The 72089-nt window shown below is 36.9% G+C and overlaps 3 protein-coding genes across 4 annotated transcripts in view; all 3 read right to left on the bottom strand.

The window, feature by feature from the left end:
- Positions 1-1209, bottom strand: part of lrrc4bb (leucine rich repeat containing 4Bb) — a 12338-nt gene extending 11129 nt beyond the window's left edge. For both annotated transcript variants that reach the window (XM_056451024.1, XM_056451023.1), the window contains exons 1-2: positions 944-1209; positions 751-836 (exon numbers count right to left, since the gene is read on the bottom strand). The gene's annotated coding sequence lies outside the window, so the exon portion shown is untranslated. The remainder of the gene's footprint in view (positions 1-750; positions 837-943) is intronic.
- A 12081-nt stretch (positions 1210-13290) lies between these two features.
- zgc:91999 (uncharacterized protein LOC445104 homolog) lies at positions 13291-41791 on the bottom strand. Its single transcript, XM_056450531.1, has 10 exons — positions 41611-41791; positions 35272-35340; positions 32512-32668; positions 30059-30294; positions 27751-27906; positions 26753-26928; positions 22295-22415; positions 20774-20847; positions 14704-14783; positions 13291-13829 (listed from the first exon to the last, which is right to left on the bottom strand). Exons 2-10 carry the CDS (start codon positions 35326-35328, stop codon positions 13717-13719), a joined length of 1170 nt encoding a protein of 389 aa, XP_056306506.1. The 5' UTR covers positions 35329-35340; positions 41611-41791; the 3' UTR covers positions 13291-13716.
- A 2565-nt stretch (positions 41792-44356) lies between these two features.
- LOC130218395 (SH3 and multiple ankyrin repeat domains protein 1) overlaps positions 44357-72089 on the bottom strand; it is a 117926-nt gene continuing 90193 nt past the window's right edge. The window contains exons 16-27 of the mRNA XM_056450579.1: positions 71692-71774; positions 71478-71602; positions 64730-64865; positions 64546-64626; positions 58977-59003; positions 56151-56210; positions 55855-55970; positions 53362-53485; positions 52388-52635; positions 49371-52057; positions 47213-48310; positions 44357-45435 (exon numbers count right to left, since the gene is read on the bottom strand). Of these exons, the coding sequence (XP_056306554.1) occupies positions 45354-45435; positions 47213-48310; positions 49371-52057; positions 52388-52635; positions 53362-53485; positions 55855-55970; positions 56151-56210; positions 58977-59003; positions 64546-64626; positions 64730-64865; positions 71478-71602; positions 71692-71774 (4867 nt within the window). The 3' untranslated portion in view covers positions 44357-45353. The remainder of the gene's footprint in view (positions 45436-47212; positions 48311-49370; positions 52058-52387; positions 52636-53361; positions 53486-55854; positions 55971-56150; positions 56211-58976; positions 59004-64545; positions 64627-64729; positions 64866-71477; positions 71603-71691; positions 71775-72089) is intronic.

Here is a 72089-nt window from a genome sequence, read left to right as displayed (position 1 = left end):
CAAAATGAAGGCTGCTTTATTTAATATATCACCGTGTCGTAATACGGCTGAAACATCTTTGTCCATCACACGCAGGCGCATCTCTCTCTCTCTCTCTCTCTCTCTCTCTGTGTGTGTGTGTGTGTGTCACAGGTGCGGTGGTGCAGCTTCACTGTAACCATGACAACGCTAAATTGATTTGCAGATGCTGGGTGTCGGAATCCGGTTGGGTGGCGGCGCTCTGTTTGCACTACGGCTTCGTTAAAACCAGCCACAGGCCAAGAATTAAAAAAGAGCCGAGTCGAGCGCTCGAATTAAACATGTCTTTCATAAGCCATTACAGCGATTGTTGATTCACCTTCATCAGATGCATCGATCTGCATCAGCACAGACAGAGACCGCAGAGCCTCTGATGCTGTTATATGAGAGAAAATCGGTGCATCTGAATGCGTTAGTGACTGCGGCGTCTTAACGGAGACCGTCGTACGCGCGTGAAATACACAAGTGAGGCCCCGACACACGCGCGCGCGCGCACGCTCGAAGACGCGCAACAAAATGGCACACGGGTGTCTGTGTAATTCACGGATAACGAGGAAGAAAAAAATGCAAATCAAGCCAAGACATCATTTACGTTGACAACTGCGAAACCATCACGAAATCCAACCGCTGGATTCGCTTCTATGAATAAATAATGAATTAATTAAATAAATAAACCTAATAATAAATGAAATAAATAAATAAATAAATCGAATGCTGAATGAAATGTCTTACCGTTCTCTTCTCACGCAGCCATCATCACATCATCCAGATCCTCGTCTAAACGATCATCATCATCATCATCATATCCATGTGGAAACCTATCAAATCAAATCAAATCAATTAAACAGCAGCAATCACAACCAAACCTACATCCGACAATTCCACAGCGTTTCAAATCGGGCATCTGCTCAAATCTGCACCGTACCTTTTCTTTTCTCCTCGACGATCTGCTCCTGGTGGTTTTTGCCTCGGTGTCTCCGGAGCGCGTCAGTGCGCGCGGACGCGGTGAATAACGGCGAATATACAGTTAACAGATCATACCACCGCCGGCGAAAACGATGCAATCGCTCGCTTTAAAGTGTAAAAAATCGAATGTAATTTGATTATCCGGGGTATGAGCCTTACAAACCTATTGGCGCATTTTGGTGAGTGTATGCAGGCAGCTCGTGCGCGTCGTGGCCGTACAGAGGGATGGATGCTGCACCCAGCGCAACATCTTACGTAAAGTCCGTAGTTACGCTCCTGAATACTGCGCGCGCGGCTGGAGAACGGAGCACTCAGACATGCACAAAACACACCTGCTCTAGCCTGCTAACATACATCCATGCACTCATCTGCTGGGAATATCACTATCAGATCATTTAGGCTTGCGGATACTCCACTGAAGCTTAACAATGTATTAAACAGCAGAGGTGTAGTGTTTGTATTACAGGCTCAGGGCTGCTGGTGCTGGACAGTTCATCCTGAGAAAGAGGGGAAAAGCTAATGGAAATGTCCTTTTTATCATATTTACTTCAAAAATGTGTAGCCTGTGATATTGATGTACAATTTGATCTAGGCCAGGGGTGTCCAAACCTTTTCTTATAACAGGTCAAAACCCAAACTTGATTGAGGGTGATGGGCTGAAGGTAAATATACCAAACTGTATTATGTTAAAGTTGCTATGGGTACTTTACATAATAAATAAAAAACAATAACTAGAAAACATTGCTTTATATTTACTAATGCAGTATATATATATATATATATATATATTTACATTTTATAATGAACTTATTATATTAAAAACAAAAACAATCCCGTTTATTGCCTTGATTTGCTCGCCAATGTTTTCTGCATTGTCTTCTGTCCGTCGAGTGACATTCATTCTTTTCTAGCTTAGCCCCTTTATTAAGCCCCTTTATCTGGATTCTTCACAGCAGAATGAACCGCCAACTTATCCAGCATATGTTTTACGCAGCGCATGCCCTTCCAGCTGCAACCCATCACTGAGAAACATCCATACACACTCATTCACACACACACTACAGACAATTTAGCTTGTTCGATTCACCTATAGTGCATGTGTTTGGACTTGTGGAGGAAACCGGAGCACCCGAAGGAAACCCACCCCAACACGAGGAGAACATGCAAACTCCACACAGAAATGCCAGCTGACCCAGCCAAGGCTTGAACCAGTGACTTTCTTGCTGTGAGGCAATCGTGCTACTCACTGTGCCACCGTGACGCCATCCGTTAAGTGATAGTATTTCCATTTTTAAAAATCAAATTCATTTACAGAGAGATTCCATTGAAACATTTCATTTCAGTTTGCTTCAGCGTTCATACACATTTTTACGACTAAAACTCCATGACTTTTCCAAGACTTTCAAGTCAATTTTTATTACCTAATGTGTCATGCAATGTCTACGAATGCGTGGTAGAAGAAAAACAATGCATGTTCAAATGTATTACAGCATATCGTAAAACATGAAACAATCTATTTAGTTTCAGTTTATATTTATATCTGTGTAAAATTGATTTAGATAAAGTTTACACCACACTAATAATGTGAGAGTATGTGATTGGCCAAGGACAGAAAAGAAGTAAATAACCTATATTCAAGTACAGATATCTGTTTTCATGACTTTTCCAAAACTTTTGTGGGTTTTTCTGTTTTTCCAAAACTTTTCCAGGCCTGGAAAATGCCATGTCAAAATCCCATGACTCTTCCAGGTTTTCCATGACCGTATGACCCCTGTTACTTTTTTTTTTATATATATAGCTGAACAATAAAACAAACAAACAAACAAACAAAAAGAAGGTATGTTAAATTAGAAATGTCTCTGTTAAAGGCACTTGCCCCAACACTCACCATCAGATGGGATGGTGGGCCAAATCAAAGGTTACCATGGGCCCACTTTGGCCCGTGGGCCCTAGTTTGGGCTTCTCTGATCTACAGTAGGCTATTCAACTTCTTTGTGTCACAAGCACTATATAAATAGCCGTAAATTAGCTGTATTCAGTATTTCGTGATTCACACTTAGTGAAGTTTAATTCTAAACTAATTTCGAGAGGATCACGTGCTTATGATTGTTTGCACCCGGTCTCGCATTATTCAATTTATGATTCAGCAATCAGACAATTCCTTAGCCACTATAAATACCCTTAGTTCCATATAACAGCCATCTTCATCTACACCTCCTCCTTTCCTAGATTGGGTGGCACGGTGGCCCAGTGGTTAGCACTGTTGCCTCACAGCAAAAACGTCACTGGTTCTAGTACTTACCAACCCAGGTGATGTTTCTGTGTGGAGTTTACACTTTCTCCCCGTGTTCATGTGGGTTTCCCCCGGGTTCTCCGGTTTTCTCCCACCATCCAAAAACATGTAACTTAAGTTAATTGACTGATCCAAATCAGCACCATAGACATGCTCCTAGTAAGTAGCTATCTCTTAAGAGCAATAACTATCTGTTCATTAGCTACTACAGCAGGGGAGTTCTCGAGATCTACCTGATCTCAAACTCCCCTCTCGCCTTGCAAACAGGAGGGAGCCCCAGGCTCGAGGATCTGATGAGCTCAGGACTCTCTCCCGGGACAGCAGGCCCCTATTATTGATATTTCCTGCTTTTGCAAAGTACTTATTTAAAATGAGCTGAAACGACACAATTCTTGAGTTTTTTTTAAGACAACTTATTTGTTTTATGTTCAACCTACTTAAATTTGTGAAAACAATTACAGTAGGTTAACTTAATCGACTTGTGTTGGGACAACATAAGGGAATTATGTGGAACCCTGCATTTTTTTTTTTACATTTTACAGTGCATGTTAAAAGATTTTATCTTCGTAGTCAAAATATCATGCATCTTGCATATCCTTTTTATTGTTTTGTTTTATTACACTGTAAAAAAAATCCTGGATACCTTACTTTTTAAAGCTGAATCAAATTAACTGCATGAGTCCATAGAACTTATATTATGTTAAACTCACTTAAAACAGCTTGCATAACTAATAAAATTAAGTTAGAACATGATAAACTTAGTGTAATAAGTTACAATGAGTTAAACACATATGCTGTCATGACTAATTGATCATATTTTTTACAGTGTATAACTTTTGTCCTTTTCATGTGGGTTTCCTCCGGGTGCTCCGGTTTCCCCCACAGTCCAAACACATGTGCTAGAGGTGAATTGGGTAAGCTAAATTGTCTGTAGAGCATGTGTGTATGTCCTGATCCTCCAGATTGGGGGTTGAGTGTTGGGCTGACAACCCTCCTTGTAAAAATTAGTTGTTACGAAACACCAATATGATGTGGCTAAATATCAACATCGATATAAACTGCCCTGGGAGTAAGTATAACTTTTGTCCTTAATACTTTGACACAACAGAAGAAAAGTGACCAATATTAGCAGTAACTTCATCATAACATCTGCTTCTTATAAAGTGGATCCCAAGTGGATACCAACGATTAAACACCCATTTTTGTCTTAAACTGTAAAAAAGATCTGTAAATCAGCAGTTTTCCTTATTTTGTGATTCAGGTTTTATTTTTTCCTGTTTATTTATGATCTTGATGTTTCTTCCAACAATGTTAAACCTTGAAAAGTTGTAAAAAGTGACTTTTATTAACATTTTTAATAGTTTGCAGTGCTATATTGTATGAGGTGGTGTTGTATATTATGCAACAAAAACCTTGTAATAAACTGCCAGCACATTTACTGTTATTTTACACACTTATTTCTCTAGATATTATATTATTTTAGACTACTAAAATGTCAATAAACGTCACTTTGTTAAACTGTAGAGTTGAATTCTCAACATCAAAAGTCGAAAGAGCAGAGATCAACATCCCATAACGCAATTCACAACCATAAATAAACAGAAACCACTTGTGAATCACAAAGTACAGAAACTATTAATGAACAGATATCTTTTACAGTGAAGGACGATTTAATAACACTTTTTTAATCCACTTCAAATGTTTATTACCATACAAACCACTATCAAAATCATCTTTACCTTTATTTGAGATAATCATCAAAGGGATTATCTGTAAAATTACTGGGATTATCCTATATAAAGCTGATGCTTCTTTAAATAAATTTGACTTTGGGTGAAAGCACTTCATCATGTCTGTATTTCATTCTCAGCCCCCCTGGAACCTGTGTTTGGTCAATTCTGTTGTCATTGATTTGTTTACTGTTTCTTTAAGAGGATGATTAAAAATCTAGCAATGTTATTATACTATATATATATATATATATATATATATATATATATATATATATATATATATATATATATATATATATATAATTTCTTATATTCATTCATTTCCCTTCGGCTTAGTCTCTTATTTATCAGAGGTCGCCACATCGGAATGAACCGCCAACTATTCTGGCATATGTTTTTACGCAGCTGATGCCGTTCCAGCCACAACGCAGTACTGGGAAACACCTTATTCACACAAACACTCATACACTACGGCCAATTTAGCTTATTCAATTCCCCTATAGCGCATGTGTTTGGGCTGTGGGGGAAACCGGAGCACCCGGAGGAAACCCACGTCAACATGGGAAGAACATGCAAACTCCACACAGAAATGCCAACTGACCCAGTCGAAACTCATACCAGTACCAGAAAACTATGAGATATATAATGTGATTTTGTGAAATGTTGTTTTGCATTTGCATTTATTTTATTCTTTACAAAATAACGCCGCCAACTACTGGCCTGGCATGCAAAAAGCAGTGATTGTAGTTTTTTTGATGGATGACTGTGAACAGGAATTGTTCTGATAGTGTTGACTGTACGCTAAACCTTTCAGATCGACCATTAATTTTTCTTGATTGTATTTATAGATTGTTATACATGATAATACTCACAATATATGCAAATACAGAAATGCACCGCAAAGAGCACATACAACAGCGGAAATGTGTCTGGGGATCCCCAAAATTTTATAGATCGTTTATTAGATTTTATGGAGATGCATTGCCACTGAATCATCCCAATCAATCTAACATTATAAATTCTTACCAAATAGAAATGTTGGGCTCTATTTTAATGATCTAAGCGCAAAGTCTAAAGTGCATGCAGCAAAAGCATAAAGAGTGAGTCCGAATCCACTTTTGCTATTTTAAGGACGGAAAATACGCTCTGTGCCGTGGCGCATGGTCTAACAGGGTTGTGCTTATTCTCTTAATGAGTTCTGGTTGTGTTTTGAGCATAAAGTGCATTAAACCAATCAGAGTCTCATCTCCTATTTCCTCAGTTGCGTCGTGCCGTGGCGCATTTGTTATTTACATGGCAACTTTGTAAGTGGAAAAATTGAATGCTTCACTAGCGAGAAAACAGTTAAACAGACCATCTGCAGCAAGAGGATGAAGAACAGGCCTCCTCCATTTAGCCGCTTTACTTTCTCTTTACTTTACTTTTAGTCTTTACTCCTTTACTTTGGTGGATAAGGAAACGATGTTGTACGCACTCCACTGAAGACATCCACTAGCCTATCCATATTTAATTTTGTTTGTTAAGCTTAAAGATTTGTTTCAAAACTATTTCTAAATTCAGTTTTGATTTCCAACAAATGAATAAATGAACAATAATAATGAAGTGTGCTCAAAAAAAAAGAGTATTATCCAAACATATGGTGATGCAGACGTCTCCAAAACTCGACAGGTGAACAAATCTAAACTTGTTTATATTAAAACAAATATAAATATGCATATAGTGGATAATAATGCTAATAATAATAACATTATACTAACGCAGATTGTCATGAATAAACTTTAAAAAGCCCCCCCAAGATGAAGAAGGCATGGCGGCAGTGGTTTTTATATTTATGTTTTAACTAAAACATTTTAATCATTTAATTCTTTTCATATGTTAAGATATTTGTGTATTGCTGAATTTCCTGTGTGTATAAAGCAATGTGTACAGGGTATACGCAGGAATCCTAAAGGAAATTTCAATACCTTTTAAAGACCTTCTCAGAATATTTTAAGACCTCGTCGCCACCAAGTTCTAATCCGTATCAAACCTTAAACTTAATAAACAGTTGCTAATAAACAGTTGTAGTTAAATAAATGAATGAAGCACAACCATGCAACAGAACTCAGATAAGCTCAGACGAAAAAAACCTTGAAAGAATAAATTACGTGTTGTTTTCAGCGACAGGTTTCAGCCACTGTTTAAACTCGTCTTTCTCCAACCAGGAGTACGCAAACTTGCATTATCCCATTTTGCCGTCTGTTTTGCTCTATGGCAGGGCAATTCAATTAGTTTGTCATGGGGGCCAGTTCATGAAAAGCATCCCAAATGAGGGCTGGAGAGATATGACTTGCAATATGAGTTATGACACAACAGCATATAAGAGCTCATATGTTGTATTTTTGCTCCTTAAGACATCCATGTTGTATTTTTCGACATTAAAATGTTAATATGTTGTATTTTTCTACATTGAAATGTTAATATGTTGTATTTTGAAACTACATAACATCCCTGCATTTTTTTTACAAACATATTGTTATGTTTCACGTATGTTTTGTTTGTTCTGTTTTGCGTGCTCTTCTCTCTTTTCCGCTGTGTGTCATGTGCTGGTTCTAGGTGTGCAACTATTGGTCCAAGGAGCTGTCAATCACCATCGACACGGCAATCAGAACCGGGTCCGCTCGGTATAAAAGCCGTGCGCTTGCGCTGTTCTTCAGGAGCGCTTGGCTTACAGCCAGTCTTTTAGCTGTATTCTAGTTTTCTCTTTATTAAGAGACTGCTTTATTAGATATGCTTGTGCAGCTCAGTTATTATCTAGTGAGAAATTGAACGATCTTTGTGAGAATTGGATTATATGAGATTGTGTTTTGCTAATGGCTAACAGTGTGTACTTTACGAGAACTCTAGTAATGTGAGCAGATTAGAATATTTATTTGTTAGTTAGTTTAAGGAGGCGTTGCCACATGTGTACTTTTGTTTTGAGGTTATGAAGTTTAGTTAAGCTACGTGCTGAAGATTATGGTTTTGTTTCTGCATTTTTCTTTGGTTAGTCAGTTTAGTCGGTTGGGGTTTAGTTAGATCGTTTTGTTATATTTATTTCTTTATTTAGGCAACACTCCTGTTTTCTTTAATTTGATTATTTAACATTACATTTATAATGCATTCTCTATTCTTTGTCTGACATTCACTGAATATTAAATACTTAATTTGTTTCACTTAACAAGTGGTCGTTGTATTCTCTGTCATCCAGCATCAGTAGACTCACTGATTGTTACGTTTCATCCTCTTTAATATCTTAACAACTTAAACACATAACAATATTCATATATTTTATTTCAAAGTACAACAAAAGCAGTGCAGTGCTTATAGGCTTTTTCTACATTCAGGCAAAAATGTAAACAATTATAGATTTTGGTTGAATGATAATTGTCTGAAGAATAATTATGTTATGGTTATCACGTCTAATGCAAATTTAAGCTTTATATTAGCTAAGTATTTAAATGAATGGTAGTTTTCATCTGTGTTCATACATACATAATCATTTTAATAATTTATAATAATTCGTCTAACATATCTTTTGTTTACACTGCACTGAAAGCCACCCACAACTCTCACCGATATGGCGTGAGATGTTTTCTACTCGGTGCGTCTCAGAATATATGCCATATTAGCATATATTCTAATATTCTAATATTGGAAATAACGAACTGGCATGCGGAAAAGACGTGATATGTGAATGGCCCGCTGCTATAGTTAATCCAGTGTGTGTGCGTATTAGTTTTGGTGTAAGCTCGGAACTTTAATTTAGCGCACAGCTGGCATAACTTTGTGTAGCTGCAACAGTTTCGTTCCGTGCAACAGAAACATGGTGTTGAGAAGGCTTTACGATTTAATATCCAAATGTTTTTGGCTGCTTGCACTCGCTTAATGTTACATGACTCACGCTCTGTGCAGCCTTCAACTGCAGCTCATGCTGTATTAAACAGACGCACGTCACTTCATAACTATGGCTGCCGTTTTTCGACTGAACTCAATTTATCAGTGATGTTTTGGTCATACTATTTGGAGGGCCGAAACAAATTGCGTCGCAAGCCGCCAATTGAATAGCCCTGCTCTGTGGATTCACTACATGTGGAGAGCGTGAGATCACCTTCCCACGTTTGTCGCAAATGACTTGACATCACCCGGACAGAGGAGCTTGGCCGGACGCATCCGGCCCGAACCAAGCGAGGAAAATAAATATATTTATGCTTTTTTGGAGTCTATGGACAATGCTTGAACAAAATTTAAGACCTCAAAAAAACAGGATTAGGACTTTTTAATACACTTTATAGGCCTAAAATTTCTCATAATTGATTTATAAACTTTTAATAGTTTTTAAAACCCCACGGACACCTTGTGTGTAATCATTTGGACATGCATAGGTGCATAACTAACGAGCTCTGTGCTAAACTTTAGAGCAGCTTTTAGTTGGTCAATGGCGCAGTCTATTTCAGTTCCTCAAATTAGCAATGCGCCTTAACACACCTCCTTTATAGACTGGAACACTCATGAGTTCACAAAGTGGCGCAAATGGATTTGCTATTTAATCAATGTGGCGCAAAACGTGAAAATTACGGTTGCGCTGGTCTGAAAAATGCAACAAATCACGCCAAATATGTCTTGCTCCATATTGCGCCGGGTGTATGATAGGGCCCATTAGGTTATCTGGTGAAATTGTATTCATATAGTAATATATATCGCAAAATAAAAATAAAAAATACCAACATCGTGCCGCCCTAATATATATAAACGAGGCATTTTTAAAACCCTCATATTAGCAGTCTCCAATACAGTCTGATGTCTGCTGGTAATGCTGCTTCTCGGAGAGCAGGAATAAATGAATAACCGAGGCGTCTTAAACAGATCTAGCTGGTCTTGGCCTGCGTGTAGAGCGTGTTTGTGCTAGTTAGCTGATATTAGCGGCTGTGTTTGATCTTGGCTGTGCTTCAGTGTTGAACTCTGTCTGCGTCCCACACACTTGTGTCCTCCAGTATGTATTATGACTTAATGATAAGCCATCTCTACCTCTACCTCTCTCTCTCTCCATCCCCCTCCCATTAAGAATCCAGTCACACAGTGGTGCAGTGGAGATTCTGCCTCTCCGTTTCGTACAACACGCGCAGACACAAATACAAACAAACCAGCAATAAACAACAGGCCGTTTTGCGTTGTCTTTATCACCGACTCTCGCTCGTCTACGCTCAAAACTTCAGCTGTGTCATCACTTTCCCTCAGCTCTTTTATTCGTGCGGCGCGCTTCGCTTCTGCCCTCACAATGTCACTGCGTTCTGCTGATCAGTTTTTTTCCTCCCTGTTCATTTGTGCGTCATTATATCGAGTCGTGTTGTGTGTGTTTTTAACTCTTACTGAGGGTTTTATGTGTGTATGTGCGCATGTGTGTGCGCGCACAGGAGCGTGTTTGTGTGTTGTGAATGACTTCTCTGTATTTGCCTCAGTGAAACGCGATGTGCTTCTGTTACTAATCCTGACGCCGCGGCCTGCTACATATACAGTCGAAGTCAAAATGATTCGCCCTCCTGTTATTTATTTATTTTTTAATTTTTTTATATTTCTGAAATGATGTTCAACAGACCAAGGAAATTTTCACAGTATTTCCTATAATATTTTTTCTTATTTGTTTTTTTTCGGCTAGAATAAAAGCAGTTTTTAATTTTTGAAAAATCATTTTAAGGTCAAAATTATTAGCCCCCTTAAGCAATATTTGTTTCTGATTGTCTCCAGAACAAACCAATGACTTACTTAATTACCCTAATTACCAGAAGTAACCTAGATAAGCCTTTAAATGTCACTTTAAGCTGAATACTAGTATCCTGAAAAATATCTAGTCAAATATTATGTGCTGTCATCATGGCATAAACTCATAGAAATGAGTTATTAAAACTATTAGGTTTAGAAATGTGTTGAAAAAAATCTATAATAATAATGATAATAATAATAATAACAATAATAATAATAATAATAATACATCAAACTTAATATTCTGTAGTGGATTAAGTGATTTTTTAAGGCCGTTTGGTGATTTTATCCATCTTCATCCTCAGTCTAAACCAGTGGTGTCAAACTCAGTTCCTAGAGGGCCGCAGCACTGCATAGTTTAGTTCCAACCCTGCTTCAACACACTTACCTGTACGTCTCAAACAAGCCTGAAAGACTTAATTAGCTTGATCAGGTGTGTTTAAATAGGGTTGGAACTAAACTGTGCAGAGCTGCGGCCCTCTAGGAACTGAGGTTGACACCACTGGTTGCACTAAACAGTCTCTCAGTCATTATGTGTATCTTCTTGGATGTTCTTCTTCTTGTATTCTTCTTTTAATGCTAAACACTGTACATGTTTGCTATATTACTAAAGTGCCCGTGTCTTGAAGTCGGTCTGTTTGATGTGATTTGCATGATTTGATTGGACGGGAATCACAGGTCTGATTATTCTACTTAGCCAAATAGTGACTGAAGGTTTAAAGTAAAAATGATTGATGCTGCAGCTTGATGACTTGAAGAATAGTAAATGATCTGGGATGCCAAGCAGTATATTGTTAGTCTACTAACACTATTATTGAATAATTATTATTAACTAATAGGGATGCTCCGATTGATCGGCCAGAGATCTGTATCGGCCGATAATCACATTTTATAACTCGATTAGTTTGGCCGATCACATGAACCAAACTTCTAATGCCTTAAATATGCACCCCAAACTTTTTCTTCATTGATGCACATTGATCTATTCTTCCATCATTTGCAATGTTTCCAAATTGCATGGTTAGTCATATTTCTTACCAAATCTTTTATCTATTATTTTCTGTGAAGCTGCTTCTGACCATGACGTGTCCACACTAAATGGTTATAAGGGGCATGTTTAAGGGATTATATGCCACATCCTGCATTTATTCTCTTAGGTAAGGCCAGATCTCCACTAAAGTATCATACTCATGAGGGAAAATGTGCTTTATGCAATGTTAAAGTTATATGAAGCTTGAAGCATCAGAATCGGTACTCGGTATCGGCCGATCACCATGACAAGGAATCGGTACTCATTATCGGCTGCAAAAATCCTGATCAGAGCATCCATATTAACTAATCTTTCTACACAATTATTTGTGTCTACATACTTGTTTGCCAAAAACAACAAAAATAAACATAAATAATTAGTGTTTATGTATAAACATTTTCAAGCACACTACTGTATACTGTATATAATTTGAGATAGATGTTTTTATTGTTATTTTAAACAAAGTAATTTAATTTTGTGGTGTATTTGGAGCCAAATTTATAATTTTTTTTATTCATTTTTTTGCAGGGGAAATACTCATTCAGTAGAGATGGATTACACTTAACAAGTGTAACATTTATAATCTTTATTTTATTTTAAATTAACGTAAATATTTTTTATTTGCTCACAAAAAGAATGCTGAAAAACAAAAATGCATCACAAAAAGGAAATCTGATCTGTTAATTTCTGAAGGATCATATGACTGAAAACTGGAATAAATGTCCTAAAAATATAGCTTTACACCACTAAATTGAATGACATTTTAATATATGTTTAAAACAATAATAAAAAAAGTTAAATTATTTAAATCATTTTATTTAATAAGATTAATTCTTACTGCATGTATCCCAGGTTTACTCCCCAAATCTGAAACATCACTCTCTAGATTAACAATATTTAATAAGCACGAAATTATATTCCAGCATACAGTAAAACTAAAAACACAGAAGCGCAGACTTGAGTATTGACTGTGGGAAAACTGCACAATATCAAAGCTGTGATTTCAGTCCCACCACCAGAGGTCCCTGTCTTTCCAAGATTAATGTCAGATTGCTACAGTATCTGTTACCTGTTCATTGTTGTTTACCTGTTAAAATCTCTCTTTTCTGATTCAGTCCTGGATGTTGAGCTCATCTCTGGTGTCAGAGCTGATCGATGCACAGACATGTTATTTATAGCTATAATCAGTCAAGTTCAAACCCCTGCAGGTGAAATATAATATAGATTTGGCTCTGATGATAATGGAGGCTCTTTCTCCAGTGCCCTGTAATCTTTCTAACAAGCTCCTACTGGTTTTTGTACAACCCTTCATTAAGCAATATATAAATTACAAAGAGGACGTTTCTGAACTCAGCTTGAATCATTCGCCGGTCTTTTGGAGGATTTCCAAAAGCATAAGTGGAAAAAGCGTGTTAATTAAAATTAATGGCATCATATATTATTAAATAAAGAGGTAAACGTTTCACCCAAGCAGAATTTCAATTCCTTTTATTATTTTGGTCTATCGAAACATTTTGGCACTGATATGGTGAAGCCAAAAAGATTTAGACATGTGAAACTGTCTGAATGTCACTGCAATTAGAAAATAAATGAGAAAACGTAACACAAACACACTTTCAATCAAACAAGTAAACTCTTACATGATAATATGATGAAAATGTCAGAAGAAAGTTCATTCTGAGAAGAGCACTGCTTAAAAAATGCTTAATAAGTTCATTAGATTAAGTTGTACAAGATAATACTCTTTCAGACTTGCCAGACTTTCTGTTCAATTAATGAATTGTAGTTTCTCTTTCTGCATGCACTTACTCTGAGATGCAATGACATTCAGACACTTCTTGTGTGCTTTTCATAACTGTAAAATAACCACTGTTGTGCCTCAGCTGTGATTGATGATGTCACTTGACAGGCAGGACGTAATTGGCTGGATAAAACCCTTCGGCTCCGCCCTCCTTAACGCCCCAGCACCAGCCCTGGTCATCCTCATCCTCCACCTTGAGGAACTCTTCACCTGCAGGACAGAAAAAATATTGCATTATTTGAGACTGTAAAAATGCTGTGATATTGCATAAACATTTTGGGATATTACGAAACAATTTTGCAATGTTGCATAAACCTTTTGTGATATTCTAAAAATGTTGAGATATTGGATAAACATTTTATGATTTTGCTTAAACATTTTGCGATTTTGCATAAATATTTAGTGATTTTGCATAAACATTTAGTGATTTTGCATAAATATTTAGTGATTTTGCATAAATATTTAGTGATTTTGCATAAATATTTAGTGATTTTGCATAAATATTTAGTGATTTTGCATAAATATTTAGTGATTTTGCATAAACATTTTGTGATTTTGCATAAATATTTAGTGATTTTGCATAAATATTTAGTGATTTTGCATAAATATTTAGTGATTTTGCATAAACATTTTGTGATTTTGCATAAACATTTTGCAATTTTTGTAAAAACATTTTGCGATTTTGCATAAATATTTTGTGATTTTGCATAAACATTTTGCGGTTTTGCTTAAACATTTTGCGATTTTGCATAAACATTTTGTGATTTTGCATAAACATTTTGTGATTTTGCATAAACACTTTACGATTTTGCATGAACATTTTGCGATATTGCATAAATACATATTTTTAAAATTTTTTATACAATTTATACATTTTTTGTAGTTTTACTTCATATATTCCTTTATTATTATTTTTATATTATTATATTATTTTTGCGATATTGCATACAAATTTTGAATATTGCATAAACAAAAATATATACCCGTTTTGCACACCAGTATTCACATTTAATTTAACTTAATTTGATTTGCATGTTTAAAATGTAAACATAGTCAGCGTAACAGCAGAAAACTGAAGCATCACCTGATTTGAAGGAGAGCTCATCAGGCTCCTCTCCGGTGTAGGTGTAGAGCGCTCGAACCCGTACACCTCCAATCATCACACTGCAGGACAACACAAATATGATGAGCTTTAATAAAAACAATCACAGACAACAATACAGACACATGTACGGTTTAGTTATTATTGTTTCTAAATCACTTATATATATATATATATATATATATATATATATATATATATATATATATATATATATATATATATATATATATATATATATATATATTAGGTACACATGTCCAACTGCTGCCACATTCGGATGGTAGGGTGAGAATGTGGCATCAACAACATGAAAGCATGGATCCATCCTGCCTTGTATCAATGGTTCAGGCTGGTGATGGTGGTGTAATGGTGCGGGGGATATTTTCCTGGCACACTTTGGACCCATTAGCACCAATTGAGCATCGTGTCAACGCCACATCCTACCTGAGTATTGTTGCTGACCATGTCCATCCCTTTATGACCACAGTGTACTCATCTTCTGATGCCTACTTCCAGCAGGATAACACACCATGTCAAAGCGTGAATCATCTCAGACTGGTTTCTTGAACATGACAATGAGTTCACTGGCCTCCACAGCCTCCAGAGCTCAATCCAATAGAGCAACTTTAGGATGTAGTGGAGCATGAGATTCGCATCAGGGATGTGCAGCCGACAAATCTGCAGCAACTGTGTGACGCTATCATGTCAATATAGACCAAAATCTCTGAGGAATATTTCTAGTACCTTGTTGAATCTAGGCCACGAAGGATTAAGGCAGTTCTGAAGGCAAAAGTGGGTTCAACAAAGTACTAGTAAGGTGTACCTAATAAAGTGGCCGCTGATTGTACACCTTGATTTACAGGAGACACTCTTTAAATGTCATATTTAGAGCAAGAATCCTTTGATGAATATATCATATTATATTAGAAATATATTTTCTTGAATCAACGCATAAAACAAACTTACTTTGTAAGTGTATGTACAGTATTTATACCGATTCAGTGATGTTCTCTGATTTAGTTTTTATTGAAAAATAACAAATTTATATCTTTAATTCTGAATATTACATTTCTGAAACTTTAAATTAAAGAAAATAAAAATGTTCATCGTCTTGAATAAAGTCAGTCAATTTACTGTAGATGCTGCCCTGTTCAAGTATTCTATTAAAATAATTTAGTATTAAATAATTCCAATACTGCATTCTAAACAATATCCTGGACCAGGCCGAATCCTGAGCAGCTACTGTGGTGGTCATGGAAGAGTGGAGAACATGAGACTGATTCCTGTGACGCTCCAGGGACAGACGAGTCTTCGCTGAGGCCAGCTTCCAGCCTCCGCCGCTGAGACTGCAGCTCTGCACAAGACGTTTGGCCAGCGGAGAAATTAAAATGGTCGTGCCCAACTGAGCCTGGTTTCTCTCAAGGTTTTTTTTCTTCACTTCCGCCATTAGTGAAGTTTTTTTTCCCTCTCCGCTGTCGCCACTGGCTTGCATGGTTCAGGATCTGTAGAGCTGCGCATCGTTGGATTTGCTCTTCAGTATTTGGACTCTCAATAGTGATTATTAAACCACACTGAACTGAGCTCAACTGAACTGAACTTAAACACTACAAACTGAACTACACTGTTCCTATTTACTGTGACCTTTCATGTGAAGCTGCTTTGACACAATCTACATTGTATAAGCGCTATACAAATAAAGCTGAATTGAATTGAATTGAATTGAACTAAAAACCTTCTATTGGTACACATTTAATTAGCTTAAATATATTATGTTATAATAACACATGACATGATACATTTTAATATATGTTATAATCAGTGGAGTAAAGTAACAAATTACAAATATTCAAACTGTAATTGAGTAGTTTTTATAAGGAATTGTAATTTACTAAGTAGTTTTAAAACTACTTGAGTACATTTTCATGCTGTATCGGTATATTTACTCCCCTACTTTCCTTCAACCTGCAGTCACTACTTTTTTTTCTTTTCTCTGGGGATTGGCTAAAGTAGATTACTCAGTCCTGTGATTCTTGTCCAATCAAATCGCACATAGAAAGTAAATCGCATCATACTGAACAACCGCAAGACATTGGCGCTTCATAAATGCTACAAATGGTTTGGAAGCATTAAAAGTGTCCAAGAAGATGTCTAAAATCTTTACACACAATAATCAAGAGACTTATAGACTGCATGTCACTGATGAGAACATGGATGTTTACTGGATGAGGACTGAAACCACCAAATGCCCTTAATTACTAATGCACTACAGAATGTTACGTTTACACATCCGTGCACAAATTGCATGTAAACGCTTGAGCTGTTTACATCGTAATACTCAATACTCACTACTCGAGTACTTTAAAAAGGGCTACTAATTTGAGTAATATTTACAACAGATACTTTTACTGTACTTGCGCTGCATTTTTAGGCAAATAATGCTACTTTTTCTTCAGTATGATTTTTCAGTACTCTTTCCACCACTGCTTATAATACATTTGACTAAAAAAGTCATGCGTGTTTTAATAAAACTGTCAGTATGTGCAGTGCTGAAATATTCTCAGAAGTAAAGATACTTAAATATTCTATTATAAGCACCGTTTTATGCATGCACTAAATACTGCATACTATTTTTAAAATCAGTATGCATTATGCAATAAGCATTTTAAACAGCAGAACGCTACATCACAGTCACATGACCTCATGTTTAATTCAGCCATCCAGCTATCATGCCAGAAACAAACGCGTCTTTTTTTATTATTGTACATTTTTAATGCATTTTGAGTAAAACATCTCTTCAGTGCTGTGAGGCTGATGAAACGAGCAGTCGGTCTGAAATCAGCTTCAGTTCATTCATCACAGCGGAAATGAAGGTCAAGCTGAGCGTTCGCTATAGTTCAGCACACCTTCTGGAAAATGACACACTTCACCTTTGTGAATGCGGTTGACAATCAGTCCTCATTCAGCCTGATTCTGGAGGAGAAACCCAAAGAGACTCCACACTCTAATTGCTGCCACTGCTCCATACTTACACATTTCATTTCTTCATCTGATTCATTTCAATGGTTTTCTAATTAACTTGATTTAATTAATATTACCTTTCACACTGTGATTGAGCACTCTGTGTGAGAGAAAGAGTCTCAGTTAAGGGATGAAACCACGAGTGAACAGGAAACCTAAATGTAACTAATAAATATCCCCTGAGCTGATTAATGACAGTACTTCAAGACAAATTAATATGGAGATCTGGAATATGTTACAATACGCTGTAAATTAGAGCATAGCTCATTATGGCTAGCTTAAATATTTAAACATGCACTAATGTACAGTATATTGTAATGCACGTGTTACAGTACGGTTTCTAAATCTGGGGAAACACTGCCACCAGAGAGGAAAACGTTCACATATGATTTAAATAGATAGATTAATAAGCACTTTTCACAATATATGAGTAAAACTGTTAAGTTTGCTCTATGAAATCAGAATATAGATAGCAATAAAACTATATATTTGACTCATGTAATTAGAATAAAGTTTATTAATTATTAATAATAATAGTTTATAATATATTTTCCAGTACTGGGTTGCAGCTGGAAGGACATCCGCTGCATAAAACATATGCCAGAATAGTTGCCGGTTCATTCCGCTGTGGCAAACCCTGATAAATAAGGGACTAAGAGGAGGAAACCCACGCCAACAGAGGGAGAACATGCAAACTACCCACAGAAATGCCAACTGACTCAGCCGAGGCTCCAACCAGCGACCTTCTTGCTGTGAGGCAATCGTGCTACCCACTGCGCCACCGTGACACCCCACAATTCAGACATTTTAGACATAATTCACATCTTTTTTAGCGTTTGTCAGGTTGGACTTGATTACCTCATAAGCTTCAGCACCATCAGCGCACCAGTGCGCACCATCAGCACTGGTGCCCCCCAGGGATGTGTTCTTTCTCCACTGCTCTTCTCCCTGTACACCAACGACTGCACTGCAAAAGACCCCTCCATCAAACTCATTAAGTTTGCAGACGACACTACTGTTATCGGCCTCATCCAGAACGGTGACGAGTCTGCATACAGACAGGAGGTGGAGCGGCTGGCGTTATGGTGCAGATACAACAACCTGGAGCTGAACACGCTCAAAACAGTGGAGATGATAGTGGACTTCAGGAGAAACCCCCCTGCACTCCCCCCACTCACCATCATGAACAGCACTGTGGCTGCAGTAGAGTCATTCAGGTTCCTGGGCACCACCATCTCTCAGGATCTGAAGTGGGACACTCATATAGACTATATTGTGAAGAAAGCCCAGCAGAGACTGTACTTCCTTCGTCAGCTGAGGAAGTTCAACCTGCCACAGGAGCTGCTCGTACAGTTCTACTCAGCTGTCATCCAATCCATCCTCTGCACTTCAATCACCGTCTGGTTCGGCTCAGCTGCCAAAACTGACCTCCGTAGACTACAGCGAATAGTCCGGACTGCTGAACGAATCACTGGCACTACCCTTCCTACACTTCAAGAACTGTACTCTTCCAGAGTGAGTAAAAGGGCTCGCAAAATCACTCTGGACGCCTCACACCCAGCACACTACCTGTTCGAACTGTTACCGTCTGGTCGGCGCTTCAGAGCACCGAGCACAAAAACAGCCAGACACAGGAAAAGTTTCTTTCCTCAGGCTGTCTACCTTATGAACAGTTAAATATTCCCCTACTGTGCAATAAATATGTGCAATACTTTCTCATACGCACTTGTACACAGCACCTTATATCAATATACAATGCAATACTTTCTACATTCGCACTTGTACACAGCACCTTATAACCTGTATATTTATAACAATCTGTACACACAACTCAACATCCAGGTTTCTTCACTAACCGCATCTGTTTAATGTTCATCATTTTTTATTATTATTATTTTATTTTTTCAGATTATTTTGTGTTGTCACTTGTCACTTTATGTACACTGGAAGCTTCTGTAGCCAAAACAAATTCCTTGTGTGTGTGAAGCACACTTGGCAATAAAACCGATTCTGATTCTGATTCTGATTCTGATTCTTTAAGTTTTATGTTATGGTTGTTTTTGGCAGTTTGGACTTCACTATGACATTTTAAAAGCAAATCAAATCATTGTTATTGTCACATCATCAGCAGCACGTGTTCTGTGATGAGTGAAAAGCGTAGGTGCTGGCTCCAGACAGTGCAAAATACAGATAGTGGAAAATACAAACAGTCCAAATACAACGACAGTGCAAAATACAGACAGTGCAAAATGCAAAATACAACAACATACAACAACATACTCCTAAAAAATCATGACAATGTAAAATTGGCAGTGTTGACAGCGATATCTACAATGAACAGGTGTTCACATAGCTGTAGGCAGTATTGTTTTAAGTATGGACTGGTTAAAGTGCAGTACATGCTACATGTTGATGGTGTGCAGTGAGGGGTGTGGAAGAGTTCGTGTGGGGTGTGTTAAGTGTTCATCAGCCTGATAGTCTGAGGGAAGAAACTTTCCTTCAGTCGGCTGGTGCGTGACCGGATGCTGCGGAACCGTCTGCCTGAGGGTAGCAGAGAGTCAGCCTGAAGGTAAATCTCGTAATTTTATGATTTTGACATTTATGATTGTTTTTTTGTTGTATTTTGTCATAATTATGACTTTGTCTTATAATTGACCTCTTTAGATCATGATTTTAATGATCTAATATTCATAATAAGAATTGTAAAGACTAGAATTGTAACTTTTTCTATAATTAAGACTTTCTTTGTCATAATTTCAGCTTCTTTTATATCTAATTTTGTAAACTTTTTGCCTTCAAATTTATAATAATGATGTGTGTGAGCGCATGTGCATGAGCACCTATGTTGATTTGTGTGTGTATGTATGTACGTGAGAGAAAGTGTGAGGGCACGTGTGTGTGTGTGTGTGTGTGTGTTTGCATTTGTGTGTGAGCATGTGTGTGTGTGTGTGTGTGTGTGTGCACATGTGCGTTTGTGAGCATGATTGTGTTTGTGTATGTGTGTCTGTGTGTGTGTCGGGGGGGGGCTTACGCTTTCTCCTCAGTTCCTTTGTGGGTTTTTGGTTTCTTTCCTGGTTTCTGCTTTTTAATGGGAGGGTTCCATTCCTGCGTCAAAAACACAAACACACACGAGAGATGATCAATTGATAACTAATAAAATAATAAAACAGAATCAGTCTTTATGGGGACATCTCATGAACATGATAATGTTTACACTTTACAGACTGTATATTCTCTGTCAATCCTTCCCCTAAACCAAACCCCCAAAGGAAACAATCTGCAGTTTTTCAGTCATTCATTCATTTTCCTTCGGCTTAGTCTCTATCTCAGAGGTTGCCACAGTGGAATGAACCGCCAACTATTCCAGCATGTTTTACACAGCGGATGCCCTTCCAGTACTAGGAAACACCATTACACTTTTACATTCACACACAAACACTCATACACAACCCAGGCTCATTCCGAAAACGTAGTCCCGAGGACATTTCTAGAGGCCGCGAAATACGTCCCGGGAGGCATGTATTTTTGCAGTTTTTGGTTTTCGCGAATCCACGAGAGGCCGCTGTGTGCGCCTTTTTGGCTTCTCAGATGTCTCTGGCGAGTGCCGTTCGCGCCTGCGCTGTTCTCGCGTAAACCCACCAGAGGCCGCTGTCGAACGAACGTCTGTCTGTCCAACTGGCTGAATGATTGACTAGGTGACCGGCCAATCGGCCAGCCGACCCACCCTCCTCCTTAGCCGAACCCAACCAATTTTACCAATTGACCCGCCCACCCTAAACCCAACCAACGATTTACAAAAGCCGTCCGGAAAAAGAAAAGCCCTCGTCCGATTTTTTTTTTTACCACATTTTCGGATTTTACCACATTCTCACCCTGTTATGAACCTCTTCGCTTTATTTCTTGGATTCTGTTTTAGTCTTAACTGATTTCTGGAACCGCTCTTCCCCAGACTCGAACCTGGTCGTCGTCGTTGTGTTCAGCTCCTCTCTGCGTCTCAAGTCTGCCGACGCACAGGACGAGCTAACCGGACAAACTGGTTGCGGCGGGAAAGCCCTCCACACGAAGGTAAGCAGTCAGCCGGCGAGCGCTGAAAGGAACAGCGTCATACCGCCCCGCAGCGTTCGCTTAAAAAACGAAATGCAGCCATACGTACCTCCGGCTACATAATTCGTGGTCTCCAGAAACGTCCTTGGGACTACGTTTTCGGAATGAGCCTGGGTTGCTCATACACTATGGCCAATTTAGTTTATTCAATTCTCCTATAGTGCATGTGTTTGGGCTGTGGGGGAAACCGGAGTACCCGGAGGAAACCCACGCCAACACGGGGAGAACATGCAAACTCCACACAGAAATGCCAACTGACCCAGCCGGGCTTCGAACCGATGACAGTGCTGAGAGCCACCGTGCCGCCCCTTGCAGTTTTCCATTTACAAAAGAAAGAATTCTGTGTGATTTATGAGCTGTTTTCCTCATGGGAACCAAAGAAATGTCTCCACAAGGTCAAAATTTGCTGTTATTGCTATAACATTAGGAATTCAAGGCACATACACACCTCTATTTTAGGCCAGTCAGTGGGCATCCCGGGCCCGTGGTTGTTCTTCCACCAGCGGAGATCTTCAGCTTCACTGATGGACATGAGTGTGTGATGGAGTTCACTGTACACTGCCTTTATACTGAAACACACACACATATACACACTTTCTGACACCACAGCAAACATCCCTCTTCAATGCTTATAGCATGGCTTTCTTTACATTTACACTTGCATTCGAAACCATTTTGAAATGAGGAATGAAAGTAATGGATTTAATTAAAGTTGCAACTTTGTAACTAATTGCTGTAATTAAATATTAATTGTCCACTAAAAAAAATAAAGATTTATTGTTTAGTTTTAGGAAGCTTGATCATAGTTAATATTTACGGTCCTGTGAAGATTTTAGGGTGCTTTCATACATGTAGATCTATTGTTTTGTTCTGAAACAGGGATTAAAACTGTTACAATGGTTATTTTTGTGCTTGGTGCGGTTTGCTTTCACACAGCAAAGTTTCTAAAGCAGAGATGCCCAAACTAGGGCCTGCGGGCCAAAGTTGGCCTGTGGTAACATTTGATTTGGCCTATCATCCCATCTGAGATAAACAGAAGAATGATGGGGATGGATTAGATTTATTTCAAATCTAATGTTCAGTAGCCTTTTGTTTTATTGTTAAAAGCTTACTGAAATGAAATGTGTCAATTAAATATTGTAAATGAATCAGATTTAGTTTAAATGTACATACTGTCATGTAATGGACAGAGAACAATGCAGAGATCTTGGTGAGCAAATCAAGGCAAAGGCAGATTATCATCGACTATTGTATTCAGCATTGAACTCCACTGTGAACTGTTTTGTTTTTAATGCAATAATTTAGCATTTTAAATGTTACACTGCATTAGTTAATACAATGTAATGTGTTTTTTTTATATTATTAAGTAAATTAGGAAATGAAACATGGCAACTTTAATGTAATATAGTTTGGTATATTTAGCTTTGGCTCATGGCTAGGCCTACACGGAATCTGCGCGTGCAGAACTCCACAGATTTTCCGCTGATTTTCCACAGAAGTCCGCAGATTTTTAGTCCAACATTGATTATGTTTATTTACTTGAGTAAATGTGTGTAAATCTATATTTATTCAGTTTTTAAATTAATTACAGTAATAATATTGACTAATATGAAAAGAGTCATATGATTTATGTACAATACAGTTTGTACAGTAATATTTTCTGTTTTTTAGTAGAGATATTATATGAGAGACTTGCTTTGTTTACCAAATAAAGTTAATCTAATTGGATTTGCATTTTAAACATTAAATAAAAGTTTAAAAGATAAATTATCATAATTAAGTTATGATACTCCCAAAATAATTTAGCAGAAATCTGCAGATTTTAACAAAATTCTCAGCAGAAATAGCAAAAAACGTCTGCAGATTCCGTCTGGCCCTACTCATGGCTCATAATGATGTTTGGTTTTTGGCCCTTTATATGAAAAAGTTTGGTCACACTTTATTTTGATGGTCCGTTTGTTGAATTGAAGTTACATTGCATCTACATGCCAACTAATTCTCATTAGATTATAAGTAGACTGTTAGGTTGGGGTTAGTGTAAGTTGACATGTTCTTGCAATGTTTCTTATAGTCTTCTAATAGTCTTTCTTAAATGTCTGTTGAAGGAGCAGTATCAACAGATATTAAGCAGACAGTCTACTAATACTCAAATAATCCATCAAAATAAAGTGTTACCAAAAGTGGGGGCACCCCTGTTCTAAACGGATCAATATAGTTAAAACAAGTCACATGCGAGTAAACTCTCCTCACATTGGTAAGAGTTTCAGGGTTTATTATTCAAAGTCCTATGCTCAGCGGTCATACATCAATATTGTAATTCACGACGATGAGAAACAAGACATAATAAGCGAAAAGGTGCACTGTAATTTTAAATGGTGACATCCACAGACATCACCGAATATAAATCAAAGACGTAAGACTTTCGTATACATACAGTAGCTTCATTTCAGTTGTCAAGGGTTGTACAAATTGATCTATTGAATCATGAGTCATTTTTGGTAACATTTAGTTAGCTATTTTGAAATAAGAATACAACATTTAATCACTTTGTTTTCATTATTAATTTTGAGCTTTAAAAAAAGTTATTGACGCTTTAACGAATTATGCATTAGTCTTAGACTACAGTTCAGTCAAAGCAGGGGGAATCTGCCTTCAGCTACTAACAGCGGCCCCTACTGCTGGAATCAGCTTCCAGAAATGATCAGATGTGCTCCAACATTAGGCACATTCAAATCAAGACTGAAAACACATCTGTTTAGCTGTGCCTTTACTGAATGAGCACTGTGCTATGTCCGACAGATCGCACTATTATGTTTTTCTCTTCTTTTTCATTCTTTTATAACACATTTTTTCTGTTTTTATGCTTTTTTTATTTATTTTTTTACCATTTTTCTTATTTGTTTTTATTTCTCTTATACTTGTTTCTTTTATTCCTGTTTATGTAAAGCACTTTAAATTGCCACTGTGTATGAAATGTGCTATTTAAATAAACTTGCCTTGCCTTGCCTTACATTAAACATAGAATAAAGCGATGAAGCGAGGCTGCATCAGATCATGAAGCAGATCAATGCTGATCTTTCTTTCGAGGTGTCAGTGCAGAAATGAACAAAATAATAGGCCCAATATAAAATATTGGTCACACTTTACAATAAGGTTCATTAGTTAATGCATTTACTAACATGAACTAATCATGAACAACACTTGGACAGCATTTATTAATCATAATTGAACATTTACTAATGCTTTATTAACATGCTTGTTAACATTAGCTAATGCACCATGAGTTAACATGAACTAACAACGAACAACTGTATTTTCATTAACTAGCGTTAACTAACATGAACAAAGACTGTAGTAAATGTATTGTTGATTGTTTGTTCATGTTTGTAAATGCATTAATTAACATTAACTAATGATTCTTATTGTAAAGTGTGACCAAAATATTATAAGATAAAAATATGGAAAAATTATCAGATGGGAATTTCAGTCAACTGATCAACAGCTCTCTGTAATATTTCAGCATGCTTTCACATTCATATTCAACATGAAACGCACATTTACCGGTAGGATTGATGACATCACTACACATCATTCCCTCTTAATATAGCCTGGCTATTACACACTGTGATATAGCCTGGTTCGTTAGTTTGCTGGATCATATTGCTTTCTCCATCCAATCGATCTGCTCCAGAGTTTGTTTTAATCTAGTGTGGAATGAGGTGGTTTCAGACCAATTGTTTTGGTGTGGATCAGAGCACGATTGCTGGATTCACATATGCCAAATGAACTGCGCTAACGGGGAAAATGCGGCAGGTTCCAAAACAAAGTTCCAGGTGTGAAAGCACCATCAGATGTTAGAGTCTGTTAGTTTTAAGAATATCTATAAGCTAGTGTTCTCCAAAACAGTGACAAAATTTGCGTTCAGAAAATATAAAACTGATATAAACATCCAAAGCTTGCAGTTTGTCACTTCCACCTAGATGGATCACCAGTTTCACAGTTACGTCACCTCATACTTCAGTTCCCATCAAAACTTCTAACCAATCAAATGCTCTCTAGTATCTGACATGCCCCGCCCCCTTCTTCTCATTGGCTTTTTATTTGATGCACTTGAGCTGAAGCACTCTCACTGGCAGAGCTGTGAGAAAATCCAAAGACTATTGGCTGTTTTTCAAAAAGAGGAGGGGTTACTTATTGTCCCACCCCATCTACATTACATTACATTTCAAAGCACTTCACGGGGCCTTTAATAAAACTACAGTGAAGTGTAAAATCCAGGAAAAAAACTGTGGGAAGAAACAGCTTGTTGTTGTAGAATGACGTTTTCATGCTCAAACAGTAATATCACACACTTCTGAAAGCTGAAAGTAGGGCTCCACAATATCATTCCAGCATCAATATTGCAATGCGATCATTTACAGTATGCAATGTTGAGTCTGGATTATAATCGACCATTTCCAGGTGTTTTTTGAGGCCTGTGATTGTGTGAGGAGTTTAAAAGCATTCAGGCTTAAGAAACTGCATCGCTTGCAACTTTGACAAACTAAAAAATTCTTAATTTTATTGAATTGTTTTTAAATGGAAGACTATGCAGTATTATTTCACATTTAATTGTTCAATTACTGAATCCAGTTCAACTCCTCAGAAAACAATCAACCGCTGATTATTTCATTTGTATCTTTTTCTTTATTGATTTTATCTATGCTTGTAGATTGTTTCTTATATTTTATGCATATGCACTCCCCTACAGAATCATCCCAATCAATGTTTGCAATCAGTTATGCGACTGATCTAGTGAAATTGCAATATATATTCAAAAGAATAAAAAAATATGCCAATGTTAGATTTTTCCAATATCGCGAAGCACTAGCTGACAGCATAACAAGCACAACAGGGTGATTGAAACCTCTCGTTGTTGGTGATGTCGAGGTGTCTGTGAATGGACAGGAAGGCCTGCTTCAGGAAGCTGATCCTCTTCCTTTCCTCCTCCTGTGATTGGTCGAAAACAGACTCCATTTCCTCCATGTATCTTGGTGCAAAGCCAGAGACGTCCTCTAGAACCTTCTCATAGCGATCACGTGCCTGTGAAAACACCCACATTCATATACATTCATTTTCATTTGGCTTAGTCTCTTATTTATCAGGGGTCACCACAGTGGAATGAACCGCCAATTATTCCGTCTTATGTTTTATGCAGCAGATGCCCTTCCAACCGCAACCCAGTACTGGGAAACACCCATACACTCTCCCATTCACATACACTACGACCAATTAAGCTCATCCAATACACTTACAGCGCATGTGTTTAGACTGTGGAAGAAACCGGAGCACCCGGAGGAAACCCACGCCAACACGGGAAGAACATGCAAACTCCACACAGAAATGCCAACTGGACCAGCCGGGACTCGAACCAGTAGCCTTCTTGCTGTGACGCACGCAGGTGCTCCGGTTTCCCCCAGAGTCCATGTCCAGTGTATGGGTGTTTCTCAGTGATGGGTTGCAGCTGGAAGGGCATCTGCTGCATAAAACATATGCTGGATAAGTTGCCGGTTCATTCCGCTGTGGTGACCCCTGATTAATAAAGGGACTAAGTCGAAAAGAAAATGAATGAATGAATTAATTATAAATGATTTATTGATACTAAATCCAAATATTTTAAAAGTTCTCCTCCCTTTTCCACATCTCTTCTCTGATTGGTGTTTAAATGGAGTGTGGGCGTGACTTACATACATATCCACCAATAGAAAACCACAACCATCCAATCATTTTCCCGTTTGATTAAATATATCTTTTTTTTTCTATTGAAAAGCCATTTCACTCAGATATACGTCACAATACTGAAAACAAGACTGTTGCAACTTTCCATTTCATGCTTAAATAATGTAAAATAAAAGAAAGACTAACCTTGGTGCGTTCCTGCGTGGCTTTCTCTCTGGTCTGCTGGATTTTGGACAGTTTGCTTTCGCTCAGGTCGGCCTTGAGTTTGGCTTGATTCTCTTTTTCCTGAGCGCTCTGCTCTCTCTGACATGACTTATGATACACCGCACGAGCCTTTTCCAGCTAATGGAGACACCGAGATTTATTATTAGCATCATGTAGTGCTTTTCAAATTATATTCAGTTCTCTGTTCTGCCATTAACTGCAATGGAAATTCTCTATTTTATCTTCACTCTTCAACCGGGTGCATTGGAAAAGCAACAGACAGGGAAAAAAAAGAGTTTATTTGGAATAAAAGATGACTTATATAGGAACAAATCAAGCTCTATTTTTGATCATATTGGTCTATTTATATTTTATTTTATAAAACTGTAAAATTTGATGCATTTAAGTTTATTGTAGACATGAATGAAACTGAATTTGAAATATACTGTAGATAAACATATCTGCAAATATTGACATTTGTAATTACAGTATAAATACAAAATTATTAGCCCTCTTGTGACATTTCAGTGATGTTTAACAGAGGAGATTTTTTTAAACATAATTGTATTTATAATTAATTTCTAATAGTATTCAGCTTAAAGTGCAACTCAAAGGCTTAACTAGGTTAATTTGGTTAACTAATATAATCAGGCAAGCCATTGGACAAGAGTGATTTGTTCTGGAGCCAATTGAAAAAAAATAATAAGAAAATATTTGATATTCAAAATATTATAATATTGCATATATACATATACACCTGACAAAAGTCATAGATCCCAGTTTTGAGAGCAACAATTAATAACTTGACTTCAAGTTGATCATTTGGAAAAGTGGCAGAAGGTTGATTTTTTTCCTTGAATCACCTGTTGAACTGCATCCCAATCATCACAAATACTGCAGAAGACCTACTGGAACCAGCATAGAGCCAACATTCTCACAGAAATCAGTCAAGTTTGGTGAAGGAAAAATCATGGTTTGGGGTTACATTTAGTATGGGGGCGTGCGAGAGATCTGCAGAGTGGATGATCAACATTGACAACCTGAGGTATCAAGACATTTGCGCTGCCCTATACATTACAAACCACAGGAGAGGGCAAATTCTTCAGCAGGATAGTGCTCCTTCTCATACTTCAGCTTCCACATCAAAATTCCTGAAAACAAAGAAGGTCAAGGTGCTCCAGGATTCTGTTCCTATTTACTGTGACCTATTATGTGAAGCTGCTTTGACACAATCTACATTGTATAAGCGCTATACAAATAAAGGTGAATCGAATTGAATTGATTGGCCAGCCCAGTCACCAGACATGAACATTATTGAGCATGTCTGGGGTGAGATGAAGAAGGCATCTCTGGGAGTCCTGCAAGAACGCTTTCTTTGCCATTCCAGATGACTTTATTAATCAGTGATCAGTGAGTCAGTGAGTCAGTGAATCAGTGAGTCATTGCAGAGATGTATGGATGCAGTCCTCCAAGCTCATGATGGAGTCAGACACAATATTCATTCTGTTTCCACTGCAGCATGACCACATATTCTATACTGGACATTATTTCTGTTAAGTGACAAGACTTTTGTCTAAGCAAAGTCAGACCTTACTGTCCTTACTAAAAATCAAGCCATGATCATATTTTATTTTGGTCAAATAAGCATAATCTAGAGGCCTTTACCTTTCATATAAGCCACTTCTGATACCAAATGACCAACTAGAAGTCAAGTTATTATTTGTTGTTCCTAAAACTTGAATAGACGACAAGACTTTTTTCAGGTAGTGCATAAATACTACAATATATATTATAAATATATTTTTTACATTCTTTTTTTCAACCAAACTAAAAGAAATAAGAATTTCTCCAGAAGAAAAATATAATAGGAAATACTGTGAAAATGTCCTTGCTCTTTTAAACATCGCTTGGGAAATATTAGGGGGGAAAATACAGGGCTAATAATGTAGTCTTTAACTGTAGATGTGAATAAAAATGTAAAGATTTCAGGAAAAAAAGGCTTTTAATGTTTGTATTGTAATTGAAATCTGAAGTTTAATGAAATAAGCTCCTGAATTTGTATTTTGGATGTTTTCTTTCTCTTAGTCTGAAAGAAGAAATGTTATGAAAGTAAAATAGAGCTTAAAACTGACCTGCAAAAAAATAAAACAATATAGTTTTTCCTGTCTTAATGCACTGATACACTGAGTGGGGTTTTGAACCAATGGGAGGGCAAAGAGTTCATCTGATTAACGGCTGTTAACCAGAAGCAGTCTGCGCCCTCCAGCGATTATCAGCGGTTCACCCTCACCTTCTTTAATCTTTTCACCCAGGGCTTCTGAGCGCGTGAGAAAGCCGTCTCGAGGTCATAAGACTCTCTGAATCCGCAGAACATTTTCTTTGGGAACGTCTCCTTCTGCCATGAGTGGATGCGCTCTCCGTCTTCTGAAACCAGAGACTGGGAGACTGAGGTGTGAAGCGCAGACAGACGTTCAGTGGAAGAGAAAAAGCACTGCCAGGCCCGCAACAGAGACCCGTACATCGGCCCTAAGACAGAAAACAAACACTTTAGTGAAAATCAAAAAAAACTTACAGTCTGCATGAACCAGAAGCTGCTCCTTATTTATTCATATTGTGACGCAGTTCCTAGAGAAAAGCAATATTAAATGAAAAACGGTGGGTGTGGCTTGTTCTTTTTCACTGCGAGATGATTGGATGTAGGGAAGTACACGTAAAAGTTATACAGAAAATTATATATATATATTTATTTATTTATTAATGAAATATATTAAATTAAAAATAAATGTTAAATATACTGACCCCTATTAATGATTTTGTGGTCTAGGGTCACATTTATTAATTTGGGTGATTGTATTGAAGATACATATTTTATTAGGGGCAGCATGGTGGTTTAGGTTAGCACTGTGGCCTCATAGTAAGAAGGTCGCTAAATTAAATCCCGGCTGGGCCAGTTGGCATTTCTGTGTGGAGTTTGCATGTTCTCCCTGTGTTGGTATAGGTTTCCTCCGGGTGCTCCGGTTTCCCCCGCAGACCAAACACATGCGCTATAAGTGAATTGGATGAATTAAATTGACTATAGTGTATGAGTGTGTGTGTGAATGAGTGTGTATGAGTGTTTCCCAGTACTGAGTTGTGGCTGGAAGGGCATCCGCTGTGTAAAACATATGCTGGAATAGTTGGCGGTTTATTCCACTGTGGCGACCCCTGATAAATAAGGCACTAGGCTTTCCCCAGGACTCAAACCCACATCCTTAGCTTTATCAAAACTAGGCATGGGATGATAACTGGTTTCAAGAATTACTATGGTTTGGAAAAATCAAGGTTTTAAAGAAGCTAAAATTTTCCTGTTACACCGTTTCAACTGAAATGTAAGTTTTTTGTGTGCGTGTGTGCTTTACAACTATTTTATTTAGGATTTGGACAATATCTCCAGCAGAAAAGCATCTTCATATCAAAAGCTAATGATCTGAAAATATCTGAAAAGCAAATCACTTATACACCGACATACACGCATGCTATACCTTAACAATGCAGTGGGGCTTTGCTTCATATCAGAAAAAAGAAAGATCTCCAAAGATGCCTTGATTTAGCCAATGATTTATTTAATGGAGTCAATGATTTATTTTAGCCTGACATGTCAGGGTTTAGCGATAAGGATTATTTTTCTAGTGGCCCGATCGGGCCAGTGGTTCAGATTTTTTCTTGCCCAGCCAAAATTTTCAGCAGCCCAACCAAAAAAAAAAAATGTTAATAGCTATTTCTTAGCCACATTTTTTTAAATAATGTGTCAAAAGCCAAATATAACTGTATACTTATAGTATTTATTTAAATACAACTGACAAATAAAAAAATTACAATTGATGAAACTAAATTAAAGAATAAACAAATAATAATTATATAGATAGATAGATAGACAGACAGACAGACAGACAGACAGATAGACAGATAGACAGATAGACAGATAGATAGATAGATAGATAGATAGATAGATAGATAGATAGATAGATAGATAGATAGATAGACAGACATGTTGAGATGTTGAGATCCCGTCCTACACATAATTCTCTCTTCATATAGGCGTATATATGGATATTACACAGCCATAATACACTGTGATATAGCCTGGTTCGTTAGATTGTTGGATCATATTGCTTTCTCACTGTAATCGAGTTCGTTTCAATTGAGCCAAGACCACCTCATTCAGGCGATCTCGGACCGGTAGATTTGGCGCAGATCCGAGCACGATTGCAGAATTCACACATGCACATATGACTGTGCTAACTGGGCAAACGAGACAGGTTCCGAAACAAACGTCTAGGTGTGAAAGCACCCCAACTGCACACAATTGACAGTCACAGCCAAATTAAACAAGTGACAAGGCAGCACTGGCCCGATCAAGCCAGTAATGATGATATATACTGTCCTGAGCATCTCATACGCTGGCCCTGGGCCATCGGGCAGTCCGTTTACTGCTCCAAAATATTTTTTACATTTTCTTAAAATAAAATATATTGTGTTCAATGCAGTAAAAAAGTAGTTTTTTCACTCAATGTTCAAAAAGAGCATATTTTAGAGCAGTAATCACAATACCTTGATATTTTTACCCAAGGTTACCTTACCATCAGAATCTTATACCGGCCCATGTACAATCAGCACCATGCTCTTCTATCAGAGCTACAGGAAAGAGCTACTCTGTGTTAAAACCCCTCATTTAAAGCTGAATGTGAGTAACAGTGTGCTCACGAGTCTCAGTGATGGACTTCCACTTGTCGCTCCATTCGGTCAGCTGTCGGGCGTACTGTCGCTCCACATGAGCCCGGTCCTTCATACACGCTATGATGTCTTTACAAGCCTGGTACGACTCTGATGTCCTCTGCACTGTCCGGACATAGTTTATTGGCTATAAGAGATAACAAAAAGAAACTAGAAATTAATTAGAAATTAAACTGATGTTATTTTTGCAATGAAACAATCTACAGTGAATTGTGTCCAGTATTTCTGCTGTACAGTGAGAATCTTCTTTCCAAATGTTAGATATTTGAAACAAGAACAGGTTAAATGAACTAATTTATTTTGTGACAAATGTCTTGTTTCTTAGACATTTCTATAAAGAGCAACTCTGATGTTGGGGCTGAAATCAGGATTGATAATAAGTGATGATACTAAATAGATAGACGCAATTCACTATTTATAAATAGTTAGTTTGTTTGTTTGTATTATTGAGCAATAGTGTTTGTATATATTGTGGCAATATAAGTTACAGAAAAATTAACAAACAACAATATAACAAAAGTAACATATATATAAATATATATATATATATATATATATATATATATATATATATATATATATATATATATATATAAAGTGAAATTTTCTTTAGTTGAAGTCAGAATTATTAGCCCCCCCCTTTGAATTTTTTTTCACAGTATGTCTGGTAATATTTTTTTCTTTTGGAGAAAGTCTTATTTGTTTTATTTTGGCAAGTTTTACATTTTTAAAACCATTTTAAGGTCAATAAATTAGCGCCCTGTCTACCGAACAAACCACTGTTATACAATGACTTGCCTAGTTACCTTAACTTGCCTAATTACCTTAGTTAAGCCTTTAAATGTCGCTTTAAGCTGTATACTAGTATCTTGAAAAATATCTAGTCAAATATTATTTACTGTCATCATGGCAAAGATAAAAGAAATCAGTTATTAGAAATGAGTTATTAAAACTATTAGAAATGTGTTGAAAAAAACTTCTTCAAGTTAAACAGAAAGTGGGGAAAAATATACAGGAGGGCTAATAATTCAGACTTCAACCGTACTATTGGTACTTATTATTAAACAAGCAAAATTTGAGCAAAAAAACATATTTACAGCATAAAATTCCATAGCATTTATTTTTCCTACACTGTAAAACATGTCTGTGATTTCAACAGTAAAAAACTGTAAAAATGCAACAGTAAAATTCCGTAACCTGGTTAACAGCATGTTTCCTTAATATATAGGGCAAGTAACAGTAAATTGACTTTCCCAGAATTCCCTGTATGGCACATCCCTTATTATGCTTTTTGTTGACATTATTATGGATCTTTTTAGTTGTTTCCCCATCAGTTATGTACATTAGAGATTTATGTTACATCTAATGTTGATAAACTGTTTATTTCATGACTTTAATGTTATGTGTGTTACCATACTGGTGTTTATTAGCTGTGTGAATGACACTGAGCACCTTCTATACACTGATACACTCTTCTGCTTGTGGGAAAAGTTGTTAGTGATGAGGATTGGTTCATTATGTAACTTATTCATCACCACCTGCATGTGGCTGTGTTAACGTGTCTAACTGTGAAACAAAATATGTGTGGAGATATTGATAAATCAAATTAAAGCCATATTACCTCTATAAATTAATGAAATACAGTAGTTTACCATAAAAATTAGAAATTACTTTTACGCTTTGTACCATATTTTTAATGGTAAAGTATTGGCAACCACAGCTGCTGTTTTTTTTCCCGTAAATTTTACGGATTTATTTTTTACAGTGTACTATAGAACCAGCTGAGGGCGAATTAATAGTGAGTACTGTAAGCTTTCATTTTTTGGGTGAACTATCCCTTTAATTGACAATTTAGTAAGTATTATTTTATACATTAGGGATGCGGTGGCGCAGTGGGTAGTGCTGTCGCCTCACAGCAAAAAGGTCGCTGGTTCAATTCCCAGCTGGGTCAGTTGGCATTTCTGTGTGAAGTTTGCATGTTCTCCTCGTGCTGGGTTTCCTCCAAGTGCTCCGGTTTCCATATACTGTAGGAGAATAGGGTAACCTAAAAGTGTCTGTAGTGTATGCGTGTGAATGGCATGCTGTGGCGACCCCAGATTAATAAGGGACTAAGCCGAAAAAAAAAAGAATGAATTTTACACACTATTTTATGTGGTGCCGCTTCTGAGGTTACAGTAGCTACTGCAGGCTACACAGAAACCTCACTAGATTTTGAAGTGTTTTCTCACCATGCTGAAGCCATTCAGTAAGATTTCCTACTGTAAATACAGTTTAAGTCAAAATTATTCACCCTCTTGTGAATATTTTTCTTTTAAAATATTTCCCAAATGTTTTTTTTTTATTAAGCCACTTTAAGCTCAATATTATTAGCCCTATTAAGCAATATTTGTTTTTGATTGTCTCCAGAACAAACCACTGTTATACAATGACATGCCTAGTTACCCTAACCTGCCTAATTAACCTAGTTAAGTTTTTAAATGTCGCTTTAAGCTGAATACTAGTATCTTGATGAATATCTAGTCAAATATAGTGTACTGCTATCATGGCAAAGATAAAATAAATCAGTTATTAAAACTATTATGCTCAGAAAATCTTTCCATCAAACAGAGATACAGGGGGGCTAATAATTATGACTTCAACTGTATGTCAAAACTTATTTTCTGTTTAGTAATATCTGCATTGCTAAGATACCATTAAAGGAGATTTTCTCATTGTTTTCATTTCTCTTACCATCCAGAAGCTGGTTTTGTTGATGTCCTCAGGTGGGCCTGTTGGAGGATCCGCCATGATCACAGACAGCTGAAAGGAAAACAAAACAAAACAGTCTGCTTACATGCATGTGTGAGGAAAGTGCATCCTTTATATTCTGGAGTATAAATACAGTATAGAACAGCAGAAGTCTTGAATATCCCACTGGCCCAGTTTCCTGCTTGTTGCACCAGCCTGGAGGCCACTGTTGCCCTACTTTTGTTTCATTCGCCTCGAACTATCAGAAGCGTTCTTGACACATCAGGTGACATTTATTCGGGGGCATCTGGGTTTGTTTGCTCATTTGTTTCCACAATCATGGCAAACAGACGCCGCTCGGCTGCAGCGTTTCACAGGCTTTTCAACCTTCTGCACGTTTGCGTTTCCCCGGGTCTGTTGTTGATGTTTTCATCATTTGTTTTGACATGTTGCTAAATGAATTACATGCTGCTGCTCCAAGTGTTTGTTCAGCAATAGTAATGCATGCTTGTACTGATGCTCTTTAGAAAGATTTTTACCTGACTTTCATCCACTTTAATTTATTCAGCCAATTTTCAAGACTTCACACACTCAAGAGATAAATATTATATAGTTATTACCAGGAATGCTCAGTTGTTTGTTATTTTTAATGGATTGAACATTTTGACCATATGAAAATCCATAAATTATGGCTCTATGAACCATCTCTTATGGCTCTTAGGAATAAATTTTCCATTATTATTTTAATGTTATGAATTTATTTCATTGCATTGTTTTAAATGTGAAAAAAATGTCTGCAAAATTGAAAATGTGCCGATCATGTTCTTATTTTTTTTTATGTATATACACTTGCCTGCCACTTTATTAGGTACACCTGCCCAACTGCTCGTTAATGCAAATTTCTAATCAATCACATGGCAGCAACTCAATACATTTAGGCATGTAGACACGGACAAGACGATGTGCTGCAGTTCAAACTGAGCATCAGAATGGGGAAGAAAGGGGATTTAAGTGACTTTGAACATGGCGTGGTTGTTGGTGGCAGACGGGCTGGTCTGAGTATTTCAGAAACTGCTGATCTACTGGATTTTTTACGCACAACCATCTCTAGGGTTTACAGAGAATGGTCTGAAAAAAAAGAGAAAATATCCAATGAGCGGCAGTTCTGTGGGCGCAAATGCCTTGTTGATGCCAGAGGAGAATGGCCAGACTGGTTCCAGCTGATAGAGAGGCAACAGTTACTCAAATAAGCACTCTTTACAAGCGAGGTCTGCAGAAGAGCATCTCTGAACACACAACACGTCCAACCTTGAGATGGTTGGGCTACAGCAGCAGAAGACCACACCCGGTGCCACTCCTGTCAGCTAAGAACAGGAAACTGAGGCTACAATTCACACAGGCTCACCAAAACTGGACAATAGAAGATTGGAGAAACGTTGCCTGGTTTGATGAGTCTCCATTTCTTCTGCCACATTCGGATGGTCGGGTCAGAAATTGGTGTCAACAACATGAAAACATGGATCTATCCTGCCTTGTATCAATGGTTCAGGCTAGTGGTGGTGGTGTAATGGTGTGGGGGATATTTTCTTGGCACACTTTGGACCCATTAGTTCCAACTGAGCATCGTGTAAACACCACAGCCTACCTGAGTATTGATGCTGACCATGTCCATACCTTTATGACCACAGTGTACCCATCTTCTGATGCCTACTTCCAGTAGGATAACACACCATGTCATAAAGCGAGAATCATCTCAGACTGGTTTCTTCAACATGACAGTGAGTTTACTGTACTCAAATGGCCTCCACAGTCACCAGAACTCAATCCAATAGAGCACCTTTGGGATGTGGTGGAACGGGAGATTCGCATCAGGGATGTGCAGCCGACAAATCTGCAGCAACTGCGTGATGCTATCATGTCAATATGGAGCAAAATCTCTGAGCAATATTTCCAGTACATTGTTGAATCTCTGCCACGAAGGATCAAGGCAGTTCTAAAGGCAAAAAGGGGTCTAACCTGGTACTTGTAAGGTGTACCTAATAAAGTGGCCAGTAAATGTGTATTCAGACGTATAAAAAAAAATGTACATGGCAAGCTAAAACATAGGCCTAATGTAAAATTTCATTAAAACTCACAATGTCTTGTTTTCTTTGAAAACAAGGAATGACATATATTTATTATTATTGAATATTATTATTTGACAAGTTTATTTGGTCTGTGTGTTTTTAATTACGATTTTTATCATTTATAAATGCATAATTGTTATTTTTTTAAATCCTGTGGTTGTGGTAGGCAAGGGGTAATGTAATACTTGCTAAATTTACAATGTCCGAATTCATTGTTTTTTTTCTCCTTCAAAATGTAGCATTTCCAGGCCCCTAAAACACTGTTTGCATGTATCATAGATGTACACAGTATTACAGGGTCTAAAACCACCCAGCGACAGGACTCAATATAGTAAATGAAGAGCAACAATCCCTATGATCTACTTGATAAAAATACTCACCGAGTCTATGAAACTGGTCCACAAATCACTGCAGCTTGACTGGATAATTCAAATTAAGAAAAGACCTAAATTGGCTCGAGGGCTGTTAATGTGAGGTCATTTCAAATGACATACATACAACGACAAAAATGATAGAATATTTAATACAGGATTATTAAAGTACATTTTACAACAAAAGACACATCAAATTCAGCATTTCACCTGCAGTCGTGGGCAACACGGTGGCGCAGTGGGTAGCCTCACAGCAAGAAGGTCGCTGGTTCAAGCCCCGGCTGGGTCAGTTGGCGTTTCTCTGTGGAGTTTGCATGTTCTCCCTGTGTTGGCGTGGATTTCCTCCGGGTGCTTCGGTTTCCCTCACAGTCCAAAAACATGCGCTATAGGGGAATTGGGTAAGCTAAAATTGGCCGTAGTGTATGTGTGTGATTGAGTGTGTATGGATGTTTCCCAGTGATGGGTTGCAGCTGGAAATGCTGCGTAAAACATATGTTGGATAAGTTGGCGGTTCATTCCGCTGTGGCAACCCCAGATTAATAATAAAGGGACTAATTCGAAAAGAAATCGAATGAATGAACTTGCAGTCGTCATAAAGACTTTAAGACAATGAAAAAAAAAACTTAAATGTTAAAATTAAAAATAAATAACAAACAAATCAGCATTTCACTTCTACTCATTCATTTATTAATTTTTCTCCGGTTTAGTCCCTTATTTATTAGGGGTCTCCACAGTGGAATGAACCTCCAACTATTACAGCATACTTTTTACACAGCGGATGCCCTTCCAGCCTGGAAAACACCCATACACACTCATTTACACACATACTGACTATGGACATTTTTAGTTCATCCAATTCACCTATAGTGCATGTGTCTGGACTGTGGAGGAAACTGGAGCACCCTGAGGAAACCCACGCCAACACGGGGAGAACATGCAAACTCAGAAATGCCAACTGGCCCAGTCGACACTCAAACCAGCGACTTTCTTGCTGTGAGGCCACAGTGCTAACCACTGAGCCACCATGCTGCCCACTTCTAGTAATTTTTTTAGATTGCTTCTTAAAATCTACTTTCAATTCGTGAATCGTTTCTAAACATTTGATTCAGTCTTCAAACGTCTCCATGATCTCTGATAAATGTAATCAATGCGTGAATTTGCAGAGCTCAGTAAAGTCTGGCTGATAAAAACGGTTCTGGCTGTGATCCAGAGCATGCAACTGTCCATGTGAATCACTCTGAGATTTGCTGCATGCACGACTGCAACTGGACACCATCAGCAATGTTGATAAGCATCTCTGAAATGTGCTGTCATGATGAATGCCTTAAGCACAAAAGGCTTACAAAAACTAAGCAAATTAACAAACTAGCTGATTAACAGCACCAAAATAATGAATGGACGTCGCTGCATCTTCTTGTGTTAATATAAGTGTGTGTGTTTGTGTGTGTGTGTAGATACAGGAATCTGGGATCAGAAATAGCATTCACCCCTCCTTCCCAGAATTCCAGCCGAGCGACTCCAAATAAACAAGAGCTGGTAGGTCATCTTACACACACGCTCTGCAAAATACATCCATAACAGACTTCATTTTTACAGGAGCGATATTTGCCCTTAGGAGTCATTTTCTATTAATGAGCCCATATGTCATTCTAATAAGACGCCAACTGTGTCAAATTAAATATATTCACTAAAAATGATCACTGCTTAGTGTGCTGTAAACCAAAGACATTGTACCTAAAATAAAACGTTAAGACAGCAGAGACAGATTCAAAATAGGAGAAATTCACTATAAAAATGTCACATGAGTTCACATGAATCCAAAGCCCTGACTGCAAACTCAGGACATAACACTTGACACATGAACAGGGAAATCACAGTTGCATCTGAAATACAGGGTTTCTGCAGGTTTCATCAAGTCAAATTTAAGACTTTTTAAGACCATTATGAATGATGTTTTAGACTTATGCAGGGCTAAACACTAAGGATTTTTGGTAATGGCCCGGATGGACCAATGGAATTGGGAAAACAACAACTTGTAGTTATTTCTTATCCACATATTTCAATGTGTCAACACAAGAAAACTCTTAGTATATACACGTTTTTCAACATGATTTTCTTTTAATGACAAGTTTAACATTGTTAAAAGTATATTTATTATGAAGAAAACTACACGAATAATCATAAAATATATATTTGTTTGCTTTTGCTCCAAATTAATTGAGTATAACTCCTATTCAACCTAATGCGTTTCTGTTATAAAACCTTAAGTTTCATGTCTATTTATAAATATTATGTCCTCTCATACTTTCTTCTGTAAATAATTTTTATGTAAAGGGAAGATTATGTAAAGGAATACATATTGCTGTTATTATCATGAGGATTTGTGTAATTGTTTTTAGTTTTCTTTTCCTGATCAGGGAATTTAATGAAACAAATTTGCTGCAAAATGTCTAACAGCTGTGTTATAATAGTTGGTAACACTTTATTTTGATGGTGCATTTGAGTATTAGTATACCGTCTTCTTAATATTTGTTGATACTGCTGCTAAACAGACATTTAACTGACTATAAGAAACTTTGCAAGTACATGTCAACAACTTACACTAACCCCAACCTAACAGTCTACTTATAATCTAATGAGAATTAGTTGACATGTAGATGCTAACATTATTTAGATAGACTGATGGTGATTGGATGGGTTTGGGTCCGATTGGGGAACATTACTTCAACAACTTTTAAAATTAAGCCCTGTTTAAAATGATTTAACACCTACAACACAATATATCTGTGCATTTAATACTTTTTAAGGCCTAAAATTTTGTTTTTGAAATGTAAGAAATTAAGACTTTTTAAAACCCTGTGGATAACCTGTAAATATGACAAAACTACATATTAAAACATGCATACATTTCAGAGAAAATTATAACATCACATTTAAATCACCTTTTGAATGAATAATTACATCCAGTATTTATGTTATAGTGCATAACTATAAGCACAACATAATGATAGCACTAAAAAAGCCATTTAGAAGACTAAACATATACTTTAAAACATCACCTTAAGCTATTTATTTTTGCATAGCAAAGTTTAACATGTAAAATTCTGACTATACTACTAACAAAATCCTATTTTCCTGTACAGTTGCAATGATTCACAATCAACAATATCCAACAAATCAGTGTGCATTTACAAATGAGAAGTTGACGTGACATGCATCTAAAACTATTTGGTCACACTTTATTTTGATGGTCTGTTTGTTGAATTGAAGTTACATTGCATCTACATGCCAACTAATTCTCATTAGATCATAAGTAGACTGTTAGGTTGGGGTTAGTGTAAGTTGTTGACATGTACTTGCAAAGTTTCTTATAGTCAGTTAAATGTCTGTTTAGCAGCAGTATCATCAAATATTATGCAGACAGTCTACTAATACTCAAATGCACCATCAAAATGAAGTGTTACCAACTATTTTGCATGACTTTAAAAAATGCATGAAGAATTTACAAGCACATACTGGCAGAATTAATTAGGTATTTTGTTCAAAAGTATACAATTTACTATAAAAAGCAACTGATAAATGTGGATAAAAAAGAAATTACAATGACCAAAATATATTTTCTTATATTAACTTGTGCAGCACTTTATTTTACAGTTTTGCATGTACATGTCATATACTTATAGCAATTACAAAAACTAAGTAAAAACTAGGCACCCTAAGCCCAACTTAAACCTATTTATTTAACTTATACTATCAGTAATTTCTTATAAATGCACTGTAAAATAAAGTGCACCCAAACCTCCCCATAAACTGTAGTCAACCTAAACTTAAAAAGTAAATCTGACCTCTCCCTCCAAGGCTTTTTTTCTTCCGTTCTTTGTCCTCCTTCAGTTTCCTTCACTTCTCCCCCATATCTGTCTGTCTCTCGCTGTGTGTGTGTGACGTTCAGTCCAGTACAGCTGTCGCCGAGGTCCATATGTACATGCAAGTGTGTGTTTTCTTCCTCACACACACAGACACACACACATTCTCTCTCATCTCAGTGCAAATGAGTTGTCAGGTGTGAAATTTAAGTGTGTTATAGAATGTGAGTTATTTCAGCTCTCTGCCAATCACATCTTACAGTGAAAACTGGCAACATGTGAAGCAATTAGTGCGTTTACAGCTCAAAGGCAGTCACAGCGGCATCAAAAAGGTTTTAAGGAGGTTAAACACTTACTGTAACTTTGCAATACTGCATGAGTGCAGTTGAGGATTGTTTAATATCAGAGTTCATCGCTTCGGCAACAGGAACAGTGTCATGTAATCTCTACAGCATCATATTTGGCCGGACAAGACCTGTGGGAATCAAGGAATAGTTCATCCTAAAATAAAAGAGTAATTATTCACTCACCCTAATGGCTGATTCTTCAGTCGAGCAATAGTTGAACATACTGTTAAAAAGCATATGGTGAAATCAGACTGAAAAAAAGCCAAAATAATGAATTTAATTTAAAGTATAAACTTAAAGCATACAGTGAAAACACACTGGGAAAAAATGAATAAAGAATTTTTGTCAAGAATAAATTGGGAATAAACTGAAAGCAGACAGTGAAAACAGACTGAAAAAACAAATAAAGAAGAATAAATCGAGAATAAACTCAGCAAATACAGTGAAAACAGACAAAATAATAAATAATGAGTTTTAGTAAAGAATAAATACAGAATAAACTCAACGAATACAGTGAAAAACAGATTAAAACAATAAATAAATAAAGAGTTTTAGTCAAGAATAAAGTGAGAATGAACTCAACAAATACAGTGAAAACAGCCTGAAAAAAAATAAGTAAAGGATGTTTAGTCAGGAATAAATAGAGAATAAACTCAACAAATACAGTAAAAACAGACTGAAAATATAAATAAAGAAGAATAAATAGAGAATAAACTCAACAAATACAGTAAAAACAGACTGAAAATATAAATAAAGAAGAATAAATTGGGAATAAACTCAACAATTACAATGAAAACAAACAAAAAAAATAAATAAAGAAGAATAAATAGAGAATAAACTCAACAAATACAATGAAAACAGACAAACAAAATAAATAAAGAAGAATAAATTGAGAATAAACAACAAATACAATGAAAACAAACAAAAAATAAATAAATAAAGAAGAATAAATTGAGAATAAACTCAACAAATACAATGAAAACAGACAAACAAAATAAATAAAGAAGAATAAATTGAGAATAAACAACAAATACAATGAAAACAAACAAAAAATAAATAAATAAAGAAGAATAAATTGAGAATAAACTCAACAAATACAATGAAAACAGACAAACAAAATAAATAAAGAAGAATAAATTGAGAATAAACTCAACAAATACAATGAAAACAGACAAACAAAATAAATAAAGAAGAATAAATTGAGAATAAACAACAAATACAATGAAAACAAACAAAAAATAAATAAATAAAGAAGAATAAATTGAGAATAAACTCAACAAATACAATGAAAACAGACAAACAAAATAAATAAAGAAGAATAAATTGAGAATAAACTCAACAAATACAATGAAAACAGACAAAAAATAAATAAATAAAGAAGAATAAATTGAGAATAAACTCAACAAATACAGTAAAAACAGACAAAAAAAGAAGAATAAATTGAGAATAAACAACAAATACAATAAAAACAGTCAAATAAAGAAGAATAAATTGAGAATAAACTCAACAAATACAATGAAAACAAACAAAAAAAAATAAAGAAAGAAGAATAAATTGAGAATAAACTCAACAAATACAATGAAAACAGACAAAAAAAATAAATAAAGAAGAATAAATTAAGAATAAACTCAACAAATACAATGAAAACAAACAAAAAATAAATAAATAAAGAAGAATAAATTGAGAATAAACTCAACAAATACAGTAAAAACAGACAAAAAAAGAAGAATAAATTGAGAATAAACTCAACAAATACAATAAAAACAGACAAAAAAAGAAGAAGAAATTGAGAATAAACAACAAATACAGTAAAAACAGACAAAATAAATAAAGAAGAATAAACTCAGCGAATACATGAAAACAGACTGAAAAAATAAATAAATAAATAAATAAATAAATAAATAAATAAATAAATAACGTTTAGACAGGAATAAATTGAGAATAAACAACAAATACAATGAAAACAAACAAAAAATAAATAAATAAAGAAGAATAAATTGAGAATAAACTCAACAAATACAGTAAAAACAGACAAAATAAATAAAGAAGAATAAACTCAGCGAATACATGAAAACAGACAGAAAGATAAATAAATAAATAAATAAATAAATAAAGAACGTTTAGTCAGGAATAAATTGAGAATAAACTGAAAGCATAGAGTAAAAACAGACCAACAAAAAAAAAAAAAACGTTTTAGTCGAGAATAAATTAAGAATAAACTCAACAAATACAGTAAAAACAGATTAAAAATGAAATGAAATCAGTCAAGAAATAATTGAGAATAAATTCAACAAGAGAATAATTTATTCAAACCTCTTAAGCAGTGCTTATGTATCATCATATTCATCAATTATTGTACAGAACAATAGAAATATCTGATATTTATATATATATATATATATATACTTTAATTCTGCATACATTTCCACACACACACTCACACACGCACACATACATATATATATATTCTTTGTTCCTATTTCCTTAAACATATTTTCAAATGAAATGGAGTTATGCTTTACTCCTATAAAACAACCACCACCGCCATAACAAAACACACACATGCACACACGCACATTGAGTGTGTATTGGTGTGCAGGTGTGTGTCTCTGTATAGCATAACAAGAGCGCACTTAAGCAATATAAACGATGGGTTCTTTCATTGTGTTCTGATCTTTGGAAGACTGATTCTGCTTACGGTATTAAAACACTTACATACTTAATCATTATATGGTTATTATTGTCATTATGATGGCATCTTTTTAGAGCTTTTACAGCTTAAAGTCAACATGAAGCAGTCGGCAACCCATCTGGCTTTCTTGTGCAGTACATTCAATGATAAAAAACAAACAAACAAAAAAAACGTAAGGCAGGGCGTTAGATATCAGTGTTTTGCAAACTGACTGGATGGTTAAATATGACATTGTTTAATTTTCCTGGAAACGACACACTATTAAAAAGTAAATGGGGTCCCTTCTGACTGCATGTTGACTTTAATCATCATATTTTCAGATGAATCAAAAAGCCTGCATGTCATGACGCTAAAATACGCACATTAGCCTCATTTGTATTAATATAATAATATGTTACTAAAAGTCATTACATCTTTTGATCTCGTCATCCCCCCCCCCAAAAGAGAAGTACATTCTCTCTGTCTGTCTCTGATTGGCTGAAGTCAACTGCCCGTCTGGACGACAAACACGCTCAAGATGACTTTAGCGTTCGATCTGCGAGAGCGTTCGAGTATTTCATAGCACATCTCCATCACAATCATGCCCATCTCTGTCCTTCAGTGGAAGTCTTTCCTTTCATCCCGAGTGCTTTTGTCTAACCCCATTCTTTCTTTCTATCCTCTATCTGGTTCTCCCTAATACTCTCTTAGCTCTGAGTTGCCTCATCTCTCATGCGTTCGTTCTGCCCTTCAGAAGAAACAGTGGAGACAGAGAAAGCAGAGGAGAGCCTAGAAAACATGGAAGGGGGGGAAAGGAAAGGAAAAGAAAAGAAAGGAGGCAGAGCATGAGGTAAGAAAGGAAAGTGCTTGATAAACTGGTCATCTACAGACTAAGATGAAGAATTTGGCATTCAAAAAGCAATTAAAGTTACGTAAGTGTGCAGTATGTAATTATAGGGCACGTATCAGTCGTGCAATTTCAAAGAAATGCCATGTCTAACTGGAGGAATGAGATGGAGTTCAATTGATTGGATGGATTTTTTGTGGTCTTAAATGGCGTGCGAAAATCATAATTTGGCGCATTTATGTTATTCGCTTGTGGTCAAAGGTTTGGACACATTTGACTGAGTTTTTGTTTTTCGTAACCTTTTGATTGAAACACATCTGCTTGTTTTAGTTTTCTAAATACTAAAAGAAAATGTATGAGCATTCTGTGATACACCTCTTAAATTTAGTCGGAATATAACAATTAAAATTGTCATGCTTCACCAAAGTCCCTTTAAGGCAAGTCATTTCACTCGGCGGCCATCTCTCGGGCAGTATGCTCGGGCATTCTGTCTGAATGGGGAAACATCAAACTCTCCAAACTGTTTGCCAAACTTATTATTGAATTTCATATTAGGATTCACCAATAAGATTAAACAACAACGGTCCCTTTAGTTTAATTTCTAAACATCCAAATCACAAAATCTGCAAAAGCTCACATCTAGTCCGAGTATCATCAGACTATAGCGATCGATGATTGGCTCCTGTACTAGAAGGCGGGCTTTATTCACCATATAGCGATCGATGATTGGCTCCTGTACTAGAAGGCGGGCTTTATTCACCATATAGCGATCGATGATTGGCTCCTGTACTAGAAGGCGGGCTTTATTCACCATATAGCGATCAATGATTGGCTCCTGTACTAGAAGGCGGGCTTTATTCACCACATAATGATCAATGATTGGCTCCTGTACTAGAAGGCGGGCTTTATTCACCACATAATGATCAATGATTGGCTCGTGTACTAGAAGGCGGGCTTTATTCACCATATAGCGATCAATGATTGGCTCCTGTACTTGAAGGCGGGCTTTATTCACCACATAATGATCAATGATTGGCTCCTGTACTAGAAGGCGGGTTTTATTCACCAAATAGTGATCGATGATTGGCTCGTGTACTAGAAGGCGGGCTTTATTCACCATATAGTGATCGATGATTGGCTCCTGTACTAGAAGGGGGGCTTTATTCACCACATAATGATCAATGATTGGCTACTGTACTTGTAGGCGGGGCTTTATTAGCCATTTTGACTGTTATACTTTTCCCCATTCAAAAAGAAACGAGTGACACGTCTGGTGTATTATAGAGTCTTTGGCTTTACTATATAACTTTGTAAATAATTCATAATAAAGAATGAGTAGATGTGTCCAAAACTTTGTCCAAAACTTGTAAAATAAATGTACATGAAGTTCACAGTCGATGAAAAATGGGTTTGTGATCAAATGAAGTCTTCCTTACTTAGCTAAACCTCTTTTACTAAACACCATCTTAAGCATACAAAAACATTAAGGGCAGAATATTTAATTATTGTCGAGTAAAGCTGCAGGCAGAATTATCCATGCAGAGCTAGTTTAATTTATGAAATGGTGGACCATAAAAAAACAAATGTAAGATCTTTATTTTTAGTTTTGGAAAAAGCTTTTAATTTCCCCCTCACTACTTTGTCTAGAATTTGACTTCTGAAGTTCATCTGCATGTTCATCTAAATCTACACTTCATTTTCTTCATCTTCCTATCTCACCTGTCTGTAAGTCTCTTAAGCGCACGTTCAATATTCATGCGGTGTCCAACCCGACTCACACCCAGATCCAGGAAGTCCTCTTTTGTCAAAGAAGGCAGATGAGAGCCGTCGATCTCATTGTCGAGAAAACGTTCCCGGTGCTCTGCCAGATTCAGGTAAGTCAGCCAATCAGCAACATCATATTTGCTCCAGTAGGGGAGGGGTTTTGACACAAAAGGTTGATTGGGTGGAGGCGGAGTTAAGGGCGGGTAACCCATACAAGAAGGGGAGGATCCTCCAGACAGGAAATTGGTAGGTGAGAGAGAACCAGAAACCAGCGTGGGGTTTTGAGGAACCACAGAAGATGGAAGTGAGAAAAGAGGAGAATTTGGAGGGAAAAAATGGTCTGAATATGGATGAGCGACTGCCAGTGGGGGGGTTAAAGGGGGCTGCATTTCATACGGAGTGCCGTAGAGTGATGTGGATGGAAAGAGAGGGAGCGAAGATGGACGTGGAGGTCCAGGTTGTACGTGGTCCGAGCAGGAGATTAGGGGACTCGGAGCTCGGCGGCGCTGAGTGTATGAATGGGATTCAGCACGCCGCAGCTCTGGCCCAGAAAACTGGAATTCTGAAACTTTACCACGATATTTAGAGCGATGCTTCGGGGATAAAGGGTAGGGGGAATAGGATGGGGAAAGTGGTGGATGGGAGATAGCAGAAGGAGAAAGCGGTGCATGAGAAAGAGATATTGGAGAAATGGGTGGATGAGGTAATGATGGAGGAGAGAGTGGTGCATGAGCCAGGGAAAGAGGAGAGAGTGGAGCATGGGGGAGTGATGGAGGGGATAAAATCCCATGAGGAAAAGAAATGGGCGAATTTGATGGTGTCCAGTCTTTGAGTGGAGGTGGAGCTGGGGTTAGAGGTAATGGGGTCGGGGTTAAAGCTGGGGTTAGAGATGTTAGAGGAAGAGGAGATGATGGTACAGGGTTTGGGTTGAGTGCCACATTGGGGCAGTTAGATGTTAAAGAGTTTGGGGGCAAGTTTGGAGAGAAGGAGTGTTGGAGAGACTGTGCAGCAGCCGGGAGAAGAGGTGCGCAGCCAGAGGGATCACCTGGAAACCTGTGAAGGAGTAAATAAATGTGTGTAAACAACATAAATAATTATACATTTCAGACCAAATTATCAATAAAAAGTTGCTTGCCACTGAAAAGTTTGCCACAACATTAATAAAATAGTCTAATTGTGTTTTAAAACCTGTGTTTACCCTCACCATGTTTGGTATATAGGAAAAGTGTAAAATATTTAACATAATCCAACTAAACTAACAGCAAAACACTTACTCGCTTATTCCCTGCTTTTTGTTCAGGGGTCGTCACAGCAGAATGAACCACCAACTCTCTGGCATACTCTGGCAACTACGTCAAATGTTTTACAAAGTGGTTGCCCTTCCAGCTGCATCCCAGTACAACCCTCAGTGCTGGGAAACACTCATAAGCTCTCTCATTAACAGCTAAATAATACAGTAAAATGAATGCTTACTAAGACTACCACTGGCAAACAATTGCTAATGTAATTTGTAAAAGTAAGTGCAGCTACCGTCTAAAGCAGGCATGTCCAAGCTCGGTCCTGGAGGGCCGGTGTCCTGCAAAGTTTAGTTCCAACCCCAATCAGACACACCTGGGCTAGCTAATCAAGCACTTACTAGGCTTTCTAGAAACATCCGTGCAGGTGTGTTGAGGCAAGTTGGAGCTAAAATCTGCAGGACACCGGCCCTCCAGGACCGAGTTTGGACACCCCTGGTCTAAAGTCTAAAATTGATCAATCGATGATTGATGCAAAACTCAAGGGGCCTGTTTCAGAAAGGAAGTTAAGTGAAAACTCTGAGTATGTTAATCCAGAAATGCGGGAAGCTGGGTTAGGGTTTTTCATTTCAGAAGGGGAGGTATGTCAAACACGAAAGAGTCAAGTAACTGTCTTGACATGCCCCGCTATCTCTGGTTTGATCTCCCATCCTAAAACAGAAAGTTTATCACATTTCAAGATTAACATACTCAGGGTTTTCACTTAACCTCCTTCCTGAAACAGGCCCCAGATAACTCTTTTTCTTTCTACTGTATTGTTTGGGTTTATCAGTAAGAACATACATGTCTTTGTGTCACTGTTTTTGAAGATATCTTACCGATGATTTGGTGGTGGTCCCTGACCCTGCCAGCCACCAAGATGTTGTAGTTTACTGCTGAGTTCATTTATAATGCTGGCCTTGACATTGGAGAGAGGAGAGTTCAGACGACGATCCATAAATGCTGGAATCTTCACTGCAGTGTCACCTCCTCTATCCTGTTCCTGCTCTTCCTCTTCCCTTGACCTATACATGTTGGGAGCTGCGCTAGCCTGCCGCTGTAGCTGTGGTCCAGGGCGGCCATTCTCTGTGTGTGAGTGATATTTTGGCATATTGTGAGTGTGCATATGTGGCAGGTTTGGAGGTCTGGGTTTATGTATGTGTGGTTTGTGTTTGGGAGGGAATTTATCTGTGCGAGAAAGAGATGAATCCAGGGACACTCTTCTGTCTCCTTTGAATCCATCCCCAACTAGCCCACTCTCCATGCTTTCTCTCCGTCTTCCCTCCCTCTGTTTTACTTGGCCTCCTTCTCGTTCCCTTCTTTCTCCATAGTTTTCCATGTGGTGATCGCTGCTGCTGTGACTGTCCAGTTCCTCAATCCCAGAATCCACCACAGCCTCTGACCACTCACGTCCTTTAAGTGCTGCAGGAAGTCGATCACCTACAATAACTGATGTACTTTCTAAAGGCATTGTTGTGGTGACAGTCATTACGGCTGCAGTTGCAGCCATGGTAGAATAGGGCATAGAAACATTAGTGTGTCCTTGCTGAGGGTAGAAAAGTGGGAGAGGCCGATGCAGCGACATAGGGTCAGATGAGGTGGCTTGAGCAGAAGGGGAACTGGAAGAAGGGAAAATCTGAGGAGATGGAAGGGACGGGGAGAGAGCAGACTGAGTCAGATTAGCCACCTCACTGTCATAAGAAGTGAGACTAGAAGCAGCAGAGTCTCCCGCTTGTGGTGAGGGTAAAGGTTGGGTGGTTGGGTGCTGGGAATAGCCAGAGGGTTGCGAATGAGGTGGGTTTCCAGGAGGTATTTTAGGACACAGCTGTGGAGGGGGAATTAAAGGATTTGGTGGGAAAAGATATGGATGTACCACAGCAGAAGGATGGACGGGTGCTTGCTGTGAGTCAGCTTGCGTGTTGTCTGGTAGGGACATGGTGTCTTGCGGGGGTTTGGAAAGTGTTTGCAGAGACTGTTGCTCCTTGAGTGGCTGAGATCCTGACAGCTCCTTCTGTTGTTGTTGATTATATTCTGTTGCTCCTTGGGTGTCTATTTCCATTCCATTTGCAAACTGTATAGGAGGAGGTAGGGGTTCGGCAAACACAAATTCATCGTCCACATCCACAGATGGAGCAGGTGGTGGAAGCATCATCACATCACCACCTTCTCCAACCCCGAGATGTGTCCCTCTCTTTGCATTCTTCTCTCCCTCTTTTTCTATTCCAGTCTCCCCTACCTTCTGTCCTCCCCTGTTTTCCTGGGAATTGCTGGTGGGATTTTTGTCAGTAGTACTGAGTTCACTCTCCTTACCTGGGAAGGATTGCCTGCGGGGAGGAGGCTTGGGAGGTATCCTCTTGTGCCCTTCCCTCTCTCGATCCCGCAGGTAAGTGTGGTACTGATTGGCTCTGTTGTCCCTGTCCTGATGGTGAGACTGATACTGTCCAGCTTGATTTTCTGTAAAGCGCACCTTTGGTGCCCCTCTATCTTCTCTATCTCCAATATTCTGCTCATTCCATTCCAAGCTCCCTGTCCCACCACCAGTCAGTCGCATCAATCGAGGAGACTGCGGCCGGCTCTGTGCCACTGGCCCACCTGTTGTTGGAGAGGCACCACTAAGGTAGAGTGAGGTGTGTGATTGGTAGATATAGAACGGAGGAACAGGCTTTTGGTTTGGAGTGGAGACCGCAGATGGAAAAGCTCCAGTGCTGGACATCTGTCGACCGAAGTGGCGTTCATCTCGACGTGTACGGCGGTCATCTTTCAGAGCTCGCTCGCGAGCTGCCAGCGCAAGTCCAAGCGGGCTTGTTGGGTCTAGAACTTTCCCTGTCAATGGGTGGATGAAGGTAGTGGCTTGATGAGGTGTAGCTGATGCATACTGCGGCAACCCAAATGCAGGCGGCATGCTTAAGGCATCACCAGAGATCAATCCCTCATCAATAGACTTGGAAGGGCGCAAGCGAGGAGAGGTGCTAGCCTCTAGTGAAGTTTGAGCAGACTCCTGCTCATCTAACATGTCCTCCTCAGACGAGTAGTAGAATGAGGTGCTTCTCCGGCGGGAATCACGAAAGCGTTCACGTTCCCGCTGTGCTGTGCTCTTGCCCAGTGTTTCCATTTTCGCAGGGATGATAGGTGGTGGAGGTGGAGCTGGCGTCGGAGCCATGACCGGGTTCTGAGGCTGTCCCTCATCCTGCTCTTCATTATTTTCAGGAGATGGTTCAGTATCTTCACTGCTTGCACGGCTACTGTGCCCAGAGCTGCTGGTAGACGGTGCTTTAACAATAATCGTCGGAATTGAAATGGAGCTTTTCTCTAGCTTTTCTCTTCCCGTTGTCTCCTCCACCTTCCGCTGCTTTACCAACAGTCCTTTCCCACCCTGCCGACCGGCAATCTTGGCCACCGCTGGCGCTTGGTTGCGCTGTGCGGTGGACTGTTTGGAGCCCAAATCAGAAGGAGGCGTGGCATTGCTATAGCCTCGCCTCAGGCCACCCATTCGTGCTCCACTCGTCTTGCTGGTATCAGTTTCAGCCTGCAAAACAATATTTGTAACACTTAATGCACTTTAAAGGTTGTTTTTTTATTTTGTCATCATTTACTCTCCCTTCACTTGTTCCAAACCAGTCTGACTTTCTTTCTTGTGCTGACTTCCATAGTGTTTGTTTCGCCTACTCAATGGTAACAGGTTTCCAGCTTTCTTCAAAGTATCTTCTTTAGTGTTCAACACAATAAAGAACTCATAAAGGTTTGGAAGCACTTGCCAGTGAGTAAATTCTGAGTTAATGTTCATTTTTGGGTGAACTATCCCTTTAAACAATATTCTTTTACCACAACTGGGGGCATTTTTTAATTAAGCTCTTACCCTGCGGTTGGGTGGGACCTTGTGTTGTGTCTGGCTATGAGGCAGGTGGTGTGATGGAGGCAAAGGAGGGACAGCATAAAAATGAGTAGGTGCTGCTCTCCTGTCTGTGTGGCCGCCTGCAGACAGGGGCGGCTCAGGCGCTGAGGTGTCGGGTGGAGGGGGAATGTCCTCAGGTCCAGGCACAGAAAGACTACGGGACAGCTTCATAGTAGGAGGATGGAGATGCACCCTCTCTTCTTCTGTCACTCCTTTGGACAGAACACCAAGTTGAGTAAACAAAAGCTAAGACTTAAACTATTGGTCAAAAACCATTTTCGTTGACAGAAATAACATTTAAAATGTACAATTAATTAAAGACTAAAATTGAATCTAACAACAGTCACTAAAAGACTTACTGAAATAAAATAAGAATTAGAATAAAATAATGGTTTTCAGAATTAATTAGCACTCATACTGTGGTGAAAAATCTGACATGTTGCTGTTTAGAGAAACACCAGTAGATGGCGTTTTTACAGCCCAACACATTTTTTTTTATTTGCCTATAAATGAAGTCTAGTCATGTTGAACTACATACATTATTTTTGATATAAAGAAGTTCATCTTAATTCTTCATACTTTCATTACTATTTAAGTTGCATTTGTGTAGTTTTGCATTCAGTGTCTGTTCAAACAATGACTTTTATTACTAGGTTTCCACAAGATGTAATGTAAACTGTGCAAAGACTAAATTTTGCTCTGGTAGACACTGGACATGTTCTGTTTGCTCTGAATAACTCGAGTTGCTAAAACTAAGTGTATAAAAACTAAATATAATTATCACAAAATAAAATCTAAATAGAAACATCACAAAATGATTACTACATTTTTTAAAATGGTATTGAAATAAAATGTAAAAATGCACAACTAAAATAACCTTACATAACACATAGAGAGTTACATACAATTAGCAGTGCAAAGACTGCAGTTATTCTCACCCATGGATTTCTGACGCATCATCATTGCACGTTGAGTTGAATGGCCTGATGAAAACTGGGCTTGGTTATAACCATACCCAGACCCTGATGACATCATGCCAACACCTGATTGTTCAAAAGTTTGCTGTAACAGAGGATTGATGGGATTGAATATTTACACATTTCCTTGCTGACTAGTGAAATATGGCTCTATTTAAATCACCATACACCATCATGTCTACTGTTCACAACAACTTCTTGAAATTTTACTTTATCAGCAGAGAAGTTGTCGTACTTTTAGACTCATTACCAACTTACTGACAACTGCAATACCAAAGATCAGTTTTAAAAATGCAAATGCTCATTCCTAGCAATATATCACACAATTCTTTATTATTTTTAAATCAAGCTTTAAAGCTACCTTTTCCAACAAGTAGCAGTGTTTTTTGACATCATTTCTAAAGCTACTACGCACAAAGCTCTTAGCTAAGTGAACGGATGCATTAATAACACAAAAATCCCTATCAACTGAAATGTTGCAAAGTCAGATAATTCACTAATTTAAGTACAATTTTACATTTATTTTATGGCTATTTATCTTTAATACACTGCAAAAATCATTTCCTTACTTGGAAGATTTGTCTGTTACTAGTGCAAATATCTAAAATGGTCATTGTTCAAAATCAAATAGTCTTGTTTTCAGGGAAGAAATGTCAAATTAAGTGTTTTCTTTAAAACAAACAAAATAATCTGCTATAGTGTGGTAAACAAAATAATCTGATTATTTTGCTTACCTCACTGGTGGATTTTTTTTGCATCTCATAAGAGAAAAACAACACAAGACAATGATTTGTACTTATTAGAAGACACTTCTTGATTTAAGAAAGATATATATTTAGATGTAGATTTCAACTATAAATAAGACTAAACCTCTAAGTATGACATGTTTTTTCTGCTTTAGGTTTTCATCTGATTTCATATGAGATTAAACATATTATTTTCAGTTGAGGTCGGCATTCCATGCTGTACCACTGGTACTGTCGGAGTTACAAATATGGGGGAAATTTTTCAAGCTGCCGACCTGGAAAGAGCTGTGAGCTCTCAGTACGCTGATGGAACTGTTTTTGATCCGTTTAGACCTGCAATAATTTACAGTACCACCTGGTGTGGGAATACATTTCTGATTAAAACGCGGTAGCGGTCGGTAACTGGTGTAATTTGAACTAAAGCAGGCGATCTAACAATATAGCACTCCAGAATTCCAATGTTATTTCAGAACAACATACAGGATCTGTGATTTATCCTCGTTATTATCGATTACCGGTACAGCCAGTGCTCACGACTGTTACACATGATGAACGCATGGACCAGTGCTTTCTGCACATGCATTTTATTCGCACAGTCCGTGAGTGCATCATCTGCACAACGGTTCTCAGAGTGAGCTTTATCAACATGGGAGAGCAAAATGAAGATGCGCTGTCCTTCAGTTTGCATTAGAAAATGGTCAGTTTACTGTTAGGAAACACACATCAGGCAAGTCTGATATATAAGAGTCTTTTTTTATGCGACATAGACACAAATGAAAAAACCCTTTGTGTGATGTGATAATACCTAAAAGTTTTACCCTGCAGCATTCACAAGACTGGAACCTCATGTTTAAGGCGACACTCACGTCTCATCAACAAAGGGGCAAGCAAAACTGATATTTAGCCTACAATTCTTGCACAACCTACAGTTTTATCTGTTATCTCTCTCTTTTGGGAATACCCAATTTAGACATGAGATTTTGAAAACCAGATCTAACTTTAGCGGGAACAGTTGGGTCAGGTAGAAAATTATTCTAAGATGATAGCGGATGAACAAAGGCTGAATATACGGCGGGAGCGGTCGGGTGCTGAATAAAGCGGGAGCGGGAGCTGGACAAAAAAAAAAGTCCTGCGCAGACCTCTAATCTGCAGCTTCTTTTTTTGCTAACAGCTAGTCATGCAGCCAAACACTTTTTCAAAAGTTACTGTAATTTGAAACTTGACAGTCACATACGAACACTGCAAATAATGCTTTTCTTACTTAGATTTTTTTGTCTAGTCTCCAGTCCAAATATCAAAGAATTCTTAAATCAAGAAGCATTTTTTAGACTAGCAAAAAATGATGTCTGCTTTCAGAAATGATAAGTCAAAATTAAATGAGCTTTTAATTAAAACAAGCTAAATAATCTGCCAATGGAGTAAATCAAATAATCTCATGTCAAAACGAAAAAACAAGATTATTTTTCTTACCCCATTGGCAGGTTATTATGCTTGTTTTAATTAAAAGCTAATTTAATTTTGACTTATCATTTCTGAAAACAAAACCATGCTCTTCTAGTAAATGCTTCTTGATTTAAGAATGTTTAGATATTGGACTAGAAACAAGACCAAAACTCTAAATAAGAAAGTATTTTTTACAGTGTAGCTTCTTCCCCACTGTTGAATTGTGGTGTTAATCAGAACAGAGATACTGAAATGGAGATGTTACCTCATTAGCGTTAAAGCCCTTGTTTCGTTCCTTCTTGCCCCCATGACCTCTATGACCCTGAGAGTCTGATGTGCTAATTGTCTGCTGAGCAGCGGCTAGAATCTCGTCTAGCTTATCTGGAGAAGAAAATGAGCAAAAAAGAACATTATTCTTATTATGTGATAAACTTTATTTATTCATTCACTCAGATTGTCATGTTGCCGTTTATTTAATACACATTCAAATGAGAGAAAACTGCATAGAGAGTGATGATATTATCCATTATTATCATGAATGAAAAAAGTGAGGTTTCTTACTAAGGGCCATTTGATAGACGCTCTTCTTCTTTTCCGGAGCTTGAGAGCTCTCAGTGTGATCTGAGCATAGAGAAAAATCACAGAAAATTATGTCTTTTTTTATACAAACATTAGCCCTCCATTTATTCATTCATTCATTTTCCTTCAGCTTAGTCCCTTATTTAACAGGGCTCACCCAAGTGGAATGAACCGCCAACTATTCCAGCATATTTTTTATGCAGCGGATGACCTTTCAGCCGCAACCCAGTACTGTGAAGCACCCATGCACTCTCACATTCACACACACACTCACACACTATGGCCAATTTAGCTTATTCAATTCACCTATATTGTTTGGACTGTGGGGAGGAAACCCACACCAACACAGAGAGAACATGCAAACTCCACATAAAAATGCCAACTGGCCCAGCTGGGACTTAAACCAGCAACCTTCTTGCTGTGAGGCCACAGTGCTAACCACTGAGCCACTGCACCCAAAATAATGTTCCTTATTTTTCAAATAAAGTGCTTATAAACAGAGAAAGGAAATATTTCACAGTATTTTCTATTACATTTCTTCTGGAGAAGGTTTTATTTCATTTTGTTAGACTAGAATAAAAGCACTTTGAAAAATCATTTCTAACCCTTGTGTACTATTGGGGATGTTTTCATCCACTCTGGACTGATTTTGAGTCTTAATTTGGCCACAACTTTCTCTGTGTTTCAGCAAATGGACTGATTTTTGGTGACAAATCTCATGTTGACATATATGTGAAAATGCTTTCAATATAAAGCTCAACAATACACTCTGTGCAAACTGACTACCCTTTCGTTATGTTGGGGGCTGTTTTTGCCCCATTGACTTCCATTAAAATGACCTTTATTGATTGCAAAGCCATGACAGCATATAATCCTGCATTCTTGATTGTTGCCAGTTTTCTCTGTTGGGAAGAGATATAGTTTTAAATTTGTATGGTTATCAGTTGCAATGCAAAAAAGCTTTGATTCTTAGTTATAAATTACATGGATTATAGTGTGTGTGTGTGTGTGTGTGTGTGTGTGAGAGAGACCTTTGCACACTTACTGTACCTTGATATGTCTGAGAAAATAAAAAAAAGCAGCTAAGCTCTGAGAACATATATATATATATATATATATATATATATATATATATATATATATATATATGCATATGCACTATAATTAGCTGTTTTACTCTATAGATATAAAAGTTATAATCTTTTTGCACAGGCCTATCTAAAGGGTTAATGCAGAAAACTGATGACCAACAGTAAAAAAAATACTTCTTCACATTCGGAAAAAACACCAATAATGAAGAGTGCCAAATTATATGGTGTAGGGTTTTAACCCAGGCATCCTGGTCAAATTTGCCCACTGGCCTCTGTCCATTATGGCCTCCTAACCATCCCCATATCATAAATGTCTTCATCACTCTGTATCCTCTCCACCAATCAGATGGCATGTGGTGTGCAGTCTGGCGCAATATGGCTGCCGTCTCGTAATCCAGGTGGATGCTGCACACTGGTGGTGGATGAGGAGATTCCCTCCAATGTGCAAAGCATTTTGAATGTCTAGAAAAGCGCTATATACATGTAAGGAATTATTATTATTATGGCTTTGCAATCAAAAAATGTCAATGGAAGTATAATGGAAACAACTTTAAGCTGAATACTAGTATTTTGCAAAATAGCTAGTAAAATATATGCCCAATCCCAATTCTACCTCTTAGCCCTTCCCCCTACTTTAGCTTGAAGGCGTGGGGCTCGGGGAAGGGCTAAAAGGACTATATACTATAAGAACTATATAGCCCTCAAAACTGAGATTTTTCTGGACCACACTAGTACAAAAAATTCCCAGAATACATCATCTACAACAGTCAGGCGTCAGAAGATGCACAAATTAGTATTGTTCGTCATTATTACGAGTTTTTACAACAAACAAGCACATGTTTTAATATATTCATAATCATGTTCAAGTTTTATTGTCATGCTTTAAAAAAAAAAACACTAAAATCTATCTATAATCCATAATAATAACTCCTGTATAGTAATCCCACAACATTCTGACACTCGATGACACTCAAATACCCTGTCAGAAAAGTCTAGCGGCTGGGAATGAGCTTTTTACAGTGTCTGCTATAATGTTAATGCTGTTTTCGTGTGTTTACATGGATGAATATGGTCACAGTGTAAATGCACAGTACAGTTACGATCTTATTGACAACATGATATATGCCTTCAGTGATTTCCTGAAGATAAATACCAAAACATAACACAACTGGAATAACTACAGCAGTCGCCATCGTCGATCTCATGTAAAGTAAGAGCTCGCGATGACATATGACCGTGTGCAGGTGTTGTAGTGCTGTCCCATTTCTTAGGGGTAAATTTTGAAGCCCTTCCCCTTCACACACAGATTTAAGGGCCAAGGGGAAGGGATACAAAAATAGAATTGGGATTGGGCCATAATGTATTGTCATCATATCAAAGACAAACGAAAGTAGTCATTAGAAATAAGTCATTAAAATGGCTGTTTAAAAATGTGTTGAAAAAATCTTCTGTGTTAAACAGCACTCGGATAATATTTGAAAAAGAATTTAAGGATAAAAAATTAGCTTTCGGCGATACATCAGGCCATAATGATCCTAATGAACATATTTCAAGGCATAAATGTACTTTGCAGAGAAACTGGGATATCTTAAAGTGCTCTAAAACACTACCATGTGTACTAACTCCAGTTTTAACTACTAATTACACATTTAATCACTTGCATTTATAAGTGATATTCACAAACATATAAAAATGAGAAATATAAATATCTTGTTACCAGGTTTCTTCTTCCATGGTGAGGCAGCTGTAACAGGGCATAAGTATCATTAAATATGCTATAATGTTCCACAGGTGCACAGTTTTCTAAGGCAATGTAGTATATACTCATATTAGGCTATCATTTTTATCTGTTTAAATGATTCCCCTGTAACTGTATAACATAAGCAGCAAGTGTTTTTCTCAAGTTTGCAGTCCATTTGGAGTTGTCATGGAAACAAACTAAGAAGAGGACTGACAGCCAACAAACATTAGAACATGTTTTCATTGCCACTAACAAGAAACAAATTTTATAACCAATATATCTAAATAGCAAACAGTTGCTTAATGTTTTAAATGCACCGCCGCCTCAGGTTAACAATGTTCTTACTATTAATACAACAACCGATATTAACTAATAAAAGGACATTAGAACCTTTCATATGAGAAGACTGAATGACATTTATATGAAATTGAAGTTATTCTCATTTCACACTTAAGCCAGAAGGAAAACATAAGAAAAAAGATATATAAGAAAGAACATGGAGAAAAGACTTTACAAAGACATAGAAAAACATTAAGATTTATTGACTTTTTAATTGGTCTCTTAATACTTTCCTAAGCTGTATGTGTGTGTCTATATAAACATACAGTTGAAGTCAGAATTATTAGCCCCCCTTTTAATTTTTTTATTTTTTTTAATATTTCCCAAATGTTGTTTAACAGAGCAAGGAAATTTTCACAGTATGTCTGATAATATTTTTTCTTCTGGAGAAAGTCTTATTTGTTTTATTTCTGCTAGAATAAAAGCAGTTTTTATTTTTTAAAAGCATTTTAAGGTCAATATTATTAGCCTCTTTAAGCTATATATTTTTTCGATAGTCTACAGAACAAACCATCATTATACAATAACTTGCCTAATTACCCTAACCTGCCTAGCTAACCTAATTGCCCTAGTTAAGCCTTTAAATTTCACTTTAAGCTGTATAGAAGTGTCTTGAAGAATATCTAGTCAAATATTGTTTACTGCCATCATGGAAAAGATAAAATAAATCAGTTATTAGAAATGAGTTATTAAAACTATTATGAATAGAAATGTGTTGAAAAAATCTGCTCTCTGTTAAACAGAAATTGGGGAAAACAAAGTCTTTGGGCTGTGGGGGAAACCGGAGCACCCGGAGGAAACCCACACGAACACAGGGAGTACATGCAAACTCCACACAGAAATGCCAACTGACCCAGCCGAGGCTTGAACCAGCGACCTTCTTGTTGTGAAGCGACAGCATTATCCACTGCGCCACCGTGCTGCCCGTTAAAAATTTTGTGGAACACAAATGTTGATTTATAATTATTATTCATTTATTATAATTATAGTTCTTATGAAGAACAGAATCTGCAAGAAATGGGGATGGACAACAAAGTTGTTATCGGTGCATCTTCGTAGAGCTGCTACTCATTCCATTTCATTTATTTTGCTTCATAAAAAAAACAGAGATCAATCCTTGCTATGAAAACGATTTCAGATGCGCAGAAATGATACCCCAGACATTAGGGTGGTTCAATGATGACAGAAGTTTTATTTATGAACGGTCAGCACTGCGATATGACATCTGTACATTGTGTATTTGTGAATGTAAAATGAGTGCGTGATTTTTAGGACAGTCTGTTTATAACTGTTTTTCTGAAACTGAATATATGAAATGTTTATTTAAAGCTGTGTTTTTTCTTTTTTTTATATTAAGAAATACTCTGCTTACTTTTGTATGTTATGTAGCACAACAATATTGTGGCATTTAAGGAGAATTTTTTTTTTTTTGCGCTCCTAAATTTTTGACTGTGCTCCTAAATCTTTTTGATTGGGAGCACAAACACTCTCAGAAATAAAGGTACGTGAGCTGTCACTGGGGTGGTACCTTTTCAAAAGGTACACATTTGTACTTAAAGGGTCCATATTAATACCTCAAAAGTATATATTAGTACCTAAAGATTTTAAGAAGAACACTTTTGTACTTTTTACTTCTTAATATGTACACTTGACGTATTAATATATAGACCTTTTAGGTACAAATGTGTACCTTTTGAAAAGGTACCACCCCAGTGACAGCTCATTTCAATTCATCAACATTTCAATTCTAATTAGTTGTTGCAATAGTTCTCTATGGTTCTGTTAATTTTTTTTCTTTATTAAAATAGTTTTTAATATGTCACCAACATAATCATCAGTGTGCTAATTTTTGCAGTGTGAAATTAAGTTAATGTGTTAAATTAGTTCCAGTTTTGGCTTTGGTACTGACTAATCTAATGAATATTAAACACAAATACCTAATTGTATGGCATGCTATGGAAATTATTCATTTAAAAGAGAGAGAGATGTACTCATTTTTGCTGGGCACTGTATACATGCACGCACGCACGCGCACACACACACTCACACACGCACGCACGCACGCACGCACGCACACACACACACACACACATACACACACACACATAAATAGAAACAAATTACTATATACGGTATATAAATAGACAGAGAGAGAGAATGAATAAATAATTTCCATGAATTGTTTGTAGGGATGCTCCGAAGATCGTTATCGGCCGATAATCATATTTTATGGCTCGTTCGCTACTCGCCAACCTGGCTGATCTCATGAACTAATCGCAGGTGTTTGTTTATGGCTTTACCCGTGGAGGAAGATGCGTTCTGTGTTTTTTACAGTATTGCAAGTTGACTAAATCATGGCTGAAAATTAAAATGGTATAAAAAAACTTAAAAAAATTATTTTTTTAAACTTGAATGTTTAATAATATAACTTTTTGTAATATACTTATTGCAATAAACAAACACAGTATATGTATTAATAGGTGTGCATTTTAATGTCTTAAGCATCAAAGATGCGCTCCAAAGTTTTTCTTCATTAAAACGAGTGAATTCGTCTTCCACCAATTTTTCTAAATTGCTTTGTTACTAATTATTCTTACCAATGTTTTAATCTGTTTTATCTAATATTTTCTGTGAAGCTGCTTCTGACCATGACATGTCCACACTAAATGGTTATAAGAGACGTGTTTAAGGGATTATGTGCAACATTCTTCACTTATTCGCTTAGGTAAGGTGAGATCTTCTCTTAACGTTCATACTTGAAGGGAAACTATGTTTTTATGTATTATAAAGAATCAGAATCGGTACACTATATATCGGCCAATCACCATGACAAGAAATCGGTACTCATTATCGGCTGCAAAAATCCTGATCGGAGCATCCCTAATTGTTGTTGATGTACTTTAATTCTAGTGTGAAATTTCCTCACTAGTTTTATTTTAATATAATCTATTGTTTAATAATGACAAGAGACTGCACATACCTTTCTCAACTGTATGCAAAACAGAGAAAAAGAAAGACAAACAAGCAAATTATCAATCAAAAATAAGACCTCATTTGTCATTGTGTTTTGTGATAACAGTAAAGAGACACACTAACATGTTCATAACACATGTACAGTTGAAGTCAAAATGATTCACCCTCCTGTGATTTTTTTATATTTCCCAAATGATGTTTAACAGAGAAAGGAAATATTCATAGTGTTTCCGATAATATTTTTTCTTCTGGAGAAAGTTTTTTTTGTTTTACTTCAGTTAGAATAAAAGCAGTATTTCTTTTTATTTAAACCATTTTAAGCTCAATATTATTAGCAACCTTAAGCAATATTTGTTTTGGATTGAATCAAAGAGCTTAGGATGACCAAGAGGCGACACTCAATAGAACGTTCCAATGCAACAGCAGCGCCCAGCAACAGCCCCGTGATTTCGCCATTTTGGAGTGAAAGCGATCGGCCGTCCATTGGATCTCATAGCTGTCACGATGGCAAGCAGCTGCTTTTGTTTTTTATTTATTTATTTAAAAAGCGCATTAAAGCTGAGATACAACCTGAAAGATGACAATACAACACTTACTATCACAATCATCAGCACTTTTAATAATTTATTTTACAGACGTATAATATGCTGTGGTTCTATTGGAATTTTATCCCAAAATGGCCGCCACATGACACTAGCAACAGAGTGTCGTCTCTTGGTGATTCTATGCTCTTTGATTGAATACAGAACAAACTACTGTTATAAAATAGCCCTTTTCACACATTCAGACCGTTCCGACAATTTTCCGAAATATTACCAGTAATTTGCCGGAATGCTGCGCTGTGTAAACGCAGGAGGATGATAGCCGGAAAAAGCATGTTCATGATTAGGACGCACTGACGTGAGACATCCACTCCAGCCAATCAGAACATTCAAATGCATTCAAATCCGCGCTGTTTATGAAAATAAAAGCCTTTGAATATTTTTCCAGACACATTTAGCTGCTAGATGTTAGTCAGATAACGTTTCTATGTTCCTTCTTAATTCCAACTGTGTAAATAATTATCGACAAAATGCTTATGATTAACCGCTGTTTGTTTACCTTCAAGATCTGCTTTAGTTGCTTGATGCATGTGCACGTGAAGCAGCCGGTGAGCGCCAGCACACACATATTATGTACATCTCGACATGCGAAAGAGTTCCTCCATATGTTTTCATCAAAGCTGTTCACTATCCGCTTGTTAAGTGTGACGTCACTCGAAGTGGCTTCCGGGTCCAATCACCATATCAAACTGTATGAGGAGACTCATCAAATGGTAATAATAAACGTTTACAAAAAGCTGTACTACTTTCGAAAATCCTGATCGCAATATATATATATATATCCATGCCTAATATCCGTTGGCCAGAAAGTGATACATTTTTTATAAATTGTTAAAATTTTGATATTTGTGATGCAGCAAGTCCAGAGACTGATGTGTACTCTATGATTATATATAAAATTCACTTTAAAGTGTGATATGACTAAAAATTGGCCATAAACGAATATTTTCTCAATTCAAATGAGCAGCCGCTTGGACCCGGAAACATTATTCAATACGTCACAACTTAACAAGCGGATACTTATCCATCCACAGAGTTTGTAATGTAGTCAAATGCGCAAACATTAAGCTGTGGTTCGCGCTTCTGCCTTTGGATGTCTCTGACCCCTTCTATGTTTACACATACAAGCGCAGCTGTTTAGAGGTCATTTCTGGTTTATGATGTCAGAATTTAGTGGTGTTTTGGAATGGATGTGTGAATGGTCTTTCTGGAACAATTCCGGAACGTCCGTGCCTGTGTGAACAGCCCTTTTTTGAAATTACCGGTAAAGTCGTTAAGGTAATTTTCTGGATATTTACTGGTATCTCTGTTTGAAAGGGACTATTGACTTGCCTGATTACCCTAACTCGCCTAATTAACCTAGTTAAGCCTTTCAATGTCACTTTAAGCTGTATAGAAGTGTCTTGAAAAATACCTAGTAAATATTATTTTCTGTCATCATGACAAAGACAAAATAAATCAGTTATTAGAAATGAGCTATTAAAACTATTATGTTTAGAAATGTGTTGAAAAAAATCTTCTCTCCGTTAAACAGAAAATAAACAGGGCGTCTAATAATTCAGGAGGTCTAATAATTCTGACTTCAACTGTAGGTGTGTGTGAGGTGTGTTTGTGTGTTCGTAAGCGTGTACCCATCTCCTCCAGTTCTGAAGTCATGGATTTGGAGCGTATCGCTATAGCCGGAGGGGTCAGCCGCTTACTTTGCTGGGGAACTAAAGAAAGAGAAAGCTTTGGTAAATCAAATCAAAAAACAGGCTGCAGTGCCATTCATTCAGACTCCCACAGACCAATTCACAGTAAAAAACAGTCTCTGACCTTTCTTCTTAGGCATTTCCTCCATCTCTGGATTTCTTGCTACCATGACGACCTTCACCATCAGACTGTTCCCTCCCTGGCGAATCATGTTCACCACCTGCCTGTGGCCCACCTTGACTACATTGATCCCATTCACCTGCCAAAATACAGCCGTCATGAACGCGCTATTCTGTTGAGTCTAAAGCAGTGCTGGAAAAAGCGCTGATGAAATCACACTACAGCAAAAGTACCATTATTCTTACTTTTAAAGCTAACCTTATTGATTTTGTTAGCTCATATTTCTAGTTTTGTGGTGAACAATTCATCTGGGCATGTCATTAAGAAAAGTTGAATAAATCAAATGAAATATGAAAATGCACTTCAAAAGTACTGAAAGCAGTAAAAATGTGAAAATATTGTACTAATAATAATGCAATAAATTAGCAAAAATAAATTACATTTTAGAATGTATTAAATTGAAAGCTTCTATTTTAATACATTTTAAAATGTAATTTATTTTTGCAAATGTATTGCATTATTATTCCAGTCACATGATCCTTCAGAAATCATTCTAAAATGCAGATTTGCGCTTTCAAAAAATGATATATTTCTTTAAAAAAATAAAATTTTACAGTTTTTTTCCCTTCACTTTCGTCAATTGGTTAAGTTTGTTCCTCGTCAATGTCGCCACTAGTTTGCTTGGTTTTGGGACTTGTGGAGCTGCGCATCGATGGATTTGCTCTTCAGTGTTTGGACTTTCAGCAGTGAAAATGGGTTATATGCTAACGGACTTTTAATTTTAGGCCAGGCAGCCCAAGGGCTTCTGGTGAACTGACTTTCCATTACAAAACTGTCACGTTTAAGATCTGATTTCTTTATAAATCAGCAATCTACAATGCCTGTTAGATATACAATATGAAGTGGGTCTCAGATCGGACAAGAAGCACTGCATTAAATTTCATTTAAGTCTATTTAACTGAATGTATTGTAATTATATTCAACATCGATGCTGTAAAAGTAACCTTGTGAAATTGAAAATAGTCACATTAAGCTTTCTTTGCCATTTCGCCTGACTTCTCCATTAACAGCGGGAAACACCAGAAAGACAAAAATCACACAAAATCAGAGTCGACTAAATAATGCACACAGAATTGAGATGTGTGTCAATGTGATGATTTAGAAGCATTTTTTGACACTGAGATGAAATCTTAAATTTGACATTGTTGAAAAAGAAACGAATATTTAAAAAAATTCTATATTAAATGTGAAATATTTTTATTTGTGTATATATGATAAGTGAAACGTTTTTCAGTGTTTATTAAAGTCATTTGCTTATCGTCTGTTTTCTTTTAAAGTCTTTAAATTTAATATTAAGCCTTGAAGGGCAAATACTTAATTTAATTCATGGGGCATATAATTCAATAAATGTAATTCAATAATTCATATAAAGCATCAACTTTTAATAATATCAATAAAAACATATTAATTAGATAAAATTAACATTGCACTGGACGATATATTTAGCACAGCTCTGTATGCTTAATTTAAACAAGATAAAAATATTCATCCTAAAACATGAAATAAATGTTATAGAAAGCAAAACTTTAACTTTCTCAAGCATCAACATTTGTTACAACACCAATTTATATTTTTGATTGTATTTCTTGAAAAGTAATGCTTCAATGAATGATCTTCCAGACAGAACCTTATAATTCCAAGCAGAAAATGACTTCAGAATGAGAAGGTTCTATCTAGCACATCACACCTGTCCTCAAGTCTTTACACTGGCTCCCAGTTACATTCAGAATGGATTTTAAAGTATTGTTACATTTAGTCTATAAATCACTAAATGGCATAGAACCTCAATACATTACAGATATGCTCACTGAATACAAACCTAACAGATCACTCAGATCTTTAGGATCAAATAAACTAGAAATTCCAAGAGTTCAGTCAAAGCAGGGTGAATCGGCTTTCAGCTACTAACAGCGCCCCCTGCTGCTGGAATCAGCTTCCAGAAATGATCAGATGTGCTCCAACATTAGGCACATTCAAATCAAGACTGAAAACACATCTGTTTAGCTGTGCCTTTACTGAATGAACAATGTGCTATGTCCGACAGATCATGTTTTTCTCTTATTTTTCATTCTTTTATAACACATTTTATCTGTTTTTATGCTTATTTATTTTATTTTTTTAACCATTTTTATTATTTGTTTTTATTTCTCTTATACCTGTTTTTTTTATTCCTGTTGATGTAAAGCACTTTGAATTGTGCTATAACTGTGAAGAACTGTGCTATATAAATAAACTTGCCTTGCCTATCTGCATTTACCATGTTTTTTTTACTCCAATTTGCAAATGTAAGAGAACTTTATTAATTTACATGTAGAGTACACTAAGGATCTCTGTCATATTAATGTACGAAAGAGAACTGTTACACACATATAGTTTATTATATGGAATACAAAAACTTTGAAGCTCAATATCTCAAAATCATTCAGAACGCAGAGAGGACCTTATAATTCCAAGGTGACGAAATGCAGACTTTTGTGAGCAGAAAAAAACATTTAAAAAATCTAATATTTTTAATTTTACACACATTTTACAATAAGGTTTTACACACTTTATTACTGGCTTTATACCCAAGTCACTTACATCTTTACAAACACAGTTTTAACAGACAATTGCATTTAACAATTACATAAGAAAGGACATTTGATTTGCAGTTTAGAGCGACAGAGCAAGAGAAAGAGAAGGCCAAGTGGGTGTTTTAAGCATTACCATCAGACTGGATTCAAAATGATTCAACATGATTCACGCTGTCCAAATTAACCAGCTGGGAACCGTGAGGTGAAGGTGTTTGCTAAAAGGGCAACGTGTCAATGAAATATATATTTTGCAGTAGAAAAGAATCAAGATGGCAGATACACCGAACAAGATGCATGTCATCTCCTCCTCCAGAATCAAATTAAAGTAGGTAACACAAGTATCACGGTGAGGTTTATCACCTCGCTGTAGGTGTGAGGATTTGTTTAGTGTTGGGCTTAACACCTCAAAGACAGGAGACTGTACCGCTAAACTACTTTTGGCTTTCTATCTGTTTTTATTAAGTGGTGTAACAGTACACAAAAATGATCATCTGATATGGTGTACTCAATATTTACCTATACGCATTGCATTAGCATTGAAGGTTATGGTTAACAGTAGAGCCCAAACTATCACATACGACTGCTGGTTATTTAGATATATTAATCAACACATAAACATTGCACATAAGGCAGTCTTTACATGACGAAATTACAATTCTACTCCAAATAGTTGAAATATAATACTAATATTATTATTATATTACTATTACTTCTACTGATAATAATAGTGGCGACACGGTGGCTCAGTGGTTAGCACTGCCGCCTCACAGCAAGGTTGCTGATTTGTGCCTCGGCTGGGGCAGTTGGCGTTTCTGTGTGGAGTTTGCATGTTCTCCACATGTTGGTGTCCTCTGGGAGCTCCGTTTTCCCCCAAAGACATGCGCTATATGGGAATTGAAAAAACTAAATTGGTTGTAGTGTATGAGTGTGAATGAGAGTGTTTGGGTGTTTCCCAGTACTGGCTTGCAGCTGGAAGGGTATCTACTGTGTAAAACGTGCTGGATAAGTTGGCTGTTCATTCTGCTGTGGTGACGCCTGATGAACAAAGGGACTAAGCCAAAGGAAAATGAATGAATCAATAATAATAGTAATAAAAATAATAATTTACACAGTAGTTTTCTTAACTTGTTTTCGTGACAGATTGATTCTATTATATGGTTTAATTAATAATGAAAGGAAACTCTTGGTATCAAGACTGGTATGCCTTAATATAATGTAAATGATGCCATTTTTGTGAAATATACGAAAAAAAGCACAACATATTTACATTATTCAAAGAAATTCAGATTTATTTTCGACCATGGGCGCCATTATTGCTTTCGATGATGTAAACTGTGAGCTCTGCCAATAGCTCTCCAGTTGTTTCTCCATCCAATGCAAACGTTTGAAATCAAAATGAAACTTTCAACAGTTTAATGGACGCCCTTTACAAACTCAAGCAAAGCTGTTTAGGGTGAATGATGGTGAATGATGTCAAAATTTATCAGTATTTTGGAGTGTATGTGTGAATAGTACTTTTCTGGAAAATTAGCAGAACAGTGCATTTTTTATTTCGCTGGTTAAAGTAATTTCAGAAATTTTCCAAACATTTACTCCAGTTATAGAAAGTGGCTAGCATAGTGCTCAGCATAAACGAGTACAACACCTTTTAAAAATCTTTATTTTTATCCATATATATATATTTTACAGTTTCTCTCAGTCGCTTTAATGCATTTCTCACAACAATTCTTCATTTGTGCACATCATAATAGTGGTTTCTCATTCCTTTCAACAGATGCTTTTGGACATGCATCAACTGCTTTCATACAACTCTCTGCTGTTTTATAACATTATCATTTGCTTATGTCATGTCAGTCAAAATGAACTAAACTTGTGAATGCTGAATAGTCATTCCATATAAAACTGATAGTCCTCATTACATTACTCGAGTCATTACATACAAAAATGTTGAACTAGTCAAAATCTGTCGAACAAATTTTATAAAAATCTTTAAATCTTTTTTTTCCTGAAAATGTCTTCTAAATTGAACAATTTCATGAATGATTTACAGAAATATGTATGTTGTAGGTTCAGTTCCAGTATGTACTGCAGTATTGTTTACAGTTGTGCACTGCTCTACCTAAAGGGAGTTCATGTTTGTTGTCAATAAGGGTGTGTTTATTCTTTTGCACAATGCTGTGAATAAATTAGAATTGTAAAAAGAAAATTCAGTAAACATGTGTAACACACATATTCAATGTCTTGTACTTAGATACTTCACTAAATGCAGTGATGTCTAACTTTACTGTAGTCGTTTAATGGCTGTGCTAATAGTACACTGAAAAAAATTATTCAAAGATGATTCCTTGGATTTACTCATTTTTTTACGTTAAGTGGTTGTAAACAATTTATTTGGGCTGAATTTAAACAAACAAATTAAGTTGAACATTGTTAAATTTAATTTGTTTGTTTAAATTCAACACAAATAAATTGTTTGCAACAGTTTTGCATGCAACACTTTTTTCAGTGTATGTATTTCTGTCTTGAGTATTTTCAGGAAGTGTCACCAAAATCAGATTTTTTTGCATTGAAAAAAAATGTACAGATTAAACTGTCATAATGACAACATGACAGCCATTTGACTATCTTGATCATGAACAATGCTGTCAGGACTTTTCATCTTGATCACACTGACACTTTCATTGACATCAATACTTGCTTTTGAGGAATGAGCTCTCCATTTTGAGCAAGTGACACACTTTTGCAGGTTATTAACTGGGTTTTGCTGTTTGTGCTAATTGTTTTGAGAAATGCATTAACTGTTGTGCAAATGTAAATAGTGTTGAGACAAATGCACCAAAGCGTTACATCTATTAAAAAAAAAGAGTTTGATCACCTGACATCTTTAGGGCTAGATAGATAACACAATTTCATTTAAATCAATAATTATTGCAAAAATAAAATAAAATTCAAACTAAATTATTGATTTTGTTTCTCTTGATTTAAAAATGTATTTAATATTTTCCCCTAACATTTTCATTTGGGTGTACTCATTTTTGGACTTTTTTTTTTGTTAGATTAGTTCCAGGATTTTCTTTGCTACTGACTAATCTAATGTATTTAAACAAATATATTATAGTAGCATCCTATAGAAAATATCAAATTAAATGAAACCTCTGTGAGGGGTCTACTCACATACAGCAGAGAAAATAAGTATTGAACACGCCATGTTTTTCCTGGGAATAATATTTCTGTTGACCTGGAATTGAACCAGATTTTGGTAAAACCCCAAACAATACAAACATAAAAATAAAACAAAACAAAAAAATCAGGAAAATGAGTTGTGTGTAATAACAATAGACTGACACAAGGAGAAAGAACTGAACTACTGAAATGTGTTTAATACATTATATAAAAGGCTTTTTTGGAGCTGCAGCATAAAGACGCCTCTCATATGGAGAATGAAGTCACATGCATTGAGTTCAGACTTCAACAAAATGTCAAAATCTTGATGGTTCTGTGGGTCTCGTCTATGAAATCTGAGCTTTATTATGTATTTTCTATTGGATTTAAGTCAGGTGATTGGCAGGGCCATCCTACAGCTTGATTTTCTTTCTCTGAAAGCATTGGAGTGTTTCCTTGGCTGTGTTTTGGATCATTGTTTTGCTGAAATGTCCACTCTGGTTTCATCTTCATCCTCCTGCTAATGTAGATCCTGGACTGAAGCAGCTGATATTCATTTACACTGAGGAAGGGCAGAGGGTTGCTGAAGAACTACTGAGAGATTTCAGCTGCTGTCTGGGCTTTCACTGCTTTTCTACACCTTCCTTTCTTCATGTGTTCAATACTTTTTCCCTGCGTCATTTCAATTTATTAAACATAACTTAATTTGTAAACGAATTCGTTTTGTTTTCTTTGCATATATGGATTTTTTTAGTTGTTACCAACATCTGGAAAGCATTCATCAAAAAGACAACAGCACCTTTAGAAATATGCTTTCTGAGAAAAATGCGGACATGTTCAATACTTATTCCATACTGTATGCTGAGCATTGTTTGTTATTATGTGCATTGGTAAACTTGACCAATATTGACACGTGATGCTTAAAGTATTTCAATGATGTCTGCATCTCTGCTGACCTCAATCAAGAAGTCCCCCATCCGCAGGCCGGACCTCCAGGCGACACCTCCCTCGTCCACAGACTCCAGGTACTGCAGAGCAGGAAAGGCTGGAGTCGGGCTGAACTCCTCCACAGGAGTCTGGGCTGGAGATCATACAGCACAATCACTTATCCATGCCATGCTGTGATCTGTTATCAAAGCGGAGGAGAGCTCGCTGATGTCCATCACTCACCTTTGGCCCCTCTGAGTACAAAACCGAAGCCTTCATTGTCTTTCTTCTGCAGAAGTACAGTTTTCTCCTTTATGATGTAGTCACTGTCAGAGAGAGGAAAGATAGAGGCGTTTTTGAAGATCATGCAAAAGACTCGATGTGCAGGAGCTCATCAGCTGATGGCTAAAGTTGGAATCAAGGTTACTGTGCAATTCATCAACACTTAGATAGATAGATAGATAGATAGATAGATGGATGGATGGATAGATAGATAGATAGATAGATAGATAGATAGATAGATAGATAGATAGATAGATAGATAGATAGATAGATAGATAGATAGATAGATAGATAGATAGATAGATAGATAGATAGATAGATAGATAGATAGATAGATAGATAGATAGATAGATAGATAG

The sequence above is a fragment of the Danio aesculapii genome, chromosome 24 (genome assembly GCF_903798145.1).
Source record: "Danio aesculapii chromosome 24, fDanAes4.1, whole genome shotgun sequence".
NCBI classification, from domain to species: Eukaryota; Metazoa; Chordata; class Actinopteri; order Cypriniformes; family Danionidae; genus Danio; species Danio aesculapii.
The sequence above is the reverse complement of the archived record's forward strand: the minus strand, read 5'-3'. Positions and strand labels throughout refer to the sequence as shown.

Excerpts from the sequence above, each read along its gene's own strand:
- zgc:91999 (XM_056450531.1), bottom strand. The coding sequence starts at position 35,328 with ATGGCGGATCCTCCAACAGGCCCACCTGAGGACATCAACAAAACCAGC. Across the intron at positions 20,848-22,294 it reads CTGACTGGCCTAAAATAGAG|GAATGGAACCCTCCCATTAA; the intron begins GTGTGTATGTGC and ends TTTTTGACGCAG. Across the intron at positions 13,830-14,703 it reads TGAGCTCTCCTTCAAATCAG|GTGAAGAGTTCCTCAAGGTG; the intron begins GTGATGCTTCAG and ends TCTGTCCTGCAG.